This window comes from Nicotiana tabacum, chromosome 23, assembly GCF_000715075.1.
Source record: "Nicotiana tabacum cultivar K326 chromosome 23, ASM71507v2, whole genome shotgun sequence".
In the NCBI taxonomy this organism is placed as follows: Eukaryota; Viridiplantae; Streptophyta; class Magnoliopsida; order Solanales; family Solanaceae; genus Nicotiana; species Nicotiana tabacum.
In genome coordinates this window covers 850,880-922,968 of record NC_134102.1, presented here as the reverse complement: position 1 = coordinate 922,968, position 72,089 = coordinate 850,880, and the positions used below count along the sequence as shown (strand labels likewise).

General features: G+C 38.4%; 3 protein-coding genes across 5 annotated transcripts; all 3 read right to left on the bottom strand.

The window, feature by feature from the left end:
* Nucleotides 1–24,756: 24,756 nt before the first annotated feature.
* LOC142177586 (uncharacterized) lies at nucleotides 24,757–27,515 on the bottom strand. The gene is made up of 5 exons (XM_075246773.1): nucleotides 27,234–27,515; nucleotides 25,963–26,862; nucleotides 25,492–25,608; nucleotides 25,170–25,246; nucleotides 24,757–25,123 (listed from the first exon to the last, which is right to left on the bottom strand). The coding sequence occupies exons 1-5, from the start codon at nucleotides 27,513–27,515 to the stop codon at nucleotides 24,757–24,759; spliced, it is 1,743 nt and encodes a 580-aa protein (XP_075102874.1).
* Nucleotides 27,516–30,463: 2,948 nt separating this feature from the next.
* Nucleotides 30,464–31,834, bottom strand: LOC107802167 (protein GAST1). Its single transcript, XM_016625615.2, has 4 exons — nucleotides 31,590–31,834; nucleotides 31,256–31,312; nucleotides 31,107–31,140; nucleotides 30,464–30,767 (listed from the first exon to the last, which is right to left on the bottom strand). The coding sequence occupies exons 1-4, from the start codon at nucleotides 31,656–31,658 to the stop codon at nucleotides 30,586–30,588; spliced, it is 342 nt and encodes a 113-aa protein (XP_016481101.1). The 5' UTR covers nucleotides 31,659–31,834; the 3' UTR covers nucleotides 30,464–30,585.
* Nucleotides 31,835–35,447: 3,613 nt separating this feature from the next.
* Nucleotides 35,448–42,353, bottom strand: LOC107802168 (zinc finger CCCH domain-containing protein 40). Of its 3 annotated transcripts, none has more exons than XM_075246122.1 (5): nucleotides 42,112–42,353; nucleotides 41,893–42,003; nucleotides 39,779–40,048; nucleotides 39,087–39,310; nucleotides 35,448–36,432 (listed from the first exon to the last, which is right to left on the bottom strand). In XM_075246122.1, exons 2-5 carry the CDS (start codon nucleotides 41,995–41,997, stop codon nucleotides 35,595–35,597), a joined length of 1,437 nt encoding a protein of 478 aa, XP_075102223.1. In that variant the 5' UTR covers nucleotides 41,998–42,003; nucleotides 42,112–42,353; the 3' UTR covers nucleotides 35,448–35,594. The 3 variants fall into 3 exon arrangements, with proteins under 3 accessions (XP_075102223.1, XP_016481102.1, XP_075102224.1); XM_016625616.2 differs by having other exon boundaries at nucleotides 42,147–42,322; XM_075246123.1 differs by lacking the exons at nucleotides 41,893–42,003; nucleotides 42,112–42,353 and adding an exon at nucleotides 41,449–41,595.
* Nucleotides 42,354–72,089: the final 29,736 nt, after the last annotated feature.

Genomic DNA, 72,089 nt, shown 5'->3' with positions numbered 1-72,089 from the left:
CTATTTCACTTAGTACCTGTTATCTCTCACTAAAAAATTTACCAGACACCTTGTTACTCCCCAAGGCTTTGGCTTGTGGGAATAACTTGTATTTTTTGTCTCCACTATAAATGGAATCATAATTTCAACCTTTATACCAATTTTATTGACCACTAGGTCATACTCTTGGGTGCACGTGCACACACTTGTCTCAATTTACTAGGCACTATTTCCTTTTTTTCTTTTGTCCTAAAAGATTGACATCTTTATAACTTTAGAATCTCCAAACATTTATATTTTTATATCAAGATTGACACCTTTATGTATATATGTTATTTCTGACTTATTAAGCATATTTAACATCTGTCTCTTTTATTTCTTGAATTTCATGTCTAGTCAAAAGGTGCTAAACCAATTGTGGTGGACGACTATCACTAAATGATTGAGCAAATAAAATGAGTAGAAAATTTCAAAGACATCCCTCCAAATTTTCCATTATTATTAACGATAACATTATGTATTTGCAGATAGCACTATACACAATTGGTACGTTGGCAAAGATAGTAATCGAAAACATGCGATCACTCATTGGAAGAATAGCTCCACCAGAATTTCTGGCGAAATTGACATATCTTATATGGAATCATCACAAAGAAATCAAGCACATTGATACTGTGAGAGCATACACATTTGGTGCAAATTACTTTGTGGAAGTTGATATAGTTTTGCCAGAGGACATGCTTCTAAGCCAAGCACATAATATTGGTGAAACATTGCAAGAAAATTTAGAGCAGCTTCCTGATGTTGAGAGAGCTTTTGTGCATGTTGATTTCGAGTTCACTCATTGACCAGAGCACAAGACTATGGTCTAATGACATAAATAAACTAGGTAATTAATAATTAAAAATTTGTTTGAGCTTGAACTTTGTTGTTTGGGCACTGTTTCCTTGCACCTGGAGTAGTAACTTACCAAAAAAAACAAATTTCTTTAATGTGGAGAACCCAACCATGTTGAAACTTGTTGAATTTGCATTCTCAAAATTTATGTAACCTAATGTTTATTTTTAACTCAAGATGCCTAATGAGTCATGAACGACAAGTATATACCTATGTATTTATAATCACACTTTATATGTAACGGCCCGACTTGTCGTTTTAAGAATTAACGCCCCGTTCAGTGACTTAAGGTCTCGAGTAGCTTCATAATATGTATTATGACCCGCGGGTGTGATCGAGTTTGAATAACCGGAGATTCGAAATTAAATTAAAAGAACAATCCTTTTGAGCAAAGAGTTGACCGGAGAGTCGACTTTTGAGCAAACGACTCCGGAATAAAATTTTGATGATGTAAATAGCTCTGTACGGTTATTATAGACTTAGAAGCGTGTCCGAAAAATTATTTGGAGGTCTGTAGTGGAATTAAGTTTGAAATGGCGAAAGATGAATTTTTGAGACGTTTGACCGGGGGATTGACTTTTTGATATCGGGGTCAGAATCCGATTCTGAAAATTAGAATATCTTCGTTATGTCAATTATCACTTGTGTGCGAAATTTAAAATCATTTCGGATTGATTTGATATGTTTCGTTACAAGATATAGAATTTGAAAGTTCAAAGTTCATAGATTTTGATTTGAAGTGCGATTCGTCGTTTTGATGTTGTTTGATATAATTTGAAGCCTCAACTAAGTTCGTATTGTATTTTGGGACATGTTGGTATAATTGGTTAAGGTTTTGAGGGCCTCGGGTGGATTTCGGAAGGTAAACGGAATGGATTTCGAACAAAGAGGGTTGCTGGAAATTTCTTTTGCAGAGCTGTTCGCCAGAAATATCTGGTGCGTGGAGCCAACTTTGGAAACTTATATCTCACAATATATAAGGAATCAGAAATTTTATAAAACGTCAAAGTTGTATCCTTTTAATTCTAGTTTTCAGAAAGTTAAACCATTCATTATTTGGACATTTGTACATAAAGTTATGATGGATTGAATGAAGGCTAGTAGAGCAGTTTTGCCTGAAATTTCTGATGCATGGAGCCGACTTTGGAAGCTTATATCTCAATCAAAAAATTATCAAAACATGAAAGTTGTAGTCTTTTGATTTTAGTTTCTAGAAAGTTAAACCATTCATCATTTGGACATTTGTATATAAAATTATGATCAATTGAATAAAGGTTGGTGCAAGCAAGTTCTGGTGTGGACTTTTAGTGACGAAAAATGGACTTTTAGTGATGGATGGGCAGAAACTTAAGGACCAAAAATGGTCATTTCCTTCATTTCATTTTGAATTTTTGGAGCACGGTTCTTGGGTGATTTTTGGGTAATTTTCACGGGAAAATATTGGGGTAAGTGTTCCTTGTCCTATATTGATTATATTTCATGATTTCATACTCATTTACATCATGAATCCGTGAATTTATGGAAGAAAAATCAAGATTTTTGCAAAATATTCCAAAAATAAAAATTTAAGATTTGGAGGTCGAGTTTTTATCGGAATTTGATAAAATCGGTATGGTTGAACTCATATCGGAATGGATATTCGGATTTCATGAAAATTATGTTGGGTTTTGAGAGGCGGACCCCGCGTTGACTTTTGTTGACTTTTTAGAATAAATTTTCAAGTTGACGTTTTATTATCCAGAATTATTTTCGATGAATTTTAATGAAGTTATACAATTAATTTGGATAGATTTGAGCTGTCCGGAGGTCAATTCAAGCAAGAAGACTATTTTGGAATATCGGCCTAACTTCAAAAAGGTAAGTGTCTTGCTTAACCTCGAGTGGGGGAATTACCCCTTAGGCATCGAGTCTTATATGCCATTTGTGAAATGTGAAAAGCCGTGTACGCGAGGTGACGAGTACGTACTCGGGCTTATATGTGCAAAATTTATTGAGTTAAAGTCTTGGGCATATTGTGTAGTAAATTGAATAATTATTGGTATATATTTAATCATCTAATTGCCATGCTTCAAATCACAATTATTGAACTTGTTTTTATGTGACAATTCGATGTAATTATTACTTGTATAGTTATGTGATTTCCGTGAGTTTGATGGTTTGATATTTCTTGGAATTTGATTTCATTATAAATTTTTCCTATGCAAATAATTAATTAAGCAAGCTTAAGAAGAAGTATTAATATAATTATCTAAATTTAGATTAATGAAGGTGTGCCCTATGTTGATTATTGTTTTTATCTCTGTTGATTATTTTTGAGGTTTTATATACATTGTGTGGAGCCTTGGGCTATTTGTTGTGAAATTAATTGATTTTGTTATATCCTTGGAATTAGTGGTGGCCGTTGTGCAAATTGTGATATGAATTAATTTTTGTTACGTTGCCGTAATAATATTCTGTGTAAATTGTTGTGTTAATTGAGTTATCATTTTAAGGATATAAGGGTGGCATCTCACTGTTGATATTATGTGGGCATAATGGAGGCATTTCACTGTTGTTATGTGTGTTGGGGTATTGTTTGGGCGGAGCGATAAGGGTGGCTATAGGAGGGATAAGGGCGGAAGGATAAGGGAGGCTATTATAGGAGTGATAAGGGTGGCTATTGTCAGGGATGATATGTGATGATGTAGGGTTGTTGCGTTGAAAATTTTTATGTGATGTTGTGATTTTCATTGTGTTTATTTTTATATCTTGTGCAATTGGTCTTGTTGTTGGTAAATTGGTAATAGTCTGATTTATGTTGAAATTGGGGTCTGTGGCCATTGCCAGGCAGATTATGATATGAAATGTAGGCACGAGGTGTCGTGAGTAAATAATGATGATATTGACACGTGCATTTTCCGTGCAGTTGTGATATGAAATGGGGGCACGGGATGCTGGGGAAATATGATGATTAAATTATGGGCACGAGGTGTCGTGGAAATATGAAAAAATGGCCTGAGGCCCGTGTTTACGAAAAATGTGAAAATGGGCTGAGACCCGTATTTTTATGATTATGAAAGGAGGTGTCACATGGTGACTTATTAATTGAAAGAACTATATTCAAAATATTTGTTTGGAAGGAATTTTATTTAGAAAGTATTATATGAAAGATAATTATTTGAGAAAATTATATTTGAATAGATTTATTGAAAGAATTATATTTGAAAGATAATTATTTGAGAAAATTATATTTAAAAGAGAGTTATTTGGAAGAATTATATATGAAAAACATTTATTTGAAGGACTTGATTTAATTGGGTGTAAATGTATTTTATTAATGGTGTTCTTGTTATCTTGCTATGCATATCACTGGTTGTTTTTATGTTGCCCTTATTGTTATTTGCTTCCTATTATTTTGTATATTATATTGCACAGGTTATTAGACTAGTGAGTGTCTTGACTGTACCTCATCTCTACTCTACTGAGGTTAGTCTTGATACTTACTGGATACCGACCGTGGTGTACTCATACTATACTTTTGCACATTTTTGTGCAGAGCCAGGTATTGGAGGTATCGAACTCGAACACAGTTAGAGTGTGATCGCAAGGATTCAAGATAAAGCTGCTTGGTCGTCGCAGTCCCTTGGAGTCTTTTCATTTCATTGTACTGTTAATTTTTAATCAAACAGTATTGTATATTCGGTCCTCGTGATCATTCTATGTATTCAGTTAAAGTTCGTGATTCAGTACTACCAGTATTGGGAGGTCATATTGTCACGACCCAAATTTTCCTTTCGTATAACGCCGTGACGGCACCTAGTCTCTATGACTAGGTAAGCCTAACATTCGCGAAATAATAAAATGAAAACAAAATTTTAACACCTAATTGTTCAAAAATACACAACAAATCCCAAAACCCGGAACATCGTGAATCACAACCTACAGAAGGAAAAATCTAGTATCTCTATACATAAGAATTCTAACAAGGAAGATACAGAAGATAATGGACATGAGAAAGAGTAGAAAGGGACTCCGAGGTCTGCGGACGCGGCAGATATACCTTGAAGTCTCCAAAGCTGTCCCGGCTCACTGATAATGCGGCTGATAAGGTGCACCTGGATCTGCACAAGAAAAATATGTGCAGATAGTAGTATGAGTACACCACAATCGGTACCCAGTAAGTGCCAAGCCTAACCTCGGTCGAGTAGTGACGAGGTCAGGTCAGGGCCCTACTGGTAAATATATAATAAAATAATATAGAGTGTAATACCGCAATAAAATAAAGGCTGAAATTTAACAACAATGGAATCATAGAAGGTAACAACTCAATACACAGAAACATAACAAGGAATCTCCCGAAATACCGTCTCGTAGTCCCAAACGTAAATGAGCAGGGGAATCTCCCGAAATACCGTTTCGTAGTCCCAAAGTAAATGTGCAGAGGAATATCCCGGAACACCGTTCCGTAGTCCCAAAGTAAATGTGCAGGGAAATCTCCCGGAATACCGTTCCGTAGTCCCAAAGTAAATACACAGGAGAATCTTCCGAAATACTGTTCCGTAGTCCCAAAGTAAATATGCAGGGAAATCTCCCGGAATACCGTTCCGTAGTCCCAAAGTAAATATGTAGGGAAATCTCCCGGAATACCGTTCTGTAGTCCCAAAGTAAATATGCAGTGCGAGTGATAGAAAGACAACTACATCACGAAATTCTTACAATTTAGACTAAGTACCAGTCAGGGAAGAAGCAGGAAATTCACTAAGCATGCTGCATATAATTCACATAAATAATTAAGACACGTAGACATGCTGTATTAGACTAAACATGATAGCTACACATATTGGAATAACTCAATTAAGAATGAAAATAGATTAGTATTCATTAAAATGGTATAACTCAAAATAACAGGAAAACATGTTTCTGCTCGGCAAGAAAATCGGGTTTTTCCATAACTAGCCCGTGTACGAACTCGTCACCTCACGTACACGGCGCTCACATAGCATAATAGTTCCAAATCTTAAGGGGATTTTTCCCACGCAAAGTTAGGCAAGCCACTTACCTCGAACCAAGCTCAATCAATCGGTCACAATGCTTTTCCCATGAATATACGGCTCTGAATGGCCCAAATCTGGCCAAAAGCAATTACATATCATAAATACAACAATAATAGACTCATCTAATTAACGAAATCAACATTTTAACGAAAATTTCGAAATTAACTCAAAAATCGCCCGTGGGACCCACGTCTCGGAACCCGACAAAAGTTACAGAATATGAACGCCTATCCAACCACGAGTCCAACCATATAAACTTCACCAAAATCCGACACCAACTCAACCCTCAAATCTTCAATTAAAGTCTATGAAGATTTCTACCATTTTCAACCCAATCCTTACCCATTTGAACTTAACAATCTTTCCACAACCTTATTGGTATGTATATATGATACTTCACACCCAAGAATCATACTATTAATCACCCATATTTACTCCAAACCCGAAATTGAAGAATTAGAGAAAGAAATTCTTACCTCTTTGAAGCCCTAGCAAGATCCTTGAGAAATCTTCAAACCTTGAACAAAAATTGATGGATAAATCACTAAGTCTTCACTTTCTCTCTCTAAAATGCTCTCACCTCTCTCTAAAATAATCAGATTTTGGTTAAAAATGAGCTTCAAGGGCTATAAATCGAAGTTGGGTCGGGTCAAAAATTAGAAAGAATGGAAGCTCCGACGCAGTTATGCGATCGCATAACAGGTATGCGGTCTGCATACCCACCACATAATTTGGACTCCAAAGCTAGGCGTTATTGACCTGTTCTGCGGTCATTATGCGGTCCGCATACTTGTTCTGAGGTCGTATAATGGACCGCCAAACAGGTCTGCGGTCGCATAGTACACAACAGATTTTCCTCAGATCTTGCCCTTCTCCTGCTCCACTTTGCGACCATTATGTGGTCCGTAGAGTGATTCTGCGACCGTATAGTGGTCGCAGAAATGACCATTTTCCGACAAAAGTTTTCTTTACACTTCGGTGCATTGTTCAACCCAAAAAGTCCGAGCCGCGAGAACTTTCTATAATCTCTGTACTAATTGATCTACCTCGGCACCACCAAACCTTAATTTTCTTTAGCAAAATTTCTCCGAGGTCATTACACATAAGTTAACATCCGGTCAACCTTTTCAACTTAAATTCTAAACCTTGGAACTAAGCGCTCCAAATCATTTCAAAACCTCACCGGACCCAAACCAATTACCCCGGTAAGCCAAATAACAACTGTAATTCACAATTTGAGCAATAAATGGGGAAACAGGATTTTAATACTCAAAACGAACGGCCGGGTCGTTATATTCTCCCCCTCTTAAACAAATGTTCGTCCTTGAACGGGTTTAGAATAATACCTAGAGTCTCAAATAAGTGTGGGTATTTGCTCCGCATCTCCTGCTCAATCTCCCAAGTAGCTTCTCCGACTAGCTGGCCTATCCACTGCACTTCACTGATGCTATGTCCTTGGACCTCAGCTTTCGAACCTGCCGGTCTAAAATAGCCACCGGCTCCCCATCATAAGTCAAATTACCGTTTAGTTGTACTGTACTGAAATTCAAAATGTGAGACGGATCCCCGAGATACTTTCGGAGCATGGATACATGAAACACTGGATGAACACCTGATAGACTAGGTAGCAAAGCAAGTTCATAAGCCACATTACCAATTTTCTTTAGTATCTCAAAAGGCCCAATATACCGAGGGCTCAACTTGCCCTTCTTCCCAAACCTCAACACACCCTTCATGGGTGAAATCCTGCGTAGAACCTTCTCCCCAACCATGTGAACAACATCACGAATGTCGGCATAACTCTTCTGTCTAGATTGTGTCGTGCGAAGCCGTTCCTAAATTACTTTAGCCTTCTCTAAAGCATCTTGAACCAAGTCAGTACCCAAAAGTCTAACCTCACCCGGCTCAAACCAACCCACCATAGATCGACACCGTCTCCCATATAAAGCTTCATACAGAGCCATTTGAATGCTTGACTGGTAGCTATTATTGTAAGCAAACTCTATGAGTGGCAGAAATTGATCCCAAGAACCCCCAAAGTCAATGACACAAGCGCGTAGCATATCCTCCAATATCTGCGCTCGGACTGTCCATCCATCTGAGGGTGAAATGTTGTGCTCAACTCAACCCTAGTACCCAACTCATGTTGTACAGCTCTCAAGAACCGTGATGTAAACTGCGTACCCCAGTCAGAGATAATAGATACCAGTATGCCATGAAGCCTGACAATCTCACGGATGTAGATTCGAGCTAGCTGCTCGGAAGAATAGGTAGTCATCACAAGAATGAAATGAGCCGACTTGGTCAGCCTATCCACAATCACCCAAACTGCATCAAACCTTCGTTGAGTCCGTGGAAGTCCAACAACGAAATCCATAGTGATCCGCTCCCATTTCCACTCCGGAATCTCTAACTTCTGAAGTAATCCACCTGGTCGCTGATGCTCATATTTTACCTGCTGACAATTTAGACATCGAGCCACATACTCTACTATGTTCTTCTTCATTCTACTCCACCAGTAATGTTGTTTTAAGTCCTGATACATCTTTGCGGCACCCGGATGAATAGAGTACCACGAACTGTGAGACTCCTGGAGAATCAACTCACGCAAACCATCTATATTGGGCACACATAGCCTGCCCTGCATCCTCAATGCACCATCATCTCTAATAGTGACCTCCTTAGCATCACCGTGCTGGACCGTGTCCTTAAGGACAAGCAGATAGGGGTCATCATACTGACGCTCCTTGATATGATCATAAAGAGAAGACCGAGAGACCACACAAGCCAATACTCGACTCGGCTCAGAAATATCCAATCTCATAAACTGGCTTGCTAAGGCCTGAACATCCAACGCCAATGGCCTCTCTGCTGCTGGTAAATATGCTAAACTCCCCAAACTCTCTACCCGGCTACTCAAAGCATCGGCCACCACATTGGCCTTCCCAATATGGTACAAAATAGTGATATCATAATCCTTAAGTAGCTCCAACCACCTCCACTGACGTAAGTTAAGATCTTTCTGCTTAAACAGATATTGCAAACTCCGATGATCGGTGTAAATCTCACAAGGAACACCGTACAAATAATGTCGCCATATCTTCAAGGCATGAACAATACCTGCTAACTCAAGGTCGTGGAAATGATTGTTCTTTTCGTGCACCTTCAGCTGTCTAGACATGTAGGCAATCACCCTATCGTCCTGCATCAACACCGCGTCGAGACCAATCCGCGATGCATCATAATATACAGTATAAGACCCCGAACCTGTAGGTAATACCAATACTGGGGCTGTAGTCAAAGCTGTCTTTTGCTTCTGAAACCTCTCCTCACATTCCTCTGTCCACCTGAACGGAGCACCCTTCTGGGTCAGCCTGGTCATAGGTGTTGCAATAGATGAGAATCCCTCTACAAAGCGACGGTAATACCCTGCCAAACCAAGAAAACTCCGGATCTCTGTAGCTGAGGACGGCCTAGGCCAACTCTGTACTGCTTCAATCTTCTTCGGATCCACCTGGATCCCCTCACTCGATACTATATGACCCAAGAATGCCACTGAGTCTAGCCAAAACTCACACTTTGAAAATTTTGCATATAACTTCTTTTCTCTCAAGGTCTGAAGTGCAGTCCTCAGGTGCTGCTCATGATCCTCCCGACTCCGGGAGTATACCAGAATGTCGTCAATAAACACAATGACGAATGAGTCAAGATAAGGCCGGAACACACTGTGCATCAAGTGCATAAAAGCTACTGGGGCATTGGTCAACCCAAAAGACATAACAAGAAACTCATAGTAACCATATCTGGTCCTGAAAGCAGTTTTCGGGATATCCGGTTCCCGAATCTTCAACTGATGATAACCTGAACGTAAGTCAATCTTGGAAAACACTCTGGAACCCTGTAACTGATCAAATAAGTCATCAATACGAGGCAATGGATATATGTTCTTCACTATGACTTTGTTCAACTGGCGGTAATCAATACACATCCGCATAGAACCATCTTTCTTCTTCACAAATAAGAAAGGAGCACCCCAAGGTGACACACTAGGCCGAATGAAGCCTTTATCAAGAAATTCTTATAACTGCTCTTTCAACTCCTTCAATTCAGAAGGAGCCATACGATATGGAGGAATAGAGATGGGCTGAGTGGCCGGAAACAAATCAATGCCAAAATCAATATCTCTGTCGGGCGGCATGCCCGGAAGATCAGTTGGAAACACATCTGGAAAGTCCCTCACTACTGGAACTAACTCAACTATAGGGGTATCAATACTGACATCTCTCACATAAGCTAGATACGCGTCACACCCTTTCTCAACCATTCTTTGAGCTTTAAGAGAAGAAATAACTCTGCTGGGAGTATACTCTAAGGTACCTCGCCATTCTAATTGCGGTAAACCTGGCATAGCCAGCGTCAAAGTTTTAGCGTGACAATCAAGAATAGCATAATGGGGCGACAACCAGTCCATGCCTAAAATAATATCAAAGTCTACCATGTTGAGTAATAATAAATCGGTTCTGGTCTCAAAACCACTAAGAGCAATCAAACACGACCGATACACGCGGTCCACAACAAGAGAATCTCCCACAGGAGTAGATACATAAATAGGGGAACTCAAAGAATCCCGAAATATGCCCAAATACGGGGAAAAATAAGAGGACACATAAGAATATGTAGAGCCTGGGTCAAATAATACTGACGCATCTCTATGACAGACCAGAACTACCTGTAATGACAGAATCAGAAGCAACTGCCTCTGTACGAGCAGGAAGTGCATAATATTTGGCATGGCCTCCCCCTCTAGGTGACCTCTACCTCCCCGACCTCCACCTCGAGCGGGTTGAGCATGTGGGGTGGCAGCTGGTGCTGTAATCATAGCCTGAGGCCCCGGTGAAGCACGTTGTGGCTGAATAGTCTGTGGAGGTGCACCCCTCTTAATCCTGGGGCAATCCCTCACCATGTGGCGAGTGTCACCACATTCAAAACAAGCTCTGGGAGGGCATGGTTGCTGTGACTGGCTCGAGCCAGGTCTGCTGGACTGGCTGTTAGGAACACCCCGTGCAGGAGGCACACTAGATACTGGCGGTGCATAATAAGGCTCCTGGGGTCTAGAAGGACTTGGAACACCACTGGAGGCTGGAAGAGCTGAATGAATGGGGCGGATCACATAACCCCTACCATGGAGAGCTGTTGGGGCACGAGCTCCTGAATAATAACCAGCCTCTCGAGACCTCTTAGCCTCCCTGTCCTCTCTATCCCGGGCAAACATGCCCTCGAATCTCCTGGCAATACCCACAACATGCTGATAAGAAATATCCATCTCCAATTCCCTGGCCATACTACTCCGGATGCTAGGATGAAGACCCTCAATAAACCGTCGAACACTCTCTCGAACTGTGGCAACTAAGGCCGGTGCATGTCGGGCCAAATCACTGAAGCGAATTGCATACTCTGACACAGTCATAGCCCCCTGGCACAACTGCTCAAACTCCGTGCGCCATGAGTGCCTGAGGCTCTGAGGGACATACTCTCTCAAAAATATGTCCGAGAATTGAGTCCATGTAAGTGAAGCTACCTCAACCGGACTACTCAACTCATAAGCATGCCACCACTAATAGGCTGCTCCTCTAAGCTGGAATGTGGTAAAAGAAACCCCGCTCGTCTCCGCTACACCCATAGTACGGAGAATACGATGACACTCCTCCAGAAAAACCTGAGCATCATCTGTAGCCAATCCGCTGAAGGTAGGTGGGTGGTACTTCTTGTACCTCTCAAGTCTGAGCTGTTCCGCCTCAGAAGCTACTACTCTAACCTCGGGCTGAGCTGGAGCTACCGGCTGCATTGGTACAATCTCTGGAACCTGGTCGACCTGAGCCCGCTGCTCTAGAGTACCGGTGACGGAAGTCTGTGCTCCTCCCCCGACCTGAGATGTGGCAGGAGCAAGTGGAATCAATCCAGCCTCAGCTAAGGTGATAAACATGCTCAAAAACTGGGCTAGAGTCTCCTGTAGGGCTGGTGCAGGAACAAGTATCTCAGGTGTCTGCCCTCCAACTTGAGCTACTGGGGGCTCCTCTGTAGTATCTCGTGCGGTTGCTCTGGCTGCACCATGTGGACGTCCTCAGCCTCTACCCCGGCCCCGACCTCTCGCGGCTCTAGCGGGGGCGTGGGTGCCTGGTCATCAGATCCGATTGTACGTGTCCTCACCATCTGTGAGAGAATAGAATTCAGAAGTTTAGAATCTTTGAAGTCAACAATTTTCGCACGACAAGGAATCAAAATAGTGAAATTTCCTAACAGTTCCATAGCCTCCCAAAGATAAGTACATACGTCTCTGTACCGATCCGTGAGACTTTACTAAACCGGCTTATGACTCACGACACCTACGAACATAGATCTTTGATACCAACTTGTCACGACCCAATTTTTCTTTCCGTATAACGCCGTGACGGAACCTAGTCTCTATGACTAGGTAAGCCTAACATTCGTGAAATAATAAAATAAAAACAAAATTTTAACACCTAACTGTTGAAAAATACACAGCAAATCCCGAAACCCGAAACATCGTGAATCACAACCTACAGAAGAAAAATTCTAATGTCTCTATACATCAGAATTCTAACAAGGAAGATACAGAAGATAATGGATATGAGAAAGAATAGAAGGGGACTCCGAGGTCTGCGGACGCGGCAGATATACCTTGAAGTCTCCAAAGTTGTCCCGGCTCACTGATAGTGCAGCTCATAAGGTGCACCTGGATCTGCACACGAAAAACATGTGCAAAGAGTAGCATGAGTACACCACAATCAGTACCCAGTAAGTGCCAAGCCTAACCTCGGTCGAGTAGTGACGAGGTCAGGTCAGGGCCCTACTGGTAATTATATAATAAAACAATGGAATCATAGAAGGTAACAGCTCAGTACACAGAAACACAACAGGGAATCTCCCGAGATACCATCTCGAAGTCCCAAATGTAAATGAGCAGGGAAATCTCCTGGAATACCGTTCCGTAGTCCCAAAGTAAATGTGCAGGGGAATCTCCTGGAATACCGTTCCGTAGTCCCAAAGTAAATGTGTAGGGGAATCTCCCAGAATGCCGTTCCGTAGTCCCAAAGTAAATATACAGGGGAATCTCCCGGAATACCGTTTCGTAGTCCCAAAGTAAATATGCAGGGGAATCTCCCGGAATACCGTTCCGTAGTCCCAAAGTAAATATGCAGGGGAATCTCCCGAAATACCGTTCAGTAGTCCCAAAGTAAATATGCAGGGGAATCTCTCGGAATAACGTTCCGTAGTCCCAAAGTAAATATGCAGCGCGAGTGATAGAAAGACAACTACATCACAAAATTCTTACAATTTAGACTAAGTACCAGTCAGGGAAGAAGCAGGAAATTCACTAAACATGCTGCACATAATTCACATAAACAATTAAGACACGTAGACATGCTTTATTAGACTAAACATAATAGCTACACATATTGGAATAACTCAATTAAGAATAAAAATAGATTAGTATTCATTAAAATGGTATAACTCAAAATAACAGGAAAACATGTTTCTGCTCGGCAAGAAAATCGGGTTTTTCCACAACTAGCCCGTGTACGTACTCGTCACCTCACGTACACGGCGCTCACATAGCATAATAGTTCCAAATCTTAAGGGAATTTCCCCCACGCAAAGTTAGGCAAGCCACTTACCTCGAACCAAGCTCAATCAATCGGTCACAATGCTTTTCCCACTAATATCTGGCTCTGAATGGCCCAAATCTGGCCAAAATCAAATACATATCATAAATACAACAATAATAGACTCATCTAATTAACGAAATCAACATTTTAACGAAAATTTCGATCGCAACCCGACAAAAGTTATAGAATATGAACGCCCATCCAACCACGAGTCCAATCATATAAACTTCACCAAAATCCGACACCAACTCAACCCTCAAATCTTCAATTAAAGTCTATGAAGATTTCTACCATTTTCAACCCAATCCTTACCCATTTGAACTTAACAATCTTTCCACAACCTTATTGGTATGTATATATGATACTTCATACCCAAGAATCATACTATTAATCACCCATCTTTACTCCAAACCCGAAATTGAAGAATTAGAGAAAGAAATTCTTACCTCTTTGAAGCCCTAGCAAGATCCTTGTGAAATCTTCAAACCTTGAACAAATATTGATGGATAAATCACTAAGTCTTCACTTTCTCTCTCTAAAATGCTCTCAACTCTCTCTAAAATATCAGATTTTGGTTAAAAAATGAGCTTCAAGGGCTATAAATCGAAGTTGGGTCGGGTCAAAAATTAGAAAGAATGGAAGCTCCGACGCAGTTATGCGGTCACATATGCGATCGCATAACAGGTATGCGGTCCGCATACCCAACGCATAATTTGGCCTCCAAATCTAGGCGTTACTGACCTGTTCTGCGGTCATTATGCGGTCTGCATACTTGTTCTGCGGTCGCATAATGGACCGCAAAATAGGTCTGCAGTCGCATAGTGCACCGCAGATTTTCCTCAGATCTTGCCCTTCTCCTGCTCCACTTTGCGACCATTATGCGGTCCGCAGAGTGATTCTGCGACCGCATAGTGGTCGCAGAAATGACCATTTTCCGACAAAAGTTTCCTTTACACTTCGGTGCATTGTTCAATCCAAAAAGTCCGAGCCGCGAGAACTTTCTATAATCTCTGTACTAATTGATCTACCTCGGCACCACCAAACCTTAATTTTCTTTAGCAAAATTTCTCCGAAGTCATTACACATAAGTTAACATCCGATCAACCTTTTCAACTTAAATTCTAAACCTTGGAACTAAGCGCTCCAAATCATTTCAAAACCTCACCGGACCCAAACCAATTACCCCGGCAAGACAAATAACAACTGTAATTCATAATTTGAGTAGTAAATGGGGAAACGGGATTATAATACTCAAAACTACCGGCCGGGTCTTTACACATATATTTATATTTTTTCTACTGTTAGTTTTGATTATTTATTTAATTCAAAAAAAAGGCTTCAAAATGTAATTGAAATCGGCTTACCTAGTCTTAGATACTATGTGCCATCACGATGCCTGTGGTGGGATTTTGGGTCGTGACACTAAAGGGCCATTCTATTTTTGAGTTCGAGAAATCATCCTCACTCAATTAAAAACTAAGGGTCACCCTACTCCGAGTTCGAACAAGTACTCACTCGATTAAGACTACACTAGTACTACCTCGATCAAGTTGTCTAAGCCTCGAACTTATGAGCAAATTTTTCATAAAGTATGAATAAAACAGAAAAAATATCTTTTATATATACGAAGATATTTACAAGGACAGATCAAGGTCCCGCATAAAAAATCAAAAAAGAAAAAGCCTAAGATTCTTAATTTTTCTCACGGGCAGCTTCTTCTCCATCGAGGTCCTCCCCATTCTCGGACCCACTCTTGCTGCCATCATCGGAAGAGGCCAGCGCTCCAGCATCAGCTTCATGCTCTCTAGCATTTATTACCTCATCGCTAAGATCGAAACCTCGAGCATGGATCTCCTCGAGGGTTTCCCTCCGAGATTGGCATTTGGCGAGTTCAGCAACCCAATATGCTCGAGTTTGAGAGGTCTCGGCTGCCTTTATCGCTTGGACTTGAGCGGCTTCAACATTGGTCCGGTAAATGGCCATGATCGCCTCTGCCTCGGCCTTTGCCTTTTCGGCTTCAGATTTGGCCTTTGCATGTTCGGAAGCCAACCGAGTCTCGAGCTCCTCTATTTTCTTTGCCTGAGCCGAGCTCTTCTCCTTCATGTCTCGAAGCTAACTTTCGACCGATGACAATTGGGCTCGAGCTGCCTCTTTTTCAGCAGCAAAGCTGTCCATACTTTCTTTCCACCCCAAGGTCTCCGCCTTCATCATGTCGACCTCCTCACGGAACTGCTCGATCCTCTCGACCTTTTGCTGCAGCTGTGAGATTGAAATGTTAGTCATCATTCCCGAATCGAGCCAATAAGCTTTTAAGATTTTCATTACCTGCTCGATCAGGTCAGTCTGATCTTGGTGAGCCTTGGCCAACTCGGCTCGGAGTTCCTTGATCTTTTCTTCTTTTTGCCCACCGAGAAGGTTGAGGGCATTCCTCTCCTCGGTAAGCCTTTGTATGTTGGCTTCCTACCAACTCAGCTCAACTCGAGACCGATAAAATGCTTCCCGATGAAGCGCAGAGGCCTATGCAGAAAGAAGAAAATAAGTTAAACAGGAAGAGAAAAATGAACACAATGGTAATACCAACAAGGGGAGTTAAGGCTTATCCGATTCAGAGCTTGCTGCGCTTTATTGAAAAGGCTCGATGCCTCGCCCGAATCCTTCCTCGAGACCTCCAAGTCGCTCAGGTCGGTAGCATCTTCGACCCCAGTAAAGTAATCACGGAAGGGGTCTCCCTTCCGTGGGCTCCTCCGATGGAGGCAGTCTTCAAGGCCCGAGCCTCTTGAATTATCTCCTCTGAAAATGAGGGGAGCAGCGGGGAGCCTCTAATTTCTATTGCCCCAAGTGGATCACTTGGGGCGCTCTCTCCATCTCGAGAGGTCTCAAGACCATCCCCTACAGTCGTACCCACCGTTGCCTCATTATGGTGGGAGGCATCTTCAATCCTCGATGACTCGGGGACTCCGTCCAAGTCTCTTCCCGAGACCCCCTCATCTCAAGATGGAGTCTCTGCAACCTTCACCGATTCAGTGGCCTTTGGGGCCTCGGTGCTCATTCCCACTCGGGCCACTAATTCTGAGCCATCTTCTTCTTTTTCCTCCCTTAGCCGTTGAATCACTTCCACATGCAGGGCAACCGTGTCTTTCTTCGGCTTACGAGCCGGTTTCTTCTTAAGATTTGGATCCTCGAAGGTTGAGAACCTTTTCCTCTTCTTATCCTTCGCCAACTTCTGAACCGGGGTCGAAGTCTCCTCCTTACCAGACGGGGGCCTTATGACCGCATCCTTGCCCAGGCCTGTACATGAGAAAATTGAATAAGTAGAAGAAGGGCATCTTAATCAAATCATCAAATACACAAAAAGTGGGCTTACCATGAGTCTTGGCCTCCCATCGGCCCTTTGATAAATCGCGCCATGAGCGCTCGGCATATGTAGAGGTCGAGGCCAGGTTCCTAACCCAGCTCTCGAGGTCGGGAATCGCACTGGGCATCCAAGCGACCGCTACATCATGGAAAAAGACATCGATGAGAAAAGACAAAGGAACAAATAGTACATGGAAGCTAACAGTAAGACGGTAATTACGATTCATGTTCCATTTCTCATGAAATTGCATCTTCTCGGCTAGGATTAGGTCGGAAGTCCTCACTCGAACGAACTGGCCCATCCAGCCTCGATCTTTGTACTCGTCTATGCTCGAGAACAGTACTTTGGTAGCCCGACGTTGGAGTTTTATTAACCTGCCTCAATAGAGGCGGAGGCTATACAATCTGATAAGGTGATCGAGGGTGAAAGGGAACCCCTCGACTTTGCTCACGAAGAATCAGAGCAGAATAACAATTCGACAAAAGGAAGGATGGATTTGGCCTAGGGTTATTTGATATTGACGGCAAAAATCAACGACAACGGGGTCGAGGGGCCCAGCGTGAAAGGGTAAGTGTAAACACTTAGAAACCCTTCCACATGGGTGGTGATGTCTTATTCGGAGGTTGGGATCACAACCTCTTTGCCCTCTCAATTGTAGTCTTTCTTTACCTGCTTAAGGTATCTCTCAGTTATCGAGCATATATACCTCGACACTGGCTCGCATCGACCACGAATCGATGAGGCTTTATCGGTTTTGAAATCGGAGTTTAGTGCGCACCTCCCAGGAATGCATTCCTCAAGACAGGGTTCCACCAGCGTTTTCCCGCCGGCCGGTTGAGAAGATGAAGCAGCTTCTTTTTGTGGTATCGTTTTCGATATTTTTTCCATTTTTGTATGAGTTTGAAGAAGAGGAAGATAATAGGACTTGACATTTGAGAAAGGATTAATAGCAAAACCTGAAGATTTGTAAAAGGGAAGAACTTAAGAGATGTAAGAGCTTTGGAGATTAGAAAGAAGTGAAAGTAAAGTTTGAATCAGTGAAGAAGGGTCTATTTATTGAATTCATGACGACGGTTCAAAGGCACTAGTGGCCGACCACCAACTAACACTCATTAATGACTTGGGGAACTGTACCGACGGGACGTTTTCCTATCGCTTACGTCATAAGGGTGACGTCATGACAGGTCAAGGTAGAAAATCGAAGGCTTAATTCGTTTATTATCATTTCACTCCAAAAGGCGAGGGGATTATCTGTATACAGTTAAAACCGGGCTTACCCGATTTTACTATTTGACCAAGACCGGGAGGTTGCATCGAACAATGGCCTCTTAACGGAACAGACTATATCACGAGGATAAGGTACCGAGTACAGAATCGAGGTACCGGTCGAGATCGAGGCAAATAGTGATCGAAGCCAAATGAGACAGACATCGAGCAAGATCGAAGATAGCACAATAAGGGAAGGGCGAGATATCCGTGACTGGTCGAGGATCATGGCGTAAATCTAGGTATAAATTTCGGAACGGATCAAATCAGAAACGGTTAATTAGCTAATCATGGGATTTCCTTCTGTAATTAGAATTATACCATGAGTGAAATTCCTCTACTAATTAAAGGGGGGTTCTAATCATTTGTAAGACACATAGTTCAGAGATATCAAAGCAATATAATTCTCTTTCTCGTTTATACTATTGTTCATCAGCTTGTTATACTTTAATTGTTCTTGCATCAACTAGTTCGAGGGTATCCAAACTCGAGGGCTGAGTTACATTCTAACACTGGTTTGTTTTACTTTATAGTTCAGCATATTTATCAATCTTCATATTTATCAATTGGTATTAAGTGAAATCACGTATCCTTAGAACCACATTATAAGTTTAATTGTTATCCAATTTTAAGGGTAAACAAAAATCTCAAAACAAAAAACATTAAAAATATACTTAGGTGCAATACTATGGTGGATTGTAAATTTGTAATGCTACCATTCTGGAGAAAAGAGGAAGAAGAAAAGACGTGAAACATGCAGTGAACAAAAGTATTGCTTAAATTTTTATAATTATAAGAGATTATCTCTTATATATATATATATACTATATATTACAAACTATTTTACTTAGCGTAACTGAAGTTTACTAATTACAAAAACTAACTGATTTTTTTTAATAATTTGTATAAATTTACCCTTAAAAGGCTCTTTACGTTGATTACTACCTTAATTATAGTGTCGGGGACAGTTCATGTCCACCTGGACTATTTTACCGAGTAGCGTCATCTCGCACCAGTATATGTACCGAGTAACTCTGAGTATTGGTTAGATTAATTTGTAAGATTAGTCTACAACAACTTCCACGAGTAATCCTTAAACAAAAAAATAAAATAAAAAACCTTTTAGCTGCAAAATAACCAAAGCGTAAATTTTCTTATTTTTGCGATATTATTAGTTAGTCTTTAAAGAAGTTTCTATAGAAAAACAACAGTGTACACAAGAATTGAATAGAAATAGGAACTACGTGATGGACTAGTCGGTTAGAGAAACTTCCTACTTTCATTAGAAATTGGTCACAATTTTTCATCTCCAACCTCTACTTGGATTTCTTTTTCTATAAATACAAAACAACAAATATAAAAAATAAATAGAAAACTTATTACAAACATATCAAGTCACCTAGAAAATTCACCTATTCAAGGTTTCAAGTGTTTGAGCTTTCAATCAATGGCAGGGCTTCAATACTACTTCTTCCCCACTGATTTTTACTATCCAAAGCCACCAAAGATCAACGGAGACACCAAGATTTCTATTAATGATGCCGCCGCGACGACGGTGCCACCGGACAGTGGCACCGCCTTGGACCGCCGTGACATGGTGTTACAAGATAAGATTCCTAAAGTGTCGACTCCATTGTCAATGAACTTGATTAGATACCGACAAGTGTTGGTCTTCAAGCGAAATCAGGAATTTCACTAAAGATATATATTCAAGATTTAATGTATGTATAAAAGTAATATTCAATTTTTATACAATATCTTGTATAATGTTTTGGATAAATATATTTACTAACCACCCTTCTCCAACTGTAGCTCTATCCCTTAATGCTACTAGAATTTAGTTTGTAGCAGTAGTGTTGTAGTACACCATTATTTTTAAATCGTTGTTAGATCAAATTGTTTTCTCTTATACTTCTGCTTAAATATTTTTTGATGAGAGTAGTAAAATTCAGTAATATTTGGTACTAACTAATAACATGTTATTTTTCGATGTCAAATTAATTTTATGGTGATTTATATTTTCTGAATTAACACAATAGTTCAGTTATTTTAATAGTACAAAAGACAATTTTATGACTATGATTATGAAATTAACTTCAATTGCTCAGGTGTGTGTGTGTGTGTATATATATATATATATATATATATATATATATATATATATATATATATATATATATATATATATATATATATATATATATATATATGGTAAATTTAGAATACAGAGAGTAGTGTAATCATTTTATATGTCTTTTACAGTTTGTTTATATATAGAATTTAATCTATTGTCTGTATAAATAAAGTTGACTAAAATTAAGAATAATAGTTCATGAAAACTCCAACCACTTATCACGAAAAGGTGTATAACATGCCTATGGTGACATATTAATTTAGCAGTTATTAATATGTACTAGCCAATGCAAGTTAGATTATAAAGTAATTAAATAAATTTGGTGAAAATACTTTAAATTTGGTGGCGAATTTAATTTGATATAAAAGAAATTGCTAGTCCAAATCATGCCTGCCTCCATCCAACCACTCAAAAGCAATGGTTGCTAACCTTGACAAGTGTTGTTTTGGGAATGGTGTCACAAGTAGAGCCAATCAACATTCATTACTTGATTTTTCCTTCTTTTTATAAGTAATTCGACTAATTACCCTTTAATATTTTTTTTCAAATAATAAAGTAGCGATATTTTTTTTATTAATAGTGATGTTCGTATAAATTGTGCATGTGTCGACTATTTTACCATATACCTATCGCCTCTAACTAACAATTGTGTGTTGGTTTAAATCGTTTTAGCTGAGCATAGGTCAATTGATCGTAGTTAAATAATATTAATTTTCATGTAATTTCTGATATTAAATTATTTAATTTAATATAAACCGTAAATACACCGAGTAAGTATTTTTTTCACACCACCTCTCCTCCTTTATTTTCTTTGTTCTTTTCTCTTATTTGGATCCTTCGCACCAACCTAAAGCCATTGGCCTTTCAAAATAACCTGTAATGTGTCTATAAATAAGTGCACAACCCTTCCACTTTTAAAACAACAAAAAATCCATCAAAAAAAAAAAGATTTTAATTGTACTTTTCATGGCTGGCCTTCAATACAACTTCTTCCCAACAGATCTCCTCTATCCTCTCCAAAAAACAAATAGAGAAATCAACACTTCCCAACAAAGCATTCTATTAATCAAAACAAGAAAGAATAGTGATGAATCTTTAGATGATTCAAAATCACAAAACAAATCCATTAACAACAAGAAGAAGAAGACTACCCTTAAAGCCATTTCTTCTCCTTCTTTTGCTTTGGCTCCTATCCCAAAGAACAAGAAAGATCAAGATTAAGTCAATTAATTTGTTCGGTTAGCGGGCTTTTGTGTTCGAACCTAGAATCTGGACGTGTTCGACAAGAACAGATCCACCAATAAACCTAGATGAAATATTTATGTGTACGAGGTAGTCATTAATAGACGGAAAAAGAACTTCTAGATCATACATTATTTTAAGACAAGTATTATTATTATGGTTTGTTATTTTCTTTTCTTTTGTTTTGTTTTTAATAACCGAGAAATTTCCGAGGGTAGCTAACGCATGGTTCAATCTTTTTGTTTCGTTGATGAATATATGTATCTTTGAAGGCCTTCTGGTAATGTAAAGGCTTCTCCAAGATCATCAAAGGTTATTGATGTATCATATTAGAAGTTTGGCTTTGAATAATAAGTGCACTTTATTTATAATTACCATCTGTTTCTTGGTTAATCAATTACTCGGGATTATTGATTTTTTTTTGTTGCTTTTTTTATGTTAAAATATTGCGTGCATTAGTGATGTCAAGTTATTCAGATTCCTCAAACAGAAAAGATTGGAAATGGTTATTAACAAAAATGTTAGTATTTTCTTGTTTATAAGTTGGATCTTCTCTTCTACTTCTTTTTCCTAAATTATCTTTCATTTTTTAAATCATGAGTAGTTATGGTTTATGAACATTTTCCAATATTCACATGCTTAAGACTAAAAGAGGTATAGTGTTCTTTATTTTTGCATTTGAGATATTATTTTGCCATAGCAATAACAATCATACAAGTGCTCATTTTATGCACTCACTTCTATATATGATGAAATGATTTTAGATGTGTGACTTTTTTCTATTTAATTAAATTTTGATGAAATGATTTTAGATGTGCGATTTTACGGGTAATTTGATGATCTGAACAGTGAACGCCATCATTATAAAAAAATATTACTCATTAATAAAAAAGGAGCAATAAAAAATACCATAGCCCTTTGATTATGCTAGCAGATTTTTGCTTGTGGGGTTTAGTAATAACTATAGTTCATAATATGACGGCTATAACTGTTCAAACGATCCTTAATTCCCAATTAACACGTGATTAGTTTATCAAATTATATACTAGCCTCTAGAAACTTTGTTGAAAATTATAGCTTTTGCTGTACCAACATCTTTTGAGTTTTGATTTATTCCCATATTTGATATTTTATTCCAATTTAACCAAATTTCGCAATGACATCAAATATGATTAAATTACTTTTAAAAAACGAAATTCAAAAGAGTCTTTGGTCAAGCAAGACAGCTTTTCTCCTCTCCTTTTTTCACTATAAGACTTTTTGATAACATTGAGAAATCACGGAGAATTGACGAAAATGTGACTAAGGTTACACACAAGCTAAGAGAGAGCGCCTCAGCAGAGAAAATTTATTTTTTTTCTATTAGAATGAATGTTTTAGATCTTTACAATATTCAGTATATCTATCTATACATGGGCTCTTAGCTACTTGGGCTATTAGCTAGTATATTAAGGAATCAAAAGAATAGTGGGCCTGGCCTAGTTATAAATAAATACACAGCTGGCCCAACTTTAGGTAACCCCAACTCCAATAGCCCCAATACCCCCTTTCCCCCCTCCCCCCCCTAAAGTTGGAGGGTGGGCACACACCCAACTTGCCGATCAAAGAGTGATGTTGAGCACCTGAAAGACACTTAGTAAACACATTAGCAAGCTGAGAAGTAATAGATACATGACTTAATGAAATGAGCCCGTCAGCCAACTTGGTACGAATAAAATGGCAACCAACTTCAATATGCTTGGTACGGTCGTGAAAGACAGGATTGCGAGCCATACGAATAGCTGACTGGCTGTCGCAAAAGACTGGAATAGGCTCCTTCAGTTGCAAACCCAAATCAGAAAATAACCTGGTCAACCAAGATAATTCTGCCACGACTTTGCTCATGGCCCTATACTCTGCTTCAGCCGAGGACAATGAAATTACATGTTATTTTTTTAGATTTTCAGCTCACTAAGCTACCACCTAGAGTAATACAAAAACTATTGACTGATCGACGAGAGTCGGGGCAGACAGCCCAATCGCTATCACAATAGCCAACCAAAGAGAGGTCAGGAGTATTATTCAGAAACACCCCAACATGTGCAGTACCCCTCAAATACCATAAGACATGCAATGCAGCAGCAATATGGGGAACTCTAGGGGTTTTAAGAAACTAACTAAGGTGTTGAACCGCAAAATACAAGATCGGCCTAGTATGGGTAAGGAAGTTAAGTTTTCCAATAAGACTTCTGTAAGAATCAGGCCTAGGGAGAAGATACCCAACATCAGACTTCAATTTAGTAGACAAATCAAGAGGGCAAAGAACTGGAGAAACATCAGAATAATTAAACTCACTTAACAAGTCAGAAATGAACTTTCTTTGATGTAACACAACCCCTGAAGAATGATAAAAAAAACTCAATACCAAGAAAATAATTCAGGAGGCCCAAGTCCTTGATTTTGAATTCAGCATCCAAAAAGATTTTCAAGGCAGTTATTTCATCTAAATCATCCCCAGTGAGAATGATATCATCCACATATACAGCAAGAAAGATAGTAGAAAGTGTAGTTTTTCTAACAAAGAGAGAATAGTCATTTAAAGAATATGTGTAACCTCTAGAGCAAAGGACCTGAGACAGTTTGGCATACCACTGCCGTGAAGCCTGTCTCAAACCATATAAAGACTTCTTAAGTTGGCAGACCAAAATGGGAGAAGAATCAGAAGAAGGTGAGGAAATAGAAGAAGGTGAAACAACGTAAAAGACTTGGTGGAAGCTTCATGAAGATCTCTTCATCTAAGTCCCCATGTAAAAATGTGTTATTAACATCTAATTGAAATAAAGACCAATTGCTCTTGACAGCTAATACAATTAAACATATGACAGTACACATCTTCACCATATATGAGAAAGTTTCATGGAAATCAACACCTTCCACCTGAGTGTCACCCCTTACTACTAACCTTGCCTTGTACCTTTCCATAGACCCATCAGCCTTGTATTTGATCTTATAAACCCATTTGCACCCAATAGGTTTCTTGCCCTTAGGTAACTCAATAATGTCACAGCTATGATTAGCCTTCAAAGCCTCAAACTCCTTCCTCATGGCCTTTTGCCAAGTTGGGCTGGCAGCTGCCAGATTATAGGAGTGAGGTTCAACTGCAGCAGTTGAAACAGTAGAAATTTAGGTAGTAGAGGAGCAAAAAGAAGAGGGAAGTTTAACCACAAAGTCTTGAAGGTGAGATGAAAGGTTGTGAGGTCTAGTGGACTTTCTGAGAGGAGGATGAGGAGAAGCAACAAAAGGAATAAGGGCAGTAGATGAAGAAGAAAGTGAGGGAAGAGAAACAGATGGTGGAGTATAAGAGGACTGGGAAGTGGAAGTGGAAGGAAAAGAAGAAGGAGAACCTGCTGAATAAGGAGTTGAGCCATCAGGAGCAATAGTATCAGATAGAGAATCAAAAAGAGGAGGAGTAGTAGAAATGGGAGATGAAAGAGAATAAGGAGAAGAAGAAAGGTAAAAAGGGAAGACACACTCATTAAAAATAACATCTCTGGAAACAAGCACACACTTGGTTTGTAAACTATATAGTTTATAACCTTTTTTCCAAAAGGATATCCAATGAAACCACATGGCAAAGCTCGTGGCTAGAGCTTATTCCTATGGCATTTAGGGACTATGGCATAGCAAAGACAACCAAATGGTTTTAAATATTTGTAAGAAGGACATGTGCCATACAAGATCTCAAATGGAGTCTTGTTTGATATAACAGGTGATGGGAATCTATTTGTAAGATAAGTAGCAATCAAAAGACAGTCTCACCTCCCCCCCCCCCCAAAAAAAAAATTTAGTAGAAAGTTTAGATTGGAATAGAAGAGCTCTAGAGGTTTCCAGAAGATATTTGTGCTTCCTCTCAACTACACCATTCTGTTTAGATATGTGAGGGCAAGTGGCCTGGTGTAAGATTCCATTAGCAGAGAAAAATTCACAAGCTAATGAAGAAGAACCGAGCTCCAGGGTATTATCACTTCTTATAGTCTGTACAGGAAGATTAAATTGTCTTTTGACCATTGCAATAAACGCCTTAAGTAAAGGAAAAGCATTACTCTTGGCATACATTAGATGAGTCCAAGTTGCTCTACTTTAATCATCCACAATTGTTAAGAAGTATTTGGCACCAGTATAGGTTTGTATGTGATAGGGACCCCAAGTATCAACATAGACAAGTTGATATAAAGAAGTTGAGTGAGAAGTACTATTTGAAAAGGGTAATCTATTTTGCCCGGCTAGGGGACAAACAAAGGATTGCTTAGAAGATAGCTGATAAGAAATACTAGGCATATTTTTCATTTTTGCAAAAGGGATATGGCCCAACCTATGGTGCCAAAGTACATCAAGATTATTCACAGAATTCATGGAAGAGATAGTAGAAGTAGCATTGCTAGCAATATAAGAAACATTGCTAAAAGTAGAAGAAACATTGCTAACAGTAGAGGAAACATTGCTATTTACAACTTGTGCATCATTATTCAGAGGGGAGATAGAATGTGGAACTGTGGTTTGTACAAACTTATTCAAATCTGAAACAGAAATGCAATTTAATTTTGGCAAAACATTGTTGATTCTGGAACCATAAGAATCAGGATTAGTAAGTGAAAGAAGCTTGTACAGTCCATAGTGCACTCTACCAAGTTCCAGAAGTTTCTTCCTGGAAGGGTCCTGTATTAAGCAGGAATAGGATGTGAACAAGACAAAGGTGCTAAATTGTTGAATCAATTTGTATACAGAAATCGGATTGTATTGAAAAATGTGAATGAAAAGGACACCATGCAGTGTGAAAGAAGGAAACAAAGTGAGTGATCCAGTGCATGTGACCTTCACCTTGTATCCATTTGGTAAGGAGACTAAGTAGGGTATGAGAAGTGGCTTAATGTCAAAAAGAATATATTTGCTAGATGTCATGTGGTCAGCTGCTCCTGAATATACTATCCAAACACTTCTAGCAAGTCTAAATAACATGCATGCAGTAAAACTCTCACAAAAAGAAACAGGTAGATTGGATACACTACCAGCAAAGTTTGCAGAGGCCTCAAGGTTGGGTGGAGAATTGGACTCCAATCTAGAACTCTGCAAAAGCATCATCAATTGAGTGCATTGTTCCTTAGTCAGCCCAGGTATATGAGAATTTTGTCCACCAGAACCAGATGATGAAGCATTGCCAGGATGCCCAGAGAGAGGAGACTCAATATCGGCAGTAGCACCAAACTTTCTACCCTTTATAACTTTAAAATTCTGTGGGAATCCATGCAGCATATAGCATTTGTTAATAGTATGACCATTTTTCTTACAGTATTTACAAAAAGGAAACCGTTTATTCGTTTAAAAGGCATTCTTTTATTGTAAGTTAATATTCTGGTGTATTATCTCTGAAAATTAGGCTAATGAGAAAATTTGTTGGTAGTGTTTGCATTTAATGAGGCCATATCAGGACTGAATTGAATAGTATGAGTGACTTGTCTTTATTGTTCATCTTGCAGAAGAATATTGTAAACATTATCGAGAGAAGGTTGTGGATTCATGAGTAAAATATTGGTCCTTACATCGATATATGTTTCGTTTAACTCCATAAGAAACTAGTGGACCCTATTTTCTTCCTCTTCTACCTGCAGACCAGCCTTTGCAGCACAAGCACATGTCTTTGCATGATTGGAAGACATTATTCCCAACTCATCCCAGAGTTTCTTTAACTTGTTGAAATATGAAGCTATGTCAAGAGACCCTTGACAAACAGAAGCCAATTCTTTCTTAATTTCAAAGATTTTAGTCCTATTTACTGTCTCGTATCTATTATTTAGCTGGTTCCAAATGCTTTCAGCAGTCTCAGAGTACTGCACACTCTCAGCAATTTCAGGTGAGAAAGAACTTGTTAGCCAAGATATGACCATATTATTAACTCTATCACATTGCTTACATTCAGGTGAATTTGCAGCAGGTCTTGGACAAGTACTATCGACAAAAGCTATTTTATTTCTGGCTTATAGAGACACAGTCATACTCCTTTTCCAACCCCCAAAACCACTACCAGAGAATGGGACACTAACTAGAGAGGCCCCAGGAACATCGGAAGAATGAAGGAACAAAGGACTAGAGGCACGAGGAGTGAATTCAGAGTCACTAGCACTAGTACTACCCATTCTATGAACAACAACCATACAATAGACTAACAAATCAGTGATGAAGTACTATATCTCGAATCAATAACTATATCAGTCAAACTTTGGCAATCAGAATGGCATGCAGCTAATAAGAGAGGTGGAACAATATTACCGGAACTCATCACTACCGGAAGATACGACCTTGAAAGAAAATTAGAAGTCATACAATCGGGATATGGAGATGAAGCTCGAACCCCGCAAAAATTAAATTTTTAGAAACCTTAGGTCTAAGAATGATGCAGAACTTCAAAATTGAGCAATCGCTACAATATATCCTCTGAACTCGACGAATGAGATGAGAACCAAAAAGAAGAAGCTCAAAATTCTATCAAAAAACTTAAATGACTCCGAAATCAGGAATACATGCAAACACAAAATTTCATCAAAACCGCTTGAGGGTACAATCGATCGGAAGGGAATGCTGAGATCTCTCAAAATTCGGGCTCTGATACCATGATAATATTGAGAAATCACGAAGAATTGACGAACATGTGACTAGGGTTACACACGAGCTAGAGAGAGAGAGAGAGAGAGAGAGAGAGAGAGAGAGAGAGAGAGAGAGAGAGAGAGAGAGAGAGAGAGAGAGAGCTTCAGCAGAGAAAACTTAATTTTTTTCTATTAGAATGAATGTTCTAGACCTTTACAATATTCAGTATATCAATCTATATATGGGCTCTTAGCTACTTGGGCTATTAGCTAGTATATTAAGAATCAAAAGAATAGAGGGCCTGACCCAGTTACAAATAAATACACAACTGGTCCAACTTCAGGTAACCCCAACTCCAATAGCTCTAATGCTTTTCTAGTACAAAAAAAAAAAAGTAAGATTTGTGGCAAAACTAACTTCATTCTTTTTTGATTTTTCATTCGGTGTCCGTATATTTATTCTACCAAAATCTTTTTATTGCTAAGGCTCAAACCCGAAATCTCTAATTAAAAATAAAAGTATAGTATACATCCTACCACGACCTAGTGGTAGACAAAATGAGCTTACGCACCTTCTTTCTTCCATTAAGTCAATTCAATTATGTTCATACTCAATTAGTCAATTCGACTTTCTTGTTCACGACAGAATATAATTCATCTTTTGAAAAAATATCCGAACGTTCCATCCAAAAGATTATTAAATATAAAAGTAAATAAGAAAGAGAAATGGCTGAATATTCTAGAATATATACAGGCTAAGAGTATTCAAAAAACAAATAAAGTTTAGTTCTGGTTTTCCAATAATTGTCTAGTATTTGAATCCGATTAATCTGGATTTGAGCCACACAAGTTCAATTAAAGAGGGATTATATTCGTTTCACCACAATTGTGGGTGATAAACTCTAATTTGTTGATCTCCTGACATCATAAAAAGAAAGTTATGCTTGATTGCTATTTTGTTTTTTAAATGAAGGCTCTATTCTTACAAAATAAATTTGGTATTTTACTTTTTTGTTGAGGTTAGGCTCATGAATTTAGAAATAATATTTTGCTAGTATATGAAAGTTAAATAGTTTAGATTTTCTAATATAAATAAAGTAAAAAAAATGCAGGTGGGTTTTGGGGTTTTTTTTTTTTTTTTTTTGGGGGGGGGGGGGGGGGGGCAGTGTACCGGTAGATTATTAGTAGTTCATTTTCTAGGATTGCAACTTATAGAAAGTTGTGGCTCCGATTGTTTTCCACTTCTTTTTGTTGTCCTTTGAAGACTTTAATAAAACAATGCACGTGAAACAAAACATATGATCAAATAAAATAAAATTCCTCATTATTTAATATAAGTATTTTATTTGGTTCATTGGATGAAAAATGAAATATATGAGCTATAACACAGAACTTAAAACTGGATAAATTTGAATAAATTTTTATTTCTAATTGTAACATTGACTTTCTTAAACGACTTCGGGAGAAGAGTTTTGAGAGAAGGCATCTCTTATCATTTGGTTGTTTTACTTTTATCCAAGGATTAGAACATTGGGTAAAATAAAACCAAGATTATGATTTATGATATGAGATGATTCCAAAATTGTTTTTCCAAAATAAAAAATTTCAATGAAAAACACCATAAATAATCCCAAAGTTTATCCCACGAATTGTTTTTTTACTCCCGATACCAAACGACCCTGAGAACAATAAAACAAGCACACACCCAGAAACAAAAATCATGAAGTACAAGTCTAATGTGAATATATTGTGGTATTGGGCCTAAATATTTTGGATCCAAAATTGGGAAAGGGGCACAATTTATGATGTAGATCACTAATCAAGTCCATGGGCCTTCTTGATTTCCCAATAACCCATACATGGGTGAAGTACACGAATAACCCTCAAAGTTGATGATCTTGAATAATTGTCTCCCCCGTAGCAAAACTTCAAATTTAACAAGTGTTGGACCCTCGCTTGCCTTACCGGCAGCACTTTTAACTTTTGACTGGGTTCTGCTATGGGCAAATGGGGGTCAAAAGTTAAGATCACCCTAAAATGTATCATATTTCGGCCCGTTTTTATATGTGCCCCGTATTTAATACATGTTTCTACTTTCATAGTGAGGGGTTAATCTCTCGAGAATACTTATTCACGCTTGGTATTATTACCAAATTCATTAACTTATTGTGCTTATGCAATAAATAAAGAAAATTTAACTTTTATATACTGACAATATAAAATTATTTTTATATTATTTGGTTACTAAAAGATAACTGCAGGAAATTACTCGTAATAAGTGAAACTAATAATCTGAAAATAAAATATACAATCTGCTATAACGGGTTAAAATTACACTGATAATGTAAAGGTTCTTTCAAGGACTCTATGATCTTTAAGGGCATTTAGGACCTCCTCTCTTAGTTTTCCAGTTATTATAGCAAGGGCAAAATTGCTTGTTCCCATAAGTCCCAGGAGGAACACAAAAGCATTTTGCACAACATTTTTGGCAGAAGAACATACATGGCTTCTTGTATTGTGTCTTTGAGCATCTATATGTGCACCTTGGTAGACATTCTGCAAAATGTAGCCAAAAAAAAAATTACTTAAGTTCATATGGTATAACATGACACTTTGATTAAGAAGAATTACAAATTCCACTCATCTATTTAGGGATAGTTTAGTTAAGTATCGCAGGCAGAAAATTTTTTAAGGGTGTTCAAATTTGAAACAAGTGCAAAAAAATTCCATAAAAGGTATTCGGTATATGTTATATACATTTAAAACCTAATATTTTACCTATATACGCAGTGTAATATTTCGACGAAGGGTATTAATTGACCACCCTTTAAGACATGTAGCTTCGCCCTCAGTAGCCAAATTATACAATATGTAAAATAAGAACTCATTTAATACCTTGTGGATGGAGACTACCTGGAGTAGTACCATTCTGCAAGGGAAAAACCAAATTTATAAGTAAGAATTAGCAACTTCAAACAACAACCACCAAAAAAAAAAAAAAAAAAAAATGAGAATTATTTCAGATTGTTCATAATATGACTCACCATTGGAAAAGTGTTAGGAGGTTGAGGCTGAGGTGCTGGAGATTCTGTTATTTTTGCCTGGTAACAAAAACCAATGCCAAATATCAAATTAAAAAAAGAAAATTTGTAAAAGAAAATTAAATGTTAAAACTTTGAGATGAGGGAAGTGATGTTGTTAGAAAGGTTGATCTAGAGCAAGTTTTGCGGATTGAATTGAATCTATTATTTTCGACTTAAATAATGTAGACATATATTTTAAAAAAAATTACAACGTATAGTATTTACAGACTCTAAATTTTGAATTCGTCTCGGATTGTGGGTGGGGAAGCTGATGAGTATTTAAATGATAACTTACATGAGTTCCAACGAGAAGAAGCATTATTATTAGAAGAGGGAGTAGCATCAAGCAAGGCATCTTCTCCATTTTGTTCTTTGTTGATAAGAATTTATGTATTAACTGAGGCAGTGATGACCAAAAGAGAAACAAGAAGAAAAAAAAAGATGTTGTTTGATGGTTTATGTTGTTTGGGAAGGTCAGCTGATGAATTTATAGGTAAAGTTTCTTACTTACTTACTTAACCAGAGGTTTCGAGTTCCAATTCTGTAAATGAAGTCTCCTTGATAAGAAGCTCAAAACCCCTCGACCCTATTAGTGGGCTTTCTATGGTGGTTAATCCATTTCAATCGAGCCGAGGGATTCCGGATGCTAGATGATTTAAGTAAAAATATTTTTGAAGATAATTTTTTGAGTATAATATTATATTGGATAAAATTCAATGGTTGACGCAAAATTAACTTTACATATGGAGGTATGGTGGTTTACTAAATCAATCACCTATAAAGTGCGTGATTTCAAATAAATCTTCATTATAAGTATTAATTGGGAACCTAATTAGTTAATAATGATAACTAACCGTCTATCACATGCTACACTACTTGTATAAAAGATCTTGACACTATCAATCGTACGTATGTATTTTAAATCTATTAAAAATAACAAACGTTCACATAAAACAAAGCAAAGCGGTTGGTGGTCAATTTACATAGGGAAAACAGCCAAGCTTTCATGTGATTAAAATCCAGAATGAAAATGAAAGCAGAAGAACCTTCACATGTCCCCAATAAGATATAGAGGTCTGCAAATGTGTTGAAGGCCTAACAGATACAAACTACTAAAAACTATGCAATATTCTAAAGAAAACAAACTCTATCTTCAAAATAACTACTTCTAAGAAAAAGGAGATTCATCTCTCACCACAAATATACACTAAGATTTTGTCTAGACAGGTGGCAGGAAGATTGAAAGTGTGTAGAAAGAGCCTTCAGACTTTTTGTGAACCATCTTTTTAGGTAATGTTTAGCCAAGTTGCACGCACCTCGATTATTCACTAAGTATTTAATATTAAATTTATCGGGTATCTACTATAAAGCAAGCTTGAGTACATCTCGAATATTCTATCGGGTACTTACTATCGAGTCTATTGGAAACTTGATATTGGGTCATCTTGCACGTACTTCAAATATTTTATCGAGTAACTGTTACCTCCTACCCGCATGGATATTTGGATGGTATCGGGGTAACTCTGCCCGACAAGACTTATACTAATAGGAGAAAGAGGCCTAGCATTTTTTGTCTATGCTGAAATTGAATCTTGATTTTCATAATTTGCACTCACTTATCGATAGCTAGATCACACCCTTGAGTTCAAACTTCTCGTGAACCATATAAAATACATTTACCATTACGTAGGATAACATTTCTGGTTGTTTGCTATCTTCTGTTCTTAACTTTTGCCTTGGAAGTTAGTGAATTTAGGAATGTGTGGACCATAAAGATTTTGGGGTTTAGCAGATTCTAGTATGTTGGTTCCCTAAAGTAGTCTCGTGACTAATCATGTTACCAACATTTTTACCCTTTTAGCTTGCTGTCAATCAATAGTGCCAAAATCATGGTATATATCGTAATAGGACTAAGATTTGATTTCATATTTTAGCATCTATATATAATAAAAGGAGAATCAAAAACACAATATCAAGACATATGTCATAACCACAAAAAATCATATTAGGACAAAATGAACTACCTTTCTTTATTTCATTACTATTATATAAGAGAGGATAAGCAGGCACGGTCAACATGTCTGCTTCATCTAAAGGTATTTAAGTCATTTACCATACAATTGGAAAATATGATTGATCAATAAAAAATCGTACTGTAGCCGCTTCAGAAATATTTTTATATTTGGGACTATTTTACCCTTCTGCTTTGGGCTGAGTTACGCCAGTTTTTTTCCTTACCTATCGTCAGGCTTTTGCTTAGTGTCAAAAGCTAATCTACCATCTAAATGCCAAGTGGCACGTCATTAATTGGATGAGCTTTCCAATTTTTTAACTGTGCTTTTTTCGTACATTATCTCTGATTCTCAATTAGCAAAAGAAAACCTTGGAAAATGTGCCCTTACACCTTCATCATCAAAGGACCTCATTAGATTAACATTCAAAAGATTAAAAACTAAACTCTAGATAAATACTCACTTCCGTCCACAATAAACGATCAATTTATTTTTTTATTTTGGTCCAAAATAAGTATCCATTTATATAATCAAAAAATATTTTTTTACTCTTTTACCCTTATATGCATATCGCTAAAAAGTTTTCTTACTCCTCATATTAATATTTAATTAAGGGTAGTTTAATCATACTAGGTATTTTTGCATAGAATTTAGTATTTTCTTAATGGGCGTACCTAAAATAAACTGGTCATTTATTATGGACCGGAGAGAATACCTCACTATGTAGAGTTATTCCATTGTTGCTCATGGGATTATAAAAAAAGCTTTATTTTAGGTATCGTTTGATCCACACAAAAATTATATCCAAATTATACTACGAGGATTATAACACAAGAATTAAATAATAACAAAATTATTTAATGAATATATTTTTTTTAATAGATGCTTAGTTTCATTGAAATATCAACGTATAATTTAAATTTAGTTAGTTTTATACTAGATAAACTTGAAAAACCTTTTAACTCAAATTTTCACCTTCACTTTTTAAGGCCTCCTTGAAACATGTGGCCATTTGCAGTAACTATATTACTTTCTCTGACCATGTGAGTGTCTGAGCTTCATTTATATTTTTCAGATTAATTAGTAAGCAAATAACTTCCTGCTATGTTCCAATGCTAGGATTTGTATTATAAAAATATTCAAACGACAAAGGAAATCCACAGTAGTTGCTATGGAGTTCTCTACCTGTTTTGAATATGGAAAAACTTAAAATGCTTGTCCTGTTACTCATTTTCCGTCGGTCTCCCATCGTTTGAGGATGAATCGTAAAATTCAATGAATAAATGCACATATCCATTGATTTGCTTAAAAAGAAAATTTATAAGTCCCAAAATGAAGATATAAGAAATTAATTAGCTAAATTACTCTTATATTAATGCTAATTATATGTGTCAAAATCACAAATGGTACTGTTCTAAACGGAGGATAGAATTGCCGGAGAACCTATGCACAATTATTTTAAATAAATATATACAAGTTAAGCAAAAATTTACTCATGCTATTTCATGATGGACTCTCATACAAGAGTTCATTTATAAAAAAAAGCTCAAATGTTTAGCATACTCAGTGCCACAACCAAGATTTAAAGCTTATAAGTTATGAATTTCTATCATTTTAAGTCATTGGAGTTCTAAAATAGTATTTCATACATATCCAATAAATTATCAAAGAAAATATAAAATTTAAACTAAAACTTTTGAGTTTAATCCATAATGAAATTCTAGCTTTGCTGCCAGACATACTGTTATTGAGCCCGTGCACATCACGGGCTATCCATACTAGTAATATTTTAATATGTGAAGTTCTATATTATGCCAATTCCCCGTTCCTGTAGTAAGGTGTAACAAATTTATCCAAATACCCCCCGTGCATAAACCAAACTACATTACTTAACTGGCCGTGTCTCAATATTAAGACATAGAGGTTCCAAATTCAGTGAGAAATTTTCTTTTATTTCCCAAGGAACATGGACCAATAGCAGGAAACTCGAAAATAAACTTTCGAACATGCAGTAAGAATGTAAAGTTCAGAAAAATGATGAGAAACTGTAGTTAGTCTCGGTTCTAAGGCTGAAGGAGACAAGAGTATAGAGAGAATGAATCAAAGCTTGAAGAGAAATGAACGACTGCAACAGAGGCACCTAATACAATAGAAATTTGCATTGGCAAAACAGAATCAAATACTCAATTCAAATGGCTCGCATAGTAATAATTCTTTTGCAGTACTGAAAATATAAAACGTCAGTTTACATAGATTCTTCTTGATCGGAGCAGCTGGACAAAACTGAATTAAGGTTGCTGTGCTGCCGGTACTGCTGGTTGAGGCTTCTGCTGATAAGCTGCTTGCTCACCAGCAGGAGGTGGTGGAGGTCTGGCAGCTTGATAAGGCGGGGGATACTGCTGATAATGTTGAGGCAGTGGTGGAGGCATATAGCCATAGGGTGGATAGTAAGGCGGGTAAAATTGACCTTGAGGTGGAGGTGCTGGTGGATACGCATAATGCTGCTGTACTTGTGGTTGTTTCTCAGAACCACTCTTGTTTTCAGGACCTGACCCCGTAGCTGAACTAGAAGCCCCCTCCTGAGATGGAACTACAGCACCCATCCTCTGAGGATCCATTGACGGATAATATGCTCTTTCTTGCTGAGGCATTGGCGGAATGTTGAAGTATGGCATCGGTGGGGGTTGTTCCTGTGTGCCTGGGGGTGGAGGAAGCTGATTCTGCTGTTGTGATATGACAGCTCTGGGCAACAATCCACTGTGTGACACAGCAGCCTGCTGTCTTGCTTCATCAGACAGCTCGGTCTCTGGTTTAGGAGCTTGTGGTCTCCCCCAGAGAAGTTTCAGTCTCAAGCCTTTTATCACTAGCCTGTTCGCTAGTTCCTCGGCCGCCTTCTCTGCACCTTCTCTTGTCGTGTAGGTTACAAAAGCACAACCACGCTGCAACACCATTTTAATGGACTCGATTTCTCCATGTGCATAAAAGTGGTCCCTTAGATCCTGCTCGCTGATTCTTGCATCAACACCACCCACATAGAGGGTTCTAATGCTCTCATCATCTGGGGGCTCCAATGAAGGCATTTCACCTGCCTTATTCAGTAGCTTCATAGCCACGGGATCATTAACTCTGCAAGCATTGCAGGTAACATAATGAAAACACTTCTTGAGCCACAACATAAGCCAAAAAACATGAATAAGATAGTAATATAGCTCTTTTAAGTTAATGAAGATCATTAGGACAATAAATCTTCAGGAAAGAGAACATTCAACAAGATGTTAATATCTAGTCACGATGTGAACCTAAAGAGACAAGAACAGGTGGATATTTCAAAGACGTAAAATGGTGTGGCATTAGCTGCTTAGAGTATGAGAAGAAATGGATCCTTCCAATCTTGCCTAACTTAATCTAGAAGGCGAACTATGGTGTTAGGGCGACCTTGCTAGTCCCACCTTCTCTGATATACTCGACATGAATGCTACCTAGACTCGTTAAGGGTGCCAGATATGGATGTTTATTGAGGTGTCTGATTTTCCGAAGGTTTCTTATTTAGGAAATAAAGAAACTAAAAGATCATTAGCACTGATTTTGATAAATAAATGAAAAAATCATCAACACTGATGCGAGGATATGACTAATAGGCGAGCAAATTAAGGTTAAAATGTCTCTGATTTTTCACTATGAAATCTTCTCAACTGAGAATGTGAATGGTCATTTACATGGACAGAGATATTTGTTGTGATAACATTAAAAATTAGGAAAAAATGTGGCTTAGTCTCGAGACTATATTGAGGTGCACGTACAAGTTCAGCTATGCATCATCAAATTCAAGGCAACATAGTCCTTAACCACGTGTGTCATCAAGCAACTACTTTCATCTCCATTTGTTCAAAACTAGCAAAGGATTAAAACAAAAGGAAAAGGCCAGCATGGCTGTTGAATCAGCTGCTGTTGCCGAGTGCATTCCACAGGATTTGCCTCTAGAGAAGCTCATTCCTTGGATGACGGATCCATAGGATAGGTATATTCTTTTCTATCTGTAGTTTCCCTGATTAAGCCAATTATCAAAACTCTTTCCATCCATCTTGTATGTCCCTTTTGTTCCTAGTACAAATAGAACCTTAACTATTACTTATTATTTGATTTTAGATTGTTAGATTACTTGTCTATTAGATACTAGTATTAGAGTACGCGCTATAGTTTTAAATTCATTCTTAAAAAAACAAAAATATGATCGACTAACTTACAAAGACATCTTTTTCTCTCTATCAAAATGCAAATTGTTCTATTGCTTTAATAAATACTACATAGGAATTGTTCCAACATATTAGAAAAGAATAAATTATTATTGCAAAAATAAATTAAATCAACCACTACAGTATGGTTAATCTACAATTCTTTCTTTGTCTAAATACATAATCATGCATCCTAGATTATTATTTTTTTGTTAATAGATTTTTCATTTGGATGCATCCAAATGTTGTTTTCTATGGAAAGCAAGAGTATATGATTGCAGTAGTATTACTTGCAATTGTTTGATTATGAAAGGACTATGTTCATACTTCTTGGAAGGAGTTAGAATATGAAATTCAAGTTAAGATCAGAATTAGAATTTATTCTTTTCATCAATTTCCATATATGTAGCGTTTTAAATTTCTTATGTGTCTATAATCAGTTCTCTTTCAAATAACGACTTTTTAAAAGTAAGTCCAATTTAATCCAAAAAAATAATTTAATTGTTTGTTTTTTCTAAAAATATTTTTCTGGCAAAATTTCAGAAAAAATATTTTGCTTTTTTATTTTTATTTTTTATGATTCCTTATATTCTGTTGTATTTATTTTTTACTTCCATAAACATACATAAACAATTTTTCGGCCAATTGTAACCTCATTTTGTTTTTACTATTTTGTTTTCACGTATAAAATGGTATATGCATTAATATTACTTAGTCAGCTAATTTGTACTCCTAAAATTATATCTTTTGAAAAGATTTAGTACTAAGCTCAAAGATATTCTAATAAAAGAAAAGGCAAACGGTCTACAAAAATTAGAAGAAAAAATACTCCTAAATTGAAAGTTGTGGAAACTTTCCTAGTTTGTATTTAATATTCTTAAATTTAAATGGAGTTGAAAGTGTATGAATTATAGAAAAGGAAAGAATTGAAAATTAAAGTCCTAAATATTAGGAATATAATTAAATAATTATTTTTAAATATTAGAAAAAAGTTAAGTGACTATTCCTCAATAATAGGGAAATAATTAAAAGACTATTTTATCTAGTGTGAACTCTATTTTAAAAGGGTAAAAAGGGCGAACGACATTTCTCTAAGGGCCTTCGTGCTTTAATATAGTATAAATTAACATTGGACGAGGTTTTAGGAAAAAATATTTTGTTTATTTCAGAAAATATTATGCAACACAGTCCTCAACAAAAAGTATGAACAAGCAAAACCTTTATTTTCTTTTTAAACTCCATGGTTGGGAAGAGTGCGAGGATTTGAAAAAGCTATTTTATTTTTATTGGGTGTTCACTGGGATGAATATAGTACAGTCAAAAAGGAATAGACCACCAAAGTTACAAGGGAATATACTCTAAACAGCCAATATTTAAAAGGCACATATCAACGGTTGACACCAGGAGATTAAATGTCAATATTATGTCTACTTCTACTACAAAACAGAAAACCTACATGCGGAGTAGACATATCCAGAGTCAAACGAACATTGAAAAAGAAAACGAATAGCATTCAAATTGACAGGATAAAGATTAGGTTGCACATACCCGTAATAACGGTCCTTAATGTTTTGCTGTGACAACTCCCCAGTCTCAGGCATTTCATGCCTATAAGGGCACTCCAAACCTCTTGTACATTGACCACGTATAAAGAAACTACAAACATGTGCCCGATTCCTCTTGTAGTATGGAGTTGTTCTTTGGAGCTTCAAAATAGTGTCATTTGGACGAGCTTTCCCATATGAAGATTCGTAATCTATCCCTGCTCTCGCCTGGTCAGAAAGATTTGTAAGTCGACAGAAAAAATTAGAAAATCCTGAGTGATTAGCATACAACAGTTTTGGCTGAAGCAAATGATGTACTCCTCCCTAGGGGTGAAGGAAGGAAGAAAACCCAATAATAACACAACCCCAATAAATCACTTCTGGGCTAAAAGAAAATTTCGGCTCAAAGATTCAGCAAATTCTCAAATAGGCTAATCCACTTTTGCACCCTCAAAGTCACCAGTAAATATTTGTTCACTGATAGTATAGGAACAAGCAGATGTCTTCAGTAGTAAACAGTATATGAAGGGGTGGGGGAGAGAGAGAGAGAGAGAGGAACAATAATAAAAGACAAAGTGAAGGACAAATGCTTGAACAAAAGTATGATCTTTTTATGCATGTAAACTGTGAATATGCAGGTGGTGCACACATGCATGTTATAACAAAAAATAAGCTTCCGGTTGAAACTTCACATACCCTGCGGTCATGCTCCTCCGCAAAATATTCTCTATTAACGTCACTCTTGGGAATTGCATCATTCGAATTGATACTGAGAGCAGTGTCTCGGACCTGAACTGGCAAACCATACTCAAGATCCAAAAGACAAACTTGACAAACATTCTTCAACTTGCTGCAGGTCTGACAGATCTCAGATTTTTTGTATCTTGCATCCCGACCAGGCCTCCATCTGAACACTGTGAAGGGTCGTGTGCATATCTTGCACTCCTTGTCATAATCTGCTTTTGTCTGTAAGGAAACAATGGCAAGATCAAAATAATCAATACTTAAGCATGGAAAGGAAAAGGTGAATTGACAATAAGGGGGCAGCAGTAACCACGTCATAAAACTAAGATTAATCACTATTACTTGTATGAAGAAGGCCCTTTTGACAATAGAAAGGCTAGTAGAAGCAATAAGGCAGGATACAACTTTAAATTTGGAAAAGTTGTCCTTGGTTAACATCATGTAAACTGAATTTAGAATCTATTATGTTAATAACGTGATCCAAGGAAGTATATAACCTCAATCAATAATCATTATACAAGGACTATAGTGAGGGTCAGCAACCTTTTCCTCTATGAAAATAAGATCACTCGTTCTTCCCCTATGACTTAAGGAAAATAAGTTAACTCGTTGTCTCTATTAAATATGAGCAGCCAGCTTCCTCACACGTTATAATCACTTCAGTGAAAAAATGAGGCATATGAGAATCCCTTGGGCCACTGTGAATAAAAGAACGACGCTATGACCTTTAAAGTTCGATTTGATGTCAAAAGCTACACTTTCTAGTTCCTTATTTGAATAAAGCTGCCCTGCTTATTTTAGTTTTACCCAGTAGAAATGCAAATCCTTCTGTGAGTAACAAATTGTTCCATCATCAATAAAACTGCTGACGGAAACTTAGTTCTCTGCAACCCTGATTCCTGATATATGAAATCCCAAAGACACAGAAATGCACTGCTGGATATTATATCAAGGTAATAATGCTACATTTATCAAAAATTAAGACAGATAACTTCCTCAAGTTAGTACAAAACAGGATGTGTGGTAGGTGCACGTCACGAGTTTGAATCCTTGATTGTGAACCAGGTCTAGTATTTAAGTGGAAAAGGGTAGAGGGCAAGCCCATTATCCATAGAATGTCGAAGTAGACACAACGGATTTCTTGGTTACCACAAAAAATACAAAGAAAAAAGAAGATAACTTCAGCAAGTTATTTTTCAAACATTAGTTTGTGTTTACCAAAGTTAAGCTTTTTCTCTTTAATCTTTTTGCCACCTTGCCCAAGCGATTAGGGAGAACCTGGGAAGACTAGGGGTGTGTTTGGTACGAAGGAAATTATTTTTTATGAAAAATGAGTGATTTTATCACTTATTTTCCTCGTTTGGTTGGTGAGTGGATGGGGTGAGTGGGGATGGATGGGGTGAGTGGGGATGGATGGGGTGAGTGGGGGTGAGGTAGGGACGGGTTGGGGTAGGGGTGAGAAGTGTGTGGGGGTGGGTTGGTGAGGGTTGGTGGGGATGGGGAATAGGGTGGAGAAGGTTGAAAAAGAGTTTTGAAAATCCAATTAGTTCATGAGGAAAATGTTTTCCAAAACATTTAAGTCAACCAAACATGAGAAAATTGAAAAATATTTTACTTCGTACCAAACACACCCTAGGCCTCAAATTATGTCCAGCTTTCATGCCAGTGTCCTCCCTGCTAGCACACTGTTTTATCTCTTCTTTTTTTGGGACGGTATTGTCGGGCCAGCTTGCGCGCACCTCGCCTATTCCACCAGGTACTACCTCCACTAGCACACAGTAGTTACCTGCCTACGAAGGCTTAGGCAGATGTTGTTTTGTCTCAGTTGGTGGTATAAATGTAAAATACCTTCCGATGCATAGGAAGAAAATAACAAAAAGGTGACCTTTTAAAACCAAAATCAACTAGATTTGGATGGAGAAGCTCAATAAATTGGGAGAAATTTAGCACAAAATAAGTTGCTAGATTCCACCTCACTAACAAAAAAAGAGGGATCAATTCCACCGTGATAGAACTTAAACTCAATAAAGGAAAAATTAACGGAAAGAAAAAGTTAAAAATATTACCATTCGTACGTAAGGACTATCTCCAAGACAAGACTCACAAATAATCGGAAAATCAGATCGTTCCCATCCATCTGCTTCTGCATCTCTCAGCAACCTATGCGCCATTTATTACTAAATTTATAAATAAAAAAAGGATTAATTGAAGCTTTTTTATTTCAAACAAATACACTGCAATACATTTATTAATTTGCTAAATAATATATAGCAAATAGAACGGACCTAATTAGATTGATTTATACAGCGGCGGAACTTACGGCGGTGGAAGAAATACAGTGACGGTGGAGGAAATACGGTGGCGGTGGAGGAAATACGGCGGCGGAGCTAAAGGGACGAGCAGGAAAAAACGCACTACTGTGTGAAAAAGAAAAGAGGAGGAAAAATATATTCCCACAAGTTTTATAAATAGCAGAACGACCCCAATTTTGAAGAGATAGACTGATGGAGTACTACAATATAACACTAGGTCGCCTGTGTATTCGGCGACTCTCGCCTATATATCAGGCGACCCCAATTATTTTGGGTTTTTTTCACTTTTAGCCCCCGTCAGAAACTATTTATATTTGGTAATAGTAAAAATATATAAAATTTGAATAATATTTGTATATAACATACAGAATACATATACAAAAAATATATTTTTTTCGGCTATTATTTTGAAAGTGGCTATACAGTGTTATTTTTCCAATTATTTTCTTAAAAAACCCAAAATCATCCCTCATCTTTGAGCTTAGATTCAAAGTCATCCATATTCTTTCACATAGAGCGTTAACATTCCTAAATGTTAGGTCGCTCGTGCATTCGGCGACTTCAGTGTCGCTTGTCAATTCGGCAACCTAAAAACTTGAAAAGCCCAAAATCATCCCTCGTCTTTGGGCTTAGATTCAAAGACATACCTATTCTTTCACATCAAAGATTAATGGTCCTAATTGTTCATCATATTGGTGCGCTTTTAGTCCCTTCTCTAATAACATAATCGTTTCCTCCATATTCCAACAAAAATTAGATAATCTTTTCTACTTTCGATATGGTGAAAATCATTGCAATAAAAAAATGATAGGAATAAGAAAAATTATTGTTAAAGTTACGCAAATAATTTTTTTTTCCTTTGTTATTTGTTGATATCATGCATGAGTAAATTACAATATGATTAATGTTATATGAATAAATTTCATTTTGTTTCTTAGTTGATGTTATCGTCATGATTATATGTTCTTCAAATTTCTAGTATAAGGTATTATTGATTCTTTTATTTATATTTAGTTTGAATAACATATCCATCAACTATTTTTCTATTAAAAGTTAATGTTGATTAGTGAAGAGATTATAAATATACCATTTTAAAACAGAAGGAGGACTATTAGTGCTACATATAAAAGAATATAGATGATTTTAAGTCTAAACCTAACGGCTTAGGGTGATTTTGGGCTCGTTCTCTAATTTCTTTTATAGTGAAGGATTCTAAAATGAAGAGCTAGGAGAATTTTCTGTGTATTACTTTCTGTACAAGATAATGTATTTATAAAATATTGAGTTATGTAAAAAAACAGAAAGAATAATCAAATCCTATACAATTGTCTAAATTCTATTTGCTATGAAATAACAAACTAACCAAATTTTATTCCTTCCTATCTCATTTACACATTTCATAATATTGAAATCCAATGTGGTACAACTGTCTATCTAATAATCTGAAGGGTTCTTATTTAATCCATCAGAAACTCGTTCAAGGGCTGAGATCGAACCACGTGTCATATTCAAATGTGTAGATACATCTCTTGACTTAGATAACTCCGAAGAGTTACCTTGTTGTGTCTGAAACCCTATAGATGACTTCGATGTTTTTCCTTCTTAACCTAGCCTCTGTATTTCTTCTCTTGAACAAATTGAATCATGGGGTTTCTTCTCAACACACACACACCCCTCCCAAGTTGGAGGGTAATGAAGTTACGCCCAACTTGGTGAGAAGAAATTTGTGTGAAGGTCCTGACATCGATTTGGTAAATAGATCGGCCAGATAGGTCGATGAAGGTACATATGAGAGAGTAATCAACCCTGAAAGGAACTGTTGTTGGACGAAGTGGCCATCTAGTTCCACGTGTTTTGTCCTCTCATGTAAAAAGAGGTTCCGAGCGATGTGAAACGATGCTTTGTTGTCAGAGAGAACTAGTACCAGCAAAGATGGTAAAACAGAGATGTCGCTGAGAAGACGGGTGAACCAAGTCAATTCGTAAACTACTTGGCGCATGGAGCGATACTCTGCCTCAGCGAAAGACAAAGACACTGATATTTGTTTCTTCGATTTCCAGCAATCGGTGAACCTCCAAGAGTGATATAGAAACCACTCATAGATCTCAGAGTCTCCGGGCATGAAGCCCAATCTGCATCACAAAAAACAAGCAGATTGAGTATAGGATTGGAGTGTAAAATGATCCCCTGACCTGGATCTGAGCGTAAAAAATGCAATACACGAAGTGCTGCCGATAAATGTGAAGGTCGAGGACTTTGCATATAATGACTCAACTTCAATACAGCAAAAGAGAGAACGTGTCGAGTGTGGGTAAGATAATTCAGCTTCCCAACAAGGTGTATGTAGACAATAGAATCTTAAAGCAAAGGCCATTTATCTGCATATAACTTGGAGGATGACTCGAGGGGTGAAGAAACACAAGGCAAAGCAGAAACATTAAACTTCTTCAGCAAATCCAAGGTGAATTTTTTTTGACAAATTATTATTCCCTGTGCTTCCCTCAGAATTTTCGTACCTAGAAAATAATGTAAATGTCCTAAATCTTTGACTTTGAATTCAGAATTAAGAAAAATAATTAGTGTTGTAATTTCCTCTTGATTGTTTCCACTATTAATGATGCCTTCCACATAAATTGCGATAAAACAAATTAGATCACCCTGCTTCTTACAAAAATAAAGAATAATCGTTTCGCGAAGATGAATATCCTTTGAAGCTCAACGCCTCTGCAAGCCGAGCATACCATTGTCGGGAAGCTTGCTTTAAACCATATAAAGATTTTCTGAGGAAACACACATGATTAGGGCTAGGAGAGGATAAACTTGAGGGAAACTTCATAAAAACTTCTTCTTGCAAATCCCCATGTAAGAATACATTGTCCACGTCCAAGTGGTAAATTGGCCAACCTTTCTTGATTATTACTGATAACAAACAACGTATAGTAGTCATTCTAACCACGGGAGAGAAAGTCTTAGTGTAGTCTATCCCTTCTCTCTGAATATCCCCCCTAACAACCAGTCGTGCTTTAAGTCTCTCAATGCTGCCATCTAAGTTGTGTCTTACCTTGTAAACCCATTTACAAGGTAAAGCCTTCTTTTCTTTTGGCAAGGGAGCTGCATCCCAAGTATGGTTTGCTTCCAAAGATTCAAGTTTTGTAGACATGGCCTTTTGCCAACCTGGATGCATAGATGCTTGAGAAAAACTGGCAGGTTCATAAACTTCTGAAATGGATTGTATCGTCTGCTGATTATGTTGAGAAAAGTGCTCCAAAAGAATAGATTTTAGGCTGACTAGGCTGGGCAAAGCAGGTGGAAGTCAACTTTGTTAGGTATATGTTATTGTAGATGAAATCTTTCAGATGACTTGGCCACTTAGTAACTCTAGTTGATTTTCTGAGATCTGGTGTAGGGGTATTATTGTGTCTAGAAGTATTAGGTGTAGGAGAACGAGGAGTATGAGGTGATGAAATCCTGACTGGACTAGGAGAACTAGGTATGATAGGATCAGTCATTCCAGAAGTATTAGGTGTAGGAGAATGAGGAATTTGATATGATGAAAACCTGGTTGGACTAGGATAACTAGGTATGATAGGATCAATCAACTCAGGACTTGAAGAAAAGCTACTAGGTGTAGTATCTGAAAGTGTAGGAATGGGAAAAACACAATTTGAAGGTGAAATGTTTGAGGTAAAGGGAAATTTGTCTTCATAAAAGTGAACCTCCCTAGATACAATAATCTTCTTTGTATATATTTCCAACACTTTGTATCCTTTTGTCCTAAAGAATATCCTAAAAACACACAAGCCTTTGCCCTTGGATCAAATTTACTTCTCCCATTTGATAATGTAGACACATAACAGAGACAACCAAAACTCTTGAAAAACTGATAAGAGGGTGAATGGTTCAACAAAATCGAGTAAGGTGTCTGTCCTTTAAGAACTTTAGATGGTAATCTGTTAATCAAATATGTGGCAGATAACAAACATTCTCCCCAAAAGGGAATATGTACTTGTGATTGAAAAAGCAATGCCCTTGCTATTTCCAAAAGATGCCTGTGTTTTCTCTTAACTATCCCATTTTGTCGAGGTGTTGTAACACAAGATGTTTGATGAAGTATCCCTTGAGAACTAAGAAATGCAGCCTCTTGAGTTTCTTTTCCAAGCTCAAATGCATTGTGAGTTCTTATTTTCTGCATTTTGACCCCAAATTATCTTTCAACCATTGTTAAAAAGTTATTCAAAACCACAAAGGCATTACTCTTGGTACTTAACAGAAAGGTCCATGTACCTCTGTAATCATCTACCACAGTTAAAAAATATTTGAAACCATTATAAGTGGGAATCTTATAAGGATCCCAATTATCAAATACTTTTTTTAATTTGATTTGACTCAAAGGAAAAGGCACTCTAGTTTTCCTAGCCTTAGGACAAACATCACATAAACATTCAAAATTAGGAGGAAATGAAATAAAACCGAGATGCTTCATTGATGGAAAGGGCAAATGTCCCAGTCTAATGTGCCAAATATGTACATCAAAAACTGCACTTGCAGATAAAGGAAAAGATACTGGAACATGATTAAAACTACTATGTTTTGAAACTAAAACTATAATTCCTTTGAACTAGTCCGAATAGCACTAGGTTCCAATAGGTATATGCCTTCTCTTACTTCATCAAAAACTTGAGGCCTCTTCATTAAATGGGCCTGCAACAAACATTGACTATAAGTGAGTGAGATTATATAATGAAACTGCATGCAAAACCTATTAACAGATAGCAGATTGTATATGAAACTAGGTACATGTAGGACATTCTCTAAGACAAAATCAGGAAGGATTGAGATTCTTCCTGTACGAGTGACTATTACCTTGAAAGATTTGGGAAGATTTATATGTAAGGGAGCAAGTAGTGAAGTTAAAGATATAAAAGTATTTGAATCAAAACACATGTGTTCTAATGCTTCTGAATCAATGATCCAAGTGCTGGAATTAAAAACAGAAAACAAGAACTAGTGTATTTGATAATAGTACCAGCAACTACATTTGCATTAATTTCTGAAGTAGAACTTCCTGAATCTGCAACCTTAACTTTCTTAATTAACTGAACTAACTGTGAAAAATGTTCTTTTGAAAGGTATTGATTCATTGCTTAATTATAACTGTTGTTGGTATCATCTCTTTGTTCCCCGAAAAATACCTCATTGCTCCTGACTTGAAATTGATTACCTTTAGCATTGGTAAATTCAAAATCATTAGGAAAACTTATGATTCTATAGCAATCCCCTACAGATTGCTCTATCTTCTTACATTAGGTGCAAGATATATTAGGGTTAAATCTGATTGTCTTTCCTTTGGAAATTGTGTTCCTTTGAGCTATGTTTCATGTTTTCTGCAAGTTATTTGCTGATCTTTGAGACTGTGAAAAATTCCTTTGTGCTTGCTTTCTAGATTTTTGTGAATAGTTCCCTTGTCCTGCAAAATTGTTCTGATTGGCAACCATGAAGGATCAAAAATCAGCAAGAAATTAGAGGGTTTGCATAAACCTCTCTCTGATTTTCATCCTGGAAAAAAGGAGAATATGCATGGTTGATGTTTGGTAATGGATTCATCATTAAAATGTTTACCCTTGTTTGACTGTAGACATCATTCAATCCCATAAGGAATTGAATGAGCCTTTCATCCTCCAAAGACTTCTCAAATTTCTGTTTACCATCACAAACACAAGTGTATATGCATTTGACGTCACAGTTTAGTGAATCTAGTTCATCCCATAAACGTTTGAGTTTAGTAAAATATCCTGCTATGTCATTCGTAGCTTGCACTAACCCAAATAGCTCTTTGCGCAGGTGATACAATTTGGCACCATTTGACCGCCCAAACTTGTGCTCTAAGCTGATCCAAAGATCTTTGGCGACTTTAAGTAAATGAACATTATCTCCAATATCCTTTGATAGTGAGTTTAATAATCAAGAAGTTACCATATCATTGGCTCTACTACATGGCTGGTAGTACTTTGAAGTGGCAGCAGGAGCAGGACATGATCCATTAATGAACCCCGGTTTATTCTTTGTTGAGAGGGCAGTGAGGATAGATCTTCTCAAACCTTGAAAACCTCTTCCATCAATAGCTAAATTGACTAGAGTCATACCAGGTGCATCTGAAGAATGAAAAAAATAGGGGTGATTTGGATCGAAATTGACACCATTTACAGGAGGAAATTGAACAACAGATGTTTCTGCAGTATCAGGCATGGTGAAATGTGAAACTTAAAGACATAAAATTGAAGAAAAAGAGGTTGATTTGTCTAGAATCGATCCATTGCTCTGATACCATGAAAGATTTTAAAATGAAGAGCTATGAGAATTTTTTGTGTATTACTTTCTGTATAAGATAATGTATTTATAAAATATTGAGCTATGTAAAAAAAATTAAAAAAAATTAAATCCTATACATCTGTCTAAATTCTATTTGCTATGAAATAACAGACTAACTATATTTTATTCTTTTCTATCTTATTTAGACGTTTCATAATATTGGAATCCAATGTGGTACAATTGTCTATCTAATAATATGGTGGGTTCTTATTTAATCCATCAGAAACTCGTCCAAGGGCTGAGATCGAACCACATGTCAAAGTCAAATGTATAGATACATCTCTTGACTTAGATAACTCCGAAGAGTTACCTTGTTTTGTCTGAAACCCTATAGATGACTTCGATGTCTTTCCTTCTTCACCTAGCCTCTGTATTTCTTCTCTTAAACATATTGAATCACGGGGTTTCTTATCAACATATAGAGGGTATCTTATATCAATGACATGAGTTAGTTAACAATTGTTCCATTTTATCATCTAGAAAATAGATTTTGTATAGGGTAAAATATGTTCCTATTAAATGATCATGTGAGAAAGCGACACGCGGAGCCGAAGACAGAAGGAAGTCAGGACCGAAGGAAACAATATCATTTGTTATCAGAGAGAATGATATTCATAAAGGCAAAATAAATTCATGTCGGCTGGTAGTATTCAATAAAGAATATTATATAGCATTAAGTGCATGGTCCGTTACAAAAAATATGGCATTAACTGCCTACCGTTACACATTCTTCAATGGCCCTCATAATTGTCATTTAAGAGGGGATTGATCCTAGGATCTTATTTCCTAGGTGCAGCTATAAATAGTGAGCTCTACCATCATTGTAGAGGAACACGAATTTTATGACAAGCATACATTGTACTATATTCAAAGCTCAATAACATTCTACTTTCTTGCTTAATTACATTGTTCTTACTGCCTCCGGAAGCTCTATTGATAATGTCCAAATCCACTACTAAAAAGTAAATGGACACGGTCGTATGCAATATAATTTACCCAATTATAAGTCGGGATCGAATCCCACAGAGAAAAATATGCAGGCGATTAGGCGTGTAAGAAAATTATCACTTATTATGCTAAGTCAAACACTTAGAAAGGTTTTAAGAAAATATTTAATAACTAATTGTGAAAATGTAAACTAACCTAGAAAGCAAGTAAAATGATCAATAGCTACAAGCATGGATGCATTGGGAATTACACTCAAGTAATGATCCAATGTATTTCACGATTTTACAAATATGAGCGAGTTTATGTTAATTAGCCCCGGTTAATAATTCTATATTAGCTTCTTCCGAAGACTAACAAGACTTCCTAATTGAATTATCCCTAAAATAATTAAGAGATTAAGCACCCGAATATGACTATAAGTAGTTCAATCATATCCCTAGGTAGAATCTATAAAGTGAGAGTTAACGCCTCAAGTTCTTGTTAATTAATCTTTTCCAACCCCAAATTATCTTTCCCAAAATTAATTCAAAGTGAATGGGCGAGTCCTAGGGTTAGTAATCCCTTTGGAAACATTAAAGAACAAGAATAATTAAAGAAACAGTAACTCACTTCATAATAAATAAAAATTATTCAATACATAAGCACAACAAGATATTTAATCCACACTTTAAATATGAATATTCCCATAAACAAGATTCAAGTGTTGAAAAAAATGCTACACACTTAAATATTCAATACAAAGCAAGAAAATAAAGAAATGAACATAAACGGGTAAGAAATTCTCAACCAAAAACTTCAAATCTTCAATATCCAAGTGTGTGTGCAAGAAGCCTAACTCCAAAACTTATATTCTCTGGTTAAGAGACTCAAAAATAATCCAAAGCTATGCCAAAGAATGCAAAAGATATGTTTTCAATAAGCTAGGCCGTATATTTGTGGGTTTGGAATGGAAAAAATATGAATTGTCAAGATTGCCCAGGTCTGGAACCCGTTGACCGTACATGCGGAAGAATCCTTGCAGGTGCGGTTCCTCAAATGCGGATAACTGTTCGCAGAAGCGATTTTTGGTGGAAAATACTACTTCGCAGAAGCGGCCTTCAAGCGCAGAAACGCGACCGCAGAAGCGGTTCTTCAATCGCAGATGTGATGTCTGCCTTGCAAGTCTTATTCAGCAAATGCAGACTATTTCTCGCAGATGCGATACCGCAGATGTGGATGGTTCTGCGCAGATGCGATTCTACAAGAGATTTTCACACTTCTTTCACTATTTTTGCACGAATCCACTTCATTTAATTTCACTTCTCTTCGAGACTTCATTTACCTGAAAATCTAGCAATGCACACCATAAATCACCTCATTTTATAATTAAAGGTCACAAAAACTAAAGAAAAGAGACTAAGATAAATGGTAAAATCACCACTCATCAACACCCCCAACTTAAAGCTTTTGTTTGTCCTCAAGCAAATCAAAACCAAAAATCTAATGAGGCTCTACTATTCAATACACAATTAGCATCGCTATCATTTTCAAATCACATTCTCCAATTAAGCATAACACTTATGGATTTGGGTGGTACTAATAATTAGGCTCAAGCATGTGAATCTCAACCAAATAACTCTCTCATTTAAAACAACTTCAAGAATGCAATGGAGTTTTAACATAATAAAGTGACAACAACCAAGCCTCAAGAAGTGACTCAAAAGCACTAGTGTACTACATGTGCTCAATTTACTCAATTCGGAATATATCAATGTCACAAATCCATCATAATTCATGTACCCTCACAAGAAAGAAAGTCCCAAAATCACCATATTTACAATAACAACACAAGGGACAAATGCACAAAGACACTCACTCTCAACAAAGAATTTCAAATGTTACAAAATATCATGCCATAAGCTTGCCCTTATTTTAATTCGCCGCCTATTTAAGAACATTCGGTTGGAGATCCCATAAGGACTTTTTAAGCTTGTGATGTAGGTTTAGGGAAGGATAGGATAAGCATTTGGGATACAAGTGACTACGCCCTCCTTGAACACTACTCACATTTCTCTTTTCTTTTTGTACTTTGCTTCTTTTGAAACCACATAACCCTTATTGACATCTAGTTACCAACATAGAACCACCTTAAAGTACCTCTCTAATTTTCTCAAGACTCCATTTTTTTATACAACTATTTTCTTTTGGAGCTTGAGTATTTTCATATAAACAACTTTGAGGTATATGTTTCTACACATAATGTACATCTTCACCATTTCCCAATTAACACCAACACCCTCAACTTAGGCTTTTAGCCTCATTCTTAACATTCAAGGAGAGACGGGTTCAAAATAGAGAATTATTTCACAAAAAAAGGTAAAGGTCTGTAATGATGTAGCCAAAGAAAAGGTTAAAGGCTCAAATGAGGTTAACTAGTGATAGTATTTATGCAATGGTAGGCTCAAAAGGCTAAAAATATTTTTTCAAAGATCACAAAGAATGCCTAAGGTCATCCCTCCAACCAAACATAATTAACATTAGCATTGAAAGACCAACGGGGCAAGTTCTAGATGATAAAAGTAAACACAAGAATTATTTTTAACAAAAACTAATACACATGGCGCATGAACTAATCAAGACGGATCAATTTCACTTTTTAATAAAAGCAATTAGAGCAATATCATGCCAACTAGTGGGCAAAAAGTCACCAAATGAGCCAAAAAGTTGTCACAAAAATTATTCTTCTCCATGCAACTTACTTTTTCAATTTACAACCAAAATTCGGAGGGGTATTCTTAATTCACACTTCACATACAAGAGACTAATTTTATTAGCACCAAACAATCCAAAGTCTCTACATAACAAAACAAGACTAATTCACTTAAGAAAATCGTCACACCATCCATCATAGGGAAAAGTCACCCGGTTCAACACAAAAGTATTCCTCGGGAAAGAACCATAGCATAAAGAAAATCCAAGAATAATTTATTGAAAAATATATTACTACTAAAGAGATAAAAATAATATAAGCTAAAAACTAATAAAGAAAATAAAATAAACACTAAAGAATAAAATAAAATAACTAAAAACTACTAATGAAAATAAAATAACAAAAGCAACTAATACTAAAGGAACAAAAATAGCATAAAATAAAAACTACTAAAGAAAATAAATAAAGAAAGAAAAATAAAAAAGAATAACAAAAGCGACTAATCCGCCATTATATCACCAATCACAAACTACGCCCGGCAAAGGCACATGATAAACAATAGTAGAACAAGCCCGACAAGGGCACACAATATCCATACAAAAGTATAAGTGTCATGACCCAAAACCAACCGTCGTGATGACGCCTATCATGGAATTAGTCAAGCGAACTCCTCAACCAGTTCAACCAAATAAAAACTTTGAAAATTAAATGGAAGCAATTAATATTTAAGAAAAACCCTTTAAAACTGAAACAAAACCACAACGCAATACGAATCTCTCCCAAAACCGGGGTGTCACCGAGTACGTGAGAATCTATACCACGGTACAACATACTAAAATGTCTGAGGAATAAGAACTGAAATACAAATAAAGATAATGAAGGAGAGTCAAGGCCTGCGAATGCCATGTAACTACCTCGATAGTCTCCAAGATCTCGACTCTTCACTCAACAGCCGCCGTAACCGAAAGCACCTGAATCTGCACACGAGGTACATGGTGTAGCGTGAGTACATCCAACTCAATAAGTAACAAATCCAAACTTTGGACTTAAAGTAGTGACGAACTCAACCGACATAGTTTAATATAGAAAATAACAGTGCAGAAGCGTAGACATGCTTTCAAGTTCGATAGATGTCTAAAAACAGTAAAATGGATCAAATCTGAATGATATGAATAATATAACTCCTCTACTTCTACATGCCAATGCACATGTTGTGTGTGACACACCATGCTGACAACCTCAGGTGCTCGCACTCTCAAATGCTCAATCACTCAGTACTGTATATGACCCATACGGACCAGGGAAGATCCATCCCGGAATATATACATCCCTGACCATCAGTCACCCAGTACTGAGTAGCGCCAATCCGGCCCGTGGTGAAGATCCATCTCCAGGTATATAATGCTTCGGACAAGATCTGTGTCCAGGGAAGATCCACCCCTCAATATAATCAACCACGCTCACTGGGGGTGTGTATAGACTCCTGAGGGGCTCTGTTAGCCCAAGCGTCATAAATTAGTATAACTATTGCGGTGTGTAGCCCGATCCCATAAATGTCACTCATAATCAGGCCCCCGGCCTCACTCAGTCATCAATCTCTCAGTCTCTCTCTCACGGGCTCACAGTGTCATGATACAAGCCCAAAAATAATGATATAATGTATCAATAAATAATAATAGAGACTGAGATATGATATGATATAAAATGAATGAATATGACTCAGTACGAAATATCAATGAAATCAGTAAGACAACAGCAAGAAATGACCATTATGGGTCCCAACAGTACCCGTATAAAGCCTAAACATGATATCTAGCATGAGTGACAACTCAATTACTTTATCACATGATGAAAATACAGATATCAACAAGATAGAACCATTATACAGTGCCATGGAATTGACCAGGTCACAATTCTCACAGTGCACGCCCGCACGCCCGTCACTTGGCATGTGCGCCACCTCCATGCCAATCACATAACACATACATCCGGGGGTTCAAACCCTCAGAACTAAGTTTAAAAGTGTTACTTACCTCAATCCGAGCAAATCCCTATTCCAATACGCCTTTGCCTCGCAAATCAACCTCCAAATGACCCGAATCTAGCCACAAACTGTACAATACAATCAATGCGGGCTAAAGGAATCAATTCTACAAGAAATTACTAAGTTATAACTCAAAATCCGAAATTGGTTCAAAACCGCCCCCAGGCCCACGTCTCGGAATCCAACAAAACTCACAAAATACAAAAGCCCATCCAACCACGAGTCTAGTCATACCAAATTCATCAAAATCCGACACCAATTGGTCATTCAAATCCGCAAAATCAACTTTCCAAATCCCTAACCTCAAACCCCCAAATTACACCTCAAAAATACACCAACTAGGTGTAAAATCAATAGGGAAGCATAATTATTGATGAATAATGAACACAAGGAACTTAACTCAAGGATCCCCTTGAAAATCCTCTCAAAAACCTCCAAAATCCAAGCTCAAAACATTAGAAATGATAAAACTCTCGGAATCATCGCTTATATAGGTTCTTCCCAGGCTTTCCGCACCTGCGGAAACTTAGCCGCTTCTGCGGTTTCGCAGGTGTGCCTCAGAGCCCGCTTCTGCATCTAACTCTACACCTACGCCCAAAAATCTGCTCCTGCGGACTCGCTTCTGCGAGACAAATCTCCGTTTTTGCGGAGCCCAGCTACACAAGCCAAATCCGCTTCTGCGGTCCTTTTGCCGCATCTGCGGTCTTGCAGGTTCGGGAAACCATGGCACGTGCGACCTTCTTCTGCCTCACCTCAAACTCCGCATCTGCGAGCTCGTACCTGCGATTCCCATCCGCATGTGCGATTACACCAGCAGCCTTCAAACTTCAGCAACTTAACTTCCAAGTTCGTTAACCACCCGAAATCAACCTGAGGCCCCCGAGACCTCAACCAAACATACCAACAAGTCCTAAAATACGATACGAACTTAGTAGAGCCTTCAAATCACCTCGAACAACATAAAAGCACGAATTGCACCCCAATTCAAGCCTAATAAACTTTAAAATTTTGAAATTTTACAAACGACACCGAAACCTATCAAATCACGTCCGATTGACCTCAAATTTTGCACACAAGTCACAAATGACACCACGAACCTACTCCAACTTCTGGAAATCCAATTTGACCTTGATATCAAAAAGTCCACTCCTGGTCAAATTTTCTAAAATTCCAACTTTCACTATTTCAGGCCTAATTGTACTACAGACCTCCAAATCACAATCTAGATGTGATTCTAAGTCCAAAATCACCTAACAGAGCTAACAAAACCATCAAAATTCAAATCCTATGCCGTTTTTATATAAGTCAATATCCAGTCAACTTTTTCAACTTAAGCTTTTAATTATGAGACCAAGTGTCTCAATTCACTCTGAAATCTCTCCGGACCCTAACTAACTAGCCCAGTAAGTCATATAACAGCTGTAAAGCACAAAAGAAGCAGAAAATGGGGGACCATGGCTATAATCTTGAAACGACCGGCCGTGTCATTACATCCTCCCCCTCTTAAACAAACGTTCCTTATTGAACGGGTCTTGAAACATACCTAGAGTCTCAAATAGGCGTGTATATTTGCTCTGCATCTCCCGCTCGGTCTCCCAAGTAGCCTCCTATATGGACTGACCTCTCCACTGCACCTTCATTGAAGCTATATCCTTTGACCTCAACTTTCAAACCTGCCGATCCACAATGGCTATCGGCTCCATATCATAAGTCAAATCACCATCCAACTGAACCATGTTGAAATCCAAAACATGAGACTGATCACCGACATACTTATGGAGCATAGAAACATGAAATACTGGATGCACACCTGACAAACTAGGTGGCAAGTCAAGCTTATAAGCCACCTCTCCAATCCTCGGAAGTACCTCAAAAGGCCCAATGAACTGTGGACTCAACTTGCCCTTCTTCCAGAACCTCATAACACCCTTCATGGGTGAAACATTCAATAGAACCTTCTCCCCAACCATGTAAGACACATCATAGACCTTCCTGTCGGTATAGCTCTTGTGTCTAGACTGCGTCATGCGAAGTCGCTCCTGAATCAATTTAACCTTGTCCAATGCATCTTGAACCAAGTCAGTACCCAATATCCTAGCCTCCTCTGGCTCAAACCAACCCACCGGAGATCTACATTGTCTCTCATACAAAGCCTCACACAGAGCTATCTGAATGCTCGACTGGTAGTTGTTGTTGTAGGCAAATTTTGCGAGTGGCAGAAACTGATCCCATGAACCCCCAAAATCAATGACACAAGCACGTAGCATGTCCTCCAATATTTGAATAGTACGCTAGGACTGCCCGTCCATCTGAGGGTGAAAGGTTGTGCTCAACTCAACCTGGGTGCCTAACTCTCGCTATTCTGCTCTCCAGAACTGTGATGTAAACTGCGTGCCTCGATCTGAAATGATAGACACTGGCACACTATGAAGGCGGACAATCTCTCAGATGTAAAGCCCAGCCAACCGCTCTGAAGAATAAGTAGTACCAACTGGAATGAAGTGCGCGGACTTGGTGAGCCGATCCACAATCACCCAAATAGCATCGAACTTTCTCGAAGTCCGTGGGAGCCCAACTACGAAATCCATGGTGATCCGCTCCCACTTCCACTCTGAAATATCTAACCTCTGAAGCAATCCACCCGGTCTCTAATGCTCATACTTCACCTGCTGACAGTTAAGGCACCGAGCTACAAACCTCATTATATCCTTCTTCATTCTCCTCCACCAATAGTGATGCCTTAAGTCCTGATACATCTTCGCGGCACCTGGATGAATGGAATACCGTGAACTATGGGCCTCCTTAAGAATCAACTCTCGTATCCCATCCATATTGGGCACACAAATCCGACCATGCGTCCTCAATACCCCATCATTCCCAATAGTCACATCTCTGGCATCACCGTGCTGAACCGTGTCCTTAAGGACAAGGAACTGAGGATCATCATACTGGTGCTTTCTGATGCGATCATATAAGGAAGACCGAGAAACCACACAGGCTAGAACCCGGCTGGGCTCCGAAATATCCAATCTCACGAACTGGTTGGCCAAAGCCTGAACAACAACTATATGAGGTCTCTCTCCAACGGGAATGAATGCAAGACCACCCATACTCACCACCTTTCTATTCAAGGCATCGGCCACCACATTGGCCTTTCTAGGATGATACAGAATGGTGATATCATAGTCCTTGAGCAGCTACAACCATCTCCGCTGCCTCAAATTTAGATCTATTTGTTTGAACTAGTGTTGGAGACTCTAATGATCCGTAAATACCCCATAAGACACACCGTAAAGATAATGCCCTTAAATCTTCAATGCATGAACGATGGCAGCTAACTCCAAATCATGAACAGGGTAGTTCCTCTCGTGAGGCTTCAACTGATGCGAAGCATAAGTGACCACTCTACCCTCCTGCATCAACACACACCAAATGCCGACCCGAGAAGCATCACAATACACTATATAAAAGCCTAAAGCGGATGGCAAAACTAGAACTAGAGTTGTGGTCAAGGCAGACTTGAGCTTCTGAAAGCTCTCCTCACACTCATCCGACCACCTGAAAGGAGCACCCTTTTGGGCCAATTTGGTCAAGGGCGATACAATAGACGAGAAGCCCTCCACAAAGCGGCGATAATAACCGGCCAAGCCGAGAAAACTCCAAATTTCCGTAGTTGAGGATGGTCTGGACCAACTCTGAATCGTCTCTATCTTCTTCGGATCCACCTGAATACCCTCACTGGACACCACGTGTCCCATGAATGCCATTGAGCTGAGCCAAAACTCACACTTGGAGAACTTGGCATAAAGTTTCTCCTCCCCCAACCACTGCAACACAATCCTCAAATGCTAGGCATGCTCCTCCAGTCCTCCTGACTACGAGAGTACAACCGGATATCATCAATGAACACTACAACAAACAAGTGGAGATAAGGCTGAAATATACTATTTATCATATGCATGAACGCTGATGGGGTGTTGGTCAGCCCAAAAGACATCACAAGGAACTCATAATGACCATAACGGGTCTTGAAGGCTGTCTTTAGAATATTCGAGTCCCGAATCTTCAACTGGTGATTCCTAGACCTCAAATCAATCTTGGAGAACACCCTCGCTCCCTAAAGCTGGTCAAACATATCATCAATATGTGGCAAAGGATATTTGTTCTTGATTGTAACTTTGTTCAGCTGCCTATTCACATCCTCATAGTACCATCCTTCGTATTCAGAAACAGAACCAGTGCACCCCAAGGTGACACGCTAGGCCGAATAAACCCCTTATCGAGGAGTTCCTGAATATGCTCCTTTAATTTCTTCAACTCAGCTGGTGCTGTGCGATATGGTGGAATAGAAATATGCTGAGTGCACGGCACCAAGTGTGAGCACCTAATTTTTGATTGTGCTTGAATTTTCCCCCACTTATCTCACTTATTACTCCATCTTTCCCACTCCACTTTCCCTTGTCCCCCATGCTTGTCCCCCACTCACTAACCCCATGCCAAAAATCAGCCATAAACGCCAACAAACCAGGACCTTTTTGGCAGCAAATTTGAGCTAAAAATGAGGTCCAAAAAACCCTCAAAGGGGACATCTGAAATCACTCTAAAAAGGTAGCAAAAACAGCCATGAAAGCTGGAGGTTCTTTACCCAAAAGCCAACAATAAAACCATCCCAAAAATACCACCTGTTTCAGCTATAAAAACACACTAAAACCTACATTAACAGAGGTTCAAAAAATCAGTTGTGTCGCTCCAACGACCACTACTAGACTGCTGCTCATAACCAGCTGTAAAACAGCCCACCTAAACCTCAAACTCAACCCCAAAAATGCAGCTCTAAAGCCACCATAATTGCTGCCACGAAACAGCCCCAAACCCAACCAAAGCTAGCTGCAACGTAGCACCAACCACCCCAAAATAGTAGTCGTCGTCGCACCATGTTTGCTGACAAACAGAGTTTGGTTTTAACTGTGTAAGGCCATCCAAGTTCAGTCGAGTTCTTGAGTTGGGTTAAAGGTTTTTGGCGCCTGCGTGGGTCTCGATCGGATCGCTGTTTGTTTGTTGTTGTTTCGCTTCATTTGTAGCCGAGCTTCAGTTTGTGGCTGTTCTTAGCCTTTATTTAGTTCTGCTAAGTTTGTTTCTTGCTGTCGAGGTATGTATCTCAGTTTTAGACAATGCAATTGCTATAATCGCTAATTAAATGTCAAGATATTATACAATCTGTTATGTTTGTTATGTATGAGGTTAGTTATTTATGTATTTGTTGACTTTAAATTACTTCAGCTTTGGTTTGGGAAATATGAGTATCATGTGGCAAATGAATGATTTTGTAAAGCTGGAAGTGGGTTTGGTTTAATTCAGTTTATTAGTAACTATAGTTAACTCAATAGGAAGACAATTGATGTTCGTGCCATGATTTCTAAAAAAAAGTAATCGGTTATGTTTTGTCTCATCAATTCATTTTTTCTTTTGCATTTAATTATGAATGTGAAATGGATATGACTTGATGAAATTTATTCAATTTAACATGTGGGATTAATCTCCTTCCTCCTTATCATATTGGGCCTCACATTTAGCCCATCCCCTATGATCAATAGATAATGACATAATCCTATAAGGTGCCGATGTAGTAGTAATATGATAATTGTGTCAGTTTTGGGACAAATGACCAAATATACAAATTGACAAGTTGGCAAATCGTTGATAACCATAATCCCTCTCTCACCATCTTTTCCATAATCTTTGGCCTTACAATAATCTCAAACTAGTTTAGGAAAATAACTCATAAATTAAATGTTGCTAGATTGCTTTAGGTGCGCAGTAATAAATCGATCATTGTGATTATGTACACGTTCACGTAACATAATTATGATTCCCAAAATAAATCAAGGTACGCGCTCGCGCGACTTTAGCCAAAAACAATTTTAGTAAATAATACAGCGTGATTAATTGTGTACACGTATGCGTGACATGATTTTAGCGCACTAAATAAAACAGATTTACACACATGTGATCCGTTTTAAAGATATTTCTATATTTTAACAATTAAAAGCGGATAGATAAAATATGAAAACCAATAAATCATAGTATGCCAAAATTAATCCAAGCCAAGTTGTAGTCAATAAAGCGACTGTGCTAGAACCACGGGACTCGGGGAATGCCTTACACCTTCTCCCTGGTCAACAGAATTTCTTACCCGGACTTTGTTTTCGCAGACCAATAATAATAGAGTCAAACATTCCTTTGACTAGGTATTCAAATAAAAGGTGACTTGGAACACCCAAAAATCAATTCCGAGTGGCGACTCTGTAAATAAAATAATCCTTATTTCAAAATTATCACTTTAATTGGAAAAACTCTTTAACCCACAATCCATAACGCACACATTATCTTTTGGAGGTAGAAAGGGGGTGTGACAGTTCTGGCGACTCTGCTGGGGACTCAAGAATTCGAGCTTGTACATTGACTTTATTTGGCTTTATTTATTTTTGTATATATTGTGATTTATTTGGGCCCAATGTGTTACTTGTCCAGTTTTTACCGTTTTGATATCGTTGAACTATACATATAAATTGTATCCTCTCTTACATCCCTCTGAATCTTCTGATAATTAGTTATATTGTGTTTGCATACCGGCATCACAAAATTTCTATCTTGAGATAAAGCCAGTTAGCCTACCAACTTCTGGTACACATGTTTAGGCGGGAGAGTCGTTAGATAGCCAGTGATGTTCTACTACTGGTGACACTTGACGCTCCTCGGCTCGGGTTGTCCGCCAGGGTAAGCCAGGTCTAGATACCATCTCTTTTAGGATTTACAAACTTAGAAGAACAAGCCACAAACAATGAATATCCCTAGTAGGCTACACTTTATTTGTATCATGTGCATTTGACTTAGCAGCGCTCGACACAGGGGCCGAGTTCTATTTTAGGACAGGCCTTGTTAAAACCATTATGTCATGTTATGTGCTACTTGTTATATTATTTGGGAGTCTTGCATGTCGACCGACTTTAGCATAAATGAGTTGAACGAACAGAGAAAAAATGATGTGGTCTAGTGCATATGGTTTTTAAAGATTAATTTTCATAAAAAAGAAGAAGAACATAGTCGATCTGACCGAACTACACGGGTCTGATTCTCACCGGATGTGAGATACGTAGGCAAACCTCATCGGTTCCGGCCCCAATTTTCAAAGAAAAAAAAATCAAAAATATTTTCCTTTTCCTTAATTCCCTATTTACAATTCTTTCCTTAGAAAATAAAAAAAAATACTAAATCCAAAAAAAAATTATAGTCCCACAGTTTAGCTTTTATTTATTTATATTCTTTTATAGAGTCAAAACCCGAGAAATCAGAATTTTTATGTGACAATAATATGTTTGATCAAAGCCTAACCCCACGTCTGGGTAGACAGGTATACCATGAGTGGGGAAAGAGGTAAGTCTGAAAAGAGGCCCAGATCAGAAGGGATACCAGATTTTCTCATTGTCGATCAGATACCACAATTATTGTGGGATTGGTGGAGAGACTTTAAGGAATATGAGCAAAACCAGATAAAGAAATACTTGGGACATTTGGTTCACATGATTACGATAAAGCCCAAGAAGGTGTGATTGAAGCTTTGATTCCGCACTGGGATCCTGAAAATAATGTGTTCCGTTTTACCGACTGTGAAATGACTCCGACCTTGGAGGAAATCGCTCATTTCCAGGGGTAGGGCCACAATCTTCTCCGCCAAAGGCCCATAGTACCAAAAAATGTGAACGAAGGTAGGTTTCTGAAGCTTTTGAACATAAATTACGGATAATATGAAGGTCTAGGAGGCAAATGGGTTAAGTTGGGCTTTTTGTTTCAGTTGTATGGCCTAGAAAGCAATTTCGAAAGGAATATGGGAAAATTGAAATCAAAGGAAGATAAGGAAACATGGAAGGTACATAGAAGATTTGCATTTATGGTCACTTTTTGGGGCGTGTAGTTTTCCCGGAAAGAGAGGGACGCATTGACATCCGCTTGGCAGGTGTAGTTGAGGCTCTGACCTCAGAAGGGGGTGATTATACTTTGGTCCCTATGATTATTTCTTGCATTTTCCGTGCTTTAACTAGATGTAAAATGGGCGAGCGAAACTTTGATGGTTGCAACATTTTGTTACAGATATGGTTTTTGGAGCATTTCTATCGTCATCCTACGATCACTAATTTTAGTGAGCTATGGCCCAATCATAGTTATGATCACCAGAAAAGAATTGACGAATGTGACTTACCAGAGGGGATTGGCGCCTGGAAAGAACTACTTCTCACTCTGTCTGCCAAACGAACCACTTGGAACTATGATTGGTTCTCCTCTAAAGAGGTCATTTGTGAGTCTGCATACCATTCTTATTTGGTACTCATAGGATTGGATGGTGTTCAGTATTATGCTCCACTTCGGGTAATGCGCCAATTTGCACGACTACAGGAGGTGCCACCAACACGAGATATGAGCAAGTTCTGTTATGATTTTGGTAAAGATCAACCTCATTACAAAGAAGAAATTATGAAAATTTGGTATGCAAGTAAAGTCTCGGAGTTGAATGATATGGTAGAAGACCGAGATCATGGAGAGGTGATCCCTGAATATATTACCTGGTTTCATGACCCTTCGTCGCTTAGAGATAGGCTTGAAGGATCCAACAGGAGGAGAAATGATCAAAGAGCTATAGAAAGGTTAAAAGAGGAATTGGAGCGTTCCCGGATGACCATATCTAAACAACAAGCCCAACTGCAAGACGGAGTCGCTCAGATTCGTTTAAATATTGAGAAAGATTATCAATCGGCCTTACGGGGCATGGATAAAGATCTAAAGCATGCTAAAAATGAGGTGGCCCGCTTAGAAGAAGAATTGGCAAGCACTATTGGTTTAGTTAGAAGAGTTGAGGCAAATAAAAATGTTGAAATGCATAAGCTGCAAGAAGACTTGAGTATCATTGAAGAGGATGCGCACCAACAACAATTGGAGTTTGATCAGCAGAGAGAGCAGTTTGAAAGAGAAAGGGCCTATTGGATACGCTCAAAGGGTCAGTTTCTTGCACAATTAGAAGAAATAAAAAGGCATAAGGGAGGTCATCAACATGCAGATTTTGAGGTAGAGCGGCGTCAGTGGATGATTGAGAGAGCTATGCTGAACCGTCGTATTGAAGAATACGAGGGACGCGAGACTAAGATGGGTAACTCCCTCAACACTACCCAGATATGGTTGCAGAATTGTCACGTGAATATGGGGCAAGCTAGAGAGCAAGCACTTCAATTGGCAGAGAAAGCAGCATATATTCATGACGATCATCGTCATCTAAACAATGAGAAAGTTGGTCAACAGGCACGTGTCCTCATTCCACAATTGCCGGGAGTGTTTCAAAATTTGTATGAGATGTTGGGGGGAGAGTGGAGGCCAAGGGATGCAGACCATTGATGATATCAGTTTAAGAAAGAATGCCATTGAAGATTAAAGTTTTAGTGCAGTCAATTAGTTTTTAGTTTCATTTTTCATTTGTCGTATTTTTAATTTTATATTTGTCGCATTTTCAGTCATACTTATGTCTTTAGAGTCAATTTGAATAATAAAAAAAAATCAAAATTGTTATTATTTCCCCCTGAACTACGTAATGATCTGATTCATGCAACGATATGATATGTAGGCAACCCAAAAAAGGTTCGATCAAAATATTTTTCAATGATTCTAAGACGAGGGATCAAAATGAGGCATGAGTGAAAAAAAAATGAGAAGAAAATAAGAGCGTCAATAAGAAGCAACCTCATAAGCCGGAATGAAACATGAAGCCTCCAAAAGCATGTTAGAAATAGTGACAATGATAGGATCACGGTACATTATGTGTGATTCATATCTATAAAATGCTTAACCCTAACACGTTTGTTGTCTCTTACGTAGTAAGCTTAAGGTGGTTGGTTTGTGATGAAACTGGCAACACACCATTACTTCACTAGATCTAAGGGAGCAGTAGTAATGGCCAACGATGATGAGATCGAGCTGATCAGTGACGACCCCCAGGGTCAATCAGTTGAACAAGAGTCGGGGGAAATAAGAAAATTGAGACAACAATTGTCTGATGTATATCAAGCTTGGGTGTCTGGTCAGCCTCCACCCCGGGGTACCTCAGAGGAACTTCCACCGTACCCCTGGCTACTCAACCACCGCTCCATGCAACGAGCGACCACATTCTACCACCAAGGTATGTGCCAAACTACAGCCTTCACGTTGCTCCTGGTACCTCTAATGTGCGACCACCAGTCGCACCGGTCAGGAACACTCCTCTAGTTGTGTCTGGTGCACCGACATGCACAATCTCGCCTCCACCTCCTATGACGAGGCCAATCAACGAGCCACCATCTCATGCTTATGATGGCCAATACTACTCTCCAAATATGGCTTTCGGAGTCTCGGCTCCATGTAATCAGACTCCTCAGTACGAGTCACTAGTGGAAAATGAAAAGTCTGCCAAGACGGTTGAGCTGGATGAGATGGCCAGGAAAATGAAAAGTCTTGAACAGAACATAAAGAACATACAGGGACTAGGGGGTCACAAAAGTGTTTCGTTCAGTGATCTATGCATGTTCCCTCACATCCATTTTCCACCAGGGTTCAAGACCCCAAATTTCGAGAAGTATGATGGACACGGCGACCCTATCGCCCATTTAAAAAGGTACTACAACCAGCTGAGGGGTGCAGGTGGAAAAGAAGAATTACTGATGGCTTATTTTGGGGAAAGTCTTGTGGGGGTAGCCTCCGAATGGTTCATTGACCAAGATATCTCTCACTGGCATGTCTGGGATGACATGGCCCAAGCCTTCGTCAAACAATTTCAATACAACATAGATATTGCACCGGATCGCAATTCCCTGTCCAATATGAAGAAAAAGTTGATTGAAAGCTTTAAGGAGTATGCAATCAAGTGGAGGGAGCAAGCAGCTAGAGTTAATCCACCCATGGATAACCACGAGTTGATCACTGTTTTTCTGGAGGCCCAAGAGCCTGATTACTTTCAGAACATGATGTTCGCAATGGGTAGACCTTTTGCGGAAGTGATCAAAATAGGAGAAATGGTCAAAAATGGCAGAATTATAAGTCAAGATGCTCTCAAATCCACCACCCAAGCTATCCAAAATGGGTCAGGAAGTTTGGCAAATAGAAAGAAGAGAGATGAAGGGTCCATGATAACTTCAGGATCCAAGGAAGTTCAAAGAGGGGTATCGCACCCTTATGTGCAAGTTCAGCAGGGGAAATCCAGCTACCCTCAACATTACTATCCCCCGTCAATTCCTCAGTACTCTGTGGGACTGCCACAATATACAGTGTTTAATGCTCAATCATATGCTCGCCCTCCCAATCAACAGGTACGGGCACTAGCTCCAAGATTCCCCCGACCTCAGCAGCAAAATTTTTGGGCACCCTACAATGCTCGTCCTAGGCAGGATTATGGTCGAGAGCAGAGGCCGATGGAAAAATTTACTCCATTGGCTGAATCATACTCTAGTCTGTTCCAGAAGTTGAAGCAGATGGGCGTGATTGGACCCATCGCTCCCCACCATATGCATCCCGATTCACGCGGATTTCAAGCAAATGCTAGATGTGAATATCATTCAGGTGCTCCGGGGCATAGCACTGATGACTGTTGGACCCTGAAAAGAGCCATAGAAAGACTCATTGTTGAAAAATTGATTGTAGTCACGAATGGCGAGGACCCTCATAATGTGACCAATAACCCGTTGCCAGTACACAATGATGTTCATTTTGTGGGAATGATTGGCCGAGATCATGAATACAAGCCGGTTGGTCGAGCAAAAATGACAGTGGTAACGATTCAAGAGGGAACAAAACTGGAAGTAAGTCCAAGCCTAGATGCACCATTGATTGTGAAAGGCGCCCAGAGCTCAGAGAGGGCAACTTTATTTGTTCCAAAATTCTCGAGGTTGAAAGTTCGCTCCAATGTTCCAAACCCAAAGTTATACGTCCTTGGAGGTCACCCCATCACAAAGAAGAATCAGGGCGGTACGACGGGTATAATAGAGCCGATCATAATCAAGCCTGCCACACAACCCCGTTTAACAAATACGAAAACCATCCCTTGGAACTACAACAAAACTGTAGTAACCTACAAAGGCAAGGAAATCATTGAAGAAGTGGGGGAAACTGGAGGTTTGACTTGATCATGGAGGTGTTACTCTCCAGAAGAGTTGAGGAAGGCTAAGCAAATTAGAGAAGGTCAAATGTCAATAAAGAAAACGGTCACTGAAGAAGAGGCGGAGGAGTTTTTGAAAAAGATGAAAGTTCAGGATTACTCGATCATTGACCAGCTGAGAAAGACTCCTGCCCAAATCTCTCTGTTATCTCTACTCATACACTCAGGAGAGCATCCCCGTGTACTAATCAAAATCCTGAACGAGGCACATGTCTCAGAGAATACGACCGTGAATCAGTTAGAGAAGATGGCCAATAGATTTTTTGAGGTGAACAAAATTTCCTTTACTGATCCGAGGAGGGATCCGGTCACAATAAGGCTTTGCACTTGATTGTCAAATGTGAGGGGCATTATGTGAAGCGAGTCATGGTTGATGGAGGCTCGAGTGTAGATGTATGCCCCATCTCTACCTTGCAAAGTATGAAAATCAATGCAGACAGGATCCGACACAGCAATGTTCGCATTCCAGGCTTTTGATGGCTCAGCGAGAGATACCATTGGGGAGATCAACCTCACCATGACGATTGGGCCTGTTGATTTTGAAATTGTCTTCCAAGTAGTGGACATGGAAACTTCTTATAACTTTCTTCTTGGAAGGCCATGGATCCATACGGCCCGAGCTGTGCCATCCACCTTGCATCAGATGCTCAAATTCGAGCACGACAGGCAAGAAATTATTGTTCACGGAGAAGACGAGTCATCCATTTATAAAGACCCGTTAATCCCATGTATTAAGGCCAAGGAAGGATGCGAGTCTATTATCTATCAGGCTTTCGAAGTGGTTGTTGTGGACCATGTTGAGGAAGGAAAGCCCATTCTGCATCCTCGTCTCTCCGCCACATCTGTAATGGTGGCTTCACTTATGATGAGACAAGGTTATGAGCCAGGAAAAGGCTTGGGGGCATCATTGCAAGGAATTTCAGAACCTATTTCTCCGTTCAGTAACAAGGGTACTTTTGGTTTAGGCTTCAGGCCAACACAAGCGGATGAATACAAAGGCAAGCACCGCAAAAAGTACGGGTGGGTCTTGCAGCAACCTATCCCTTACATTTTCTGCACTTTTGTCAAGCCACGATTCAAACATGGTCAAAATTCCCGACGCATGCAAACATTGATGAAATTTGCCATGGCCTCAGCCAGATGTTTTCTGAAGTGAATATGATCCAGGCTGGTGAAGGCACTAGTCGTGCTGATATGCAACTAATTGGACCAGACACCATGCTCAATAACTGGGAAACAACTCCTCTCCCCACAAGGAAGGAGTCTTGGTAGTTGACTTTTGCAGCTTATTTCTTTTGTACTTCGGGTTACTTTCAGGGTTGTAATCCAAATATCTTAGTATGATTGTTTTATCTTTGACGTTAACCCCTCTATCCTTTGAAATTCAATGAAATGCAGTTCAGTTTCGTATTAAAATTTTGTATCTTTTCCTTCTTCTTTTTTCTTTTCTAATTCCTGCCATTTTATTTCCATTTCAGTTTTGTTAATGCTGGCTTTGATAACATGACATGCATGCTAAATTAGACAACTTTTTGAGACCTGGGCGTGAATTTAGCATGCATCAAGAGGTTGAATATGATGAAGATAAGGTTGTTGAGGAAATAAAAAGAGAGTTGGAACAATTCGAAAACAAGCCTAGGACCAACCTCAATGAAACTAAGCCAATTAATATCGGAGGTCATGGAGAAGTCAGAGAAACAAAGATAAGCATTCACACTAAACAAAAACCTAGAGATGCCTTGATTCAACTTTTATTTGAGTATAAAGATGTGTTTGCTTGGTCTTATGATGATACGCCAGGTTTAAGTGCCGATTTAGTGGTTCATAAGCTTCCCACGTATCCAGATTTTCTACCAGTCCAACAGAAGCAACGTAAATTTAAAACGGACATGAGTGATAAAATCAAAGAGGAAATAATGAAGTAATTGAGCGCCAATGTTGTCAGAGCCGTACGATACACCACCTGGGTGGCAAATGTTGTGCCCGTGCCAAAGAAAGATGGAAAAACTAGAGTCTGTGTTGACTATAGAGACCTGAACAAAGCAAGTCCGAAGGATAATTTTCCTTTGCCAAACATCCACATTCTTGTAGATAATTATGCAAAGCATGAGATACAGTCATCCGTGGATTTCTATACTGGGTACCACTAGATTCTAATGGACGAGGGTGATGCAGAAAAGGCCGCTTTCACCACTCTGTGGGGTACCTATTGTTACAGGGTCATGCCTTTCGGTTTAAAGAATGCAAGGGCGACTTACATGAGGGCCATGACCACCATTTTTCATGACATGATGCACAAAGAGATTGAAGTATATGTCGATGATGTCATCATAAAATCAAAGACACAGGCTGATCACGTGCATGATTTGAAAAAGTTCTTCGAACGTCTTCGAAGGCATGACCTTAAGCTCAATCCAGCCAAGTGTGCATTCGGGGTTCCATCTGGGAAACTCCTCGGTTTTATAGTCAGTCGGAGAGGAATCGAATTGGATCCATCTAAGATAAATTCCATTTGAGATCTGCCACCCCCGAAGAACAAAAAGGAGGTCATGAGTTTGCTCGGGAGGTTGAACTACATCAGTAGGTTCATTGCTAAGCTCACAACCACGTGCGAGCCCATCTTTAAGTTGCTGTAAAAGGATGCTGCAATCAAGTGGATGGACGATTGCCAAAATGCTTTTGACATGATCAAAGATTATCTATCAAAACCCTTTGTACTTGTCCCACCTGAACCTGGTAGGCCTTTGTTTTTATATCTATCAATGATGGATAATTCCTTTGGATGCGTTCTAGGGAAACATGATGCAACATGCAATAAGTAACAAGCAATATATTATTTGAGCAAGAAGTTCACCAATTATGAGATTAAGTACACCCTTTTAGAAAGGACATATTGTGCCTTGACTTGGGTCGCTCAGAAGTTGAGACACTATCTTTTGGCCTATATTACTTACCTCATATCCAGAATGGATCCTTTGAAGTATATCTTCCAAAAGCCAATGCCCACTGACAGGCTCGCAAAATGGCAAATCCTGCTCACAGAGTTCGACATCGTCTATGTCACCCGCATCGCGATGAAAGCACAGGCTTTGGCCGATCATTTGGCAGAGAATCCAGTTAATGATGAGTACATGCCACTTACCACATACTTTCCAGATGAAGAGATCTACTCAATAGAGGAAGTAGTTCCAGACGACAACCCTGTATGGAAAATGTATTTTGATGGAGCTGTCAATATCAAAGGAGTTGGGATCGGGGCAATCCTCATCTCACCTATTGGACAGTATTACCCTGCAACGACTAGACTTCGTTTCTTTTGTACCAATAATACGGCAGAATACGAAGCCTGTATCATGGGTTTGAAAATGGCCCTCGTGCATGAATTATTGGTTATGGGAGATTCCGACTTGCTTATCTGGCAAGCCCAAGGCGAATGGGAGACTCGAGACATCAAGCTTATTCTATACAGACAATGTGTACAAGATTTGAGCAAAAGATTCAAATCCATCGTGTTCAAGTACATTCCCAGGTTTCACAACGCGTTAGCCGATGATTTGGCTACTTTAGCCTCAATGCTCCCTTATCCGGGAAACACTCGTATCGATCTACTAGAAATCCAAGTTCGGGATCAACACGGTTACTGTAATACAATTGAGATAGAACCAGATGGTGAACCATGGTATCATAACATAAAACGATTCCTGAAAACAAGAGAATACCCAGAACATGCCAAGGGAGATCAAAAAAGAACTATAAGGCGGCTCGCCAGCGGTTTCTTCCTGAATGGGGAAATTTTGTACAAAAGGACCCCAGATTTGAACTTCTTGTAATGCATAGATGCCACAGAAGCTTAGAGGATCATGAGTGAAGTGCATTCGGGGGTATGCGGACCTCACATGAATGGATATGTTTTGGCAAAGAAGATTCTACGGGCAGGGTATTATTGGCTTACAATGGAGCGAGATTGCTTCAGTTTTGTTCGCAAGTGTCACCAATGCCAGATTCATAGTGACCTGATTCACTCTCCACCTTTGGAGTTGCATCCCATGTCCTCTCCTTGGCCTTTCGTTGCTTGGGGAATGGATGTTATTGGGCCAATTGAGCCAAAGGCTTCAAATGGGCATAGATTCGTTTTGGTTGCCATTGATTACTTCACCAAGTAGGTGGAGGCCGTCACTTTTAGAGCAGTCACCAAGAAAGCAGTGGTAGACTTTGTTCATTCCAACATCATCTGTCGTTTCAGTATCCCAAAGACCATTATCACTGACAATGCATCCAATCTTAATAGTCATTTGATTAAGGAGGTATGCGAGTAATTTAAAATTATGCATCACCATTCTACCCCTTACCGGCCAAAAGCCAATGGAGCTGTTGAAGCGGCGAACAAGAACATCAAGAAGATTCTTAGGAAAATGATCCAAGATTCCAGACAATGGCATGAAAAGTTGTCTTTTGCTCTTTTGGGATACCACATGACTGCTCGCACATCTGTTGGTGCAACTCCTTATCTGTTGGTATATGGAACAGAAGCTGTAATACCGGCTGAAGTCGAAATTCCCTCTCTTCGGATCATTGTGGAGTCAGAGATTGCAGATACAGAATGGGTAAAGACCCGATTAGAACAACTAATGTTGATTGATGAAAAACGGCTAGCAGCAGTGTGCTTTGGCCAGTTATACTAGCAAAGAATGGCACGTGCTTACAATAAGAAAGTGCATCCAAGGTACTTTGAGGTAGGCCAACTCGTTCTGAAATGCGTTCTTCCACACCAAGTAGAAGCTAAAGGAAAGTTCGCCCCAAACTGGAAAGAACCCTACATCATCAAGAAAGTGTTACCAAAAGGGGCCTTGCATTCGGGTAGATGAAGAAGGACGGGTACCAGACATGACTATTAATGCAGATGCAGTCAAAAGATATTATGTCTGATATATACCCACTGTGGAACTTTCACGCATAATTTTCTTAGATCTAGATGACCAAGGCTATAATTGCTCGCTATTCCAAGCAAGTGTCACCCTTTTGTTACCCCTTTTAAGCTGTATTTTTCTTCCTTGTTTTCCACTTTTTGGAACCTGTGTACTCTAACAATAAAGTTCATGTTCATTGAACTACGTCCGACCTGATTTCGAAAGGATACATAGGCAGCCTTACACTGGGTTCGGTCCCATCGTAACAAAAATCCATATTCCCAATACTCCAAAACTGGAGAAGAAATTTGTTTCTATCTTACGGTTTTTCCTGTAGAAATAGTTCCAAAAGTTGTAATTCAGTTCAAGGTTCTTTTCGCCTTTTCCTGTTAAGAATTTCTGATCGATCTTTGAGAATACTGTCACACCCCTTTTCTACCCCCAAATGATATATGTTTGTTATGGATGGTGGGTTAAAGAGTTTTCTCCAATTAAAGTGACAAACTTGAATAGGGATTATTTTTATTTACAGAGTCGCCACTTGGAATTGATTTTTTGGGTGTTCCAAGTCACCTTTTGTTTGAATCCCTAGTCAAAGGAAGATTTGACTCTTTTATTATTGGTCTGCAAAACGAAGTCCGGGTAAGGAATTCTGTTGACCTGGGAGAAGGTGTAAGGCATTCCCCGAGTCCCGTGGTTCTAGCACGGTTGCTTTATTGACTTAAACTTGACTTGAATATCTGAATTATTACATGTTTTAGAACCTTT

Bases quoted from the DNA above. Each gene is read 5' to 3' on its own strand.
- LOC107802167 (XM_016625615.2), bottom strand. From the start codon at position 31,658: ATGGAGAAGATGCCTTGCTTGATGCTACTCCCTCTTCTAATAATAATG. The intron at 31,313-31,589 runs GTAAGTTATCAT...TTTTGTTACCAG, and splicing joins TTCTTCTCGTTGGAACTCAT to GCAAAAATAACAGAATCTCC. The intron at 30,768-31,106 runs GTATTAAATGAG...TACATTTTGCAG, and splicing joins AGGTAGTCTCCATCCACAAG to AATGTCTACCAAGGTGCACA.
- LOC142177586 (XM_075246773.1), bottom strand. From the start codon at position 27,515: ATGGTCATATCTTGGCTAACAAGTTCTTTCTCACCTGAAATTGCTGAG. The intron at 26,863-27,233 runs GTAGAAGAGGAA...GGATTCCCACAG, and splicing joins CTGCAAAGGCTGGTCTGCAG to AATTTTAAAGTTATAAAGGG. The intron at 25,609-25,962 runs GTACTTTGGCAC...CTTCCTGTACAG, and splicing joins ATTCTGTGAATAATCTTGAT to ACTATAAGAAGTGATAATAC.
- LOC107802168 (XM_075246122.1), bottom strand. From the start codon at position 41,997: ATGGCGCATAGGTTGCTGAGAGATGCAGAAGCAGATGGATGGGAACGA. The intron at 39,311-39,778 runs GTATGTGAAGTT...CTTTCTGACCAG, and splicing joins CGGAGGAGCATGACCGCAGG to GCGAGAGCAGGGATAGATTA. The intron at 36,433-39,086 runs GTATGTGCAACC...CAATGCTTGCAG, and splicing joins ATTAAGGACCGTTATTACGG to AGTTAATGATCCCGTGGCTA.